Source organism: Mustela lutreola, chromosome 9, assembly GCF_030435805.1.
Source record: "Mustela lutreola isolate mMusLut2 chromosome 9, mMusLut2.pri, whole genome shotgun sequence".
NCBI lineage: Eukaryota > Metazoa > Chordata > Mammalia > Carnivora > Mustelidae > Mustela > Mustela lutreola.
Window position 1 is genome coordinate 106,324,018 of NC_081298.1, and position 72,089 is coordinate 106,396,106.

Below are 72,089 nucleotides of genomic sequence, written 5' to 3' on the forward strand. Positions count from 1 at the left end.
AGGAAGAGAAAGAGGAGGGGGAAGGAAAGGGAAATAAATTTTAATTATTTTTATTTAGCTCTTTGATCCATATAACCAATAGACACTGAAGCATATATTGAATAGTTTATTTACATTCATTTGAAATATCTGTTGATCATAAAATAATTTTTATATATACATGGATCTCTTTCTGTGTTCTCAACAGTTTTATATTTCTGTTTTGAATCTTTCATTCATCGATATTGTAGTTAACTGTAAGAAGAAATGATATTTTTACAAAGTCATATAAGGAGACAAAACTTTTCAAATCTTCTTTTATGCCTGTCAGGAAATTCTTACAGTTTTCTTCATATACATTTTTCTTAAAGTTTTTTTTAAAATTCTTATTTATTTATTTGACAGAGAGAGATCACAAGTAGGCAGAGAGTCAGGCAGAGAGAGAGAGAGGAGGAAGCAGGCTCCCTGCTGAGCAGAGAGCCCGATGTGGGACTCGATCCCAGGACCCTGAGATCATGACCTGAGCCGAAGGCAGCGGCTTAACCCACTGAGCCACCCCGGCGCCCTCTTCATATACATTTTATTGATTTCATCTCGTGTTTTTTTTCTTAAGTAGTTACAGTTTTCAGGGTCATAGATGGTTTCTTTTATTTTTTTTCTACTGTATGTTCTAATTGATGCTTAAGAAATAGGAATTCTTTTGATATTTGTTTGATCTTTTATTGCACCACCTCTTGGACTCTTAGCCCAAACAATTTGGCACAAATGCTCTCAGTGTTAATGTAGTAGATACTGTTCAGAGGATTTGGAAATTATCTTTCAAGGACACCTGGCAGGCTCAGTCATTTGGGTGGCCAACTCTTGGTTTTGGCTTAGGTCATGATCTCAGAGTCCTGGGATCCGGCCCCATATTGGGCTCTACAATTGCAGGGGAGTCTGCTCGTGGATTCTCTCTCATCCTCTGCCTCTCCTCCTGATCATTCTCTCTCTCTAAGACAAATAAATAAAACTTAAAAAAAAATTAAGTTTTGAAAGTAACATTTGAATACATTTGCTTTATAAAAACGAGAGAATTACAAATAATGCTAAATCACTTTTGACCAATACCAGTAACTATTATCATGAGTTTAAGTATGTTTCATAGAACATATATAGTGTTGTGTACATTTTCAAATATTACCAAATGCAACTTTCTTTTTCATCCAAAATGTGTTTTGCTAATCTATCCTTCTTTTCATTAAAAAAATAGAAATATATTTCACTTATTTCCAAATGCTCTACAGCTTTCTATTAGATGTGTCATACTCCATTTATTCATTTTACTAATTCATTTCCCACATGAAGTACATTTAGATTATTTTGAAGTTTCACAACCAGAAACAATGTTGAAATGAACAAACTTATTGATGTCTCCTAGTTCACATACCTGGATGTTTTTCAAGGGTAGCTATCTTATATTCATAGGTTTCTGGGAAATTTAACATTATTTTAAAAAATAATTAGTATTAAATATGTGTGTCTCTTAACATTCCTAACATTCTAGGCAGTTCAGTGTTCAATATGAATGTATGGTCTTTTTAGCTTCCACTAAAATGAACATATGATTTTTCTCTTTTAACCTGTTTTGGTGAATTGCAGTAATTTTCTAATCTTGAAATATCCTTGTGTATTCATATAATCCTAAATAACCATCGTGATTATTTTTTTAAATCCTGACTAGTTTGATGTGCTTTTAAAAAAAAGATTTTGTTTATTTATTTGAGAGAGCAAGTGTACACACAAACTGGAGAAGAGGTGGAAGGAGAGGTAGAGGACTCCCCCTTGAGTGGGGATCCTAACTCTGGGTTCAATCCCAGGACCCTGAGATCATGACTCAAGCTGAAGGCAGCTGCTTAACTGACTGAGCCACCCAAGCACCCCAATTTGCTGATATTTTATTTATAAATTTCCATTTATATTCATGAACCTCATTGGCATAAACTTTTCCTATTTTGTATTCTTCTGAGTCAGATTTGATAATAGGGTTTTGCAAGTTTTAAAAAATGCTTCAGGGACGCCCTGGGTGGCTCAGCTGATTGCTTTTGGCACAGGTCAGGATCCCAGGGTCTTGGGATCTGGCCCTGCAATGAGTGCCCTCCTCAGCAGGGAGCCTACTTCTCCTTTTTGCTCTGCCTGCTGCTCTCCTGCTTGTGCTCTCACTCTGTCAAATAAAGAAATAAAATCTTGAATAAAAAGTGCTTCAGATATTTTTTCATCTTTCCTATGTTCTGGAACCACAAATACAACATAGGAATTACATGTTCTTTGAACCTTGGCAGAACTTATGCCCTTGTTTTTCAAATTAACAATTATGTAATCAAAGTCCTCCATACCCCCACTTATTTTTAAAATTGGAGATGCCCATTTATGGGGTAGATATATTTGTATCATCTGCTTCTATTACAAATTGTCAAAAATTTCCCATAATCCTAATATTTAGTCTTAGCTGTGTTCTCAGAGTGACAATAAGAGTGTATATTAACTTTGTGGACTTTATCCTTTATTAATATAAAGCATCTCTTTTGATGCTTTTCTTTTCAATTATATTAACATTGCTTTATTGCTTTCCTTCTATCACCATTTAATTAGTAAATCTTTTAACCTAATATTTTCAAGCTTTCTGTGTCATTGTTGGAGTTTCCCCTTGGTCAAGTTATAGCCAGATTTTTAAAAAATTAAGTGTGTCTTCTTAATTTATGAGTAAAATTAACCCATTTATATTTATTGTAAATACTGATGTTTGGACTTATTTTTCTCGTCTTATTTTTTTCTATTTATTATACTTCCATCAAGTTTCTTTTTCTTTTCTTGTTTTCATTCCCGACTTTTGTTGTACTGGATAGGTTTTCTTTGTTCCATTCCCCACTCCCCTTTAAAATGGTATGCAAATTATAAATTATAAATACAATTTAATTTTTCAGTGTTTATATTTAGATTTTAAAATTTACTTAGTGTCACACATTCAAAATATATATGTTAAAACTCAACACCATTATCTATAATCCCTTTCTGAAATTTTTTTGATTCTCAGTTTTCACACTTTTAAAATTGGGACTTTGCATTCTTCACTTAATTTTTATTTAATCTTGAGGATTAAATGTGAGCCATGTCAAGCTCTAGCCTTTAAGAAAGAGGTCCTCAATTCCTTCATTCCATTTCTTCTTTATTCAACCAAAAAACTTCAGGTCCAAAAGACACAATCATCTTTCATCTCCTTTGTCCTTCAAAGTCACCTCTTCCTATTTCTTGCATCATTATGGCCTTCATCTAGTTTTTCAATTTCTATAGAAGACTCAGAACATCTTCTGAACTTCCCTTTACATAAAAAAAATCCCATTCAGCATTGTACTGAACGTCCTCTTTTGCTCTAGATTCAAAGAACGTCATTTCCCAATGACTCCATGCCTTTCTTCATTTTTCCTTCAAAATGGCGGACTTTAGAGGTTCCACGAATAACACCACGTGCGCCTGCGCCTCCCGCGGCCATTTCGCCCAGCAGCCCAAACTCCAGCCTCTGCTCTGCGAAGCGCCTGCGCAAGAGCCTCCAGAGCCCAGTGGCTCCTCCCTCTAGCTGAGTACGCTTGAAACCGCACGTTCCCTTCCCTTCCCTCCCCCGCTGACTCTGCGCCGCCCTCACCCCTTTCCTGTGAGATTCTTCCGCCAAGTGGAAAGCCCATCTTCCGTCGACAGCCTACGCAATTGAAGAGCAATCCAATAGGCACATACAGTCCTGGGGCTTGTCACTCAGTCTTATCTTTGCACCCCTGCAATTTTTTTCTGGGCGATAAAGTTGATAAGCGATTTCGCGGGACTTTTTTGCATACCGTAGGCAACAAATGGAAAGAATGGCTGTGGCGGAGGGATCTCTCGCTTACGCTATGTGTACTTTAACCTAATGGGGGTCGTCCGGGAGTCGGAAGGGGGAGGGGAGAGGGAGGAGGCAGCCAAGGAATTGTTTTTTTCTCTCGCCCCGCCTGCGCCAGGCCGGCCAATGGCGATAGGCTATTTACCAACGAGCCTCGCCCAGCTTCTTGGACTAGGCCAATGAGGGGCGGAAGCGGCTCCGAGGGGGCGGACCCGGGAGGCTGTGCGTGTCTTGTGAGAGCTCTTGAACCAAGTCAGAGCTAGAGCTGGGCGGCTGGAAACGGCGGCCGCCGCCGGTGACTCAGGGAGGCAGGAGGCGGGGTAAGAGCGCCGCGGCCTCGGCTGAGGGGAGAGGAGGAAGAAAGATGAAGGCGCCGAGCCTGCGGCCGTGTCGCCCCCGCACCGTGGCGCAGGCCGGGGCGAGGGACGCCCGGGGGTCGGCCGCCGGGAAAGCGCTGTGTCGGGGCGGGGCGGCGGGGCAAGTGCGGAACCGCGGGCTCGCCCCTCCCGCGGGGCTGCCCGGGGCGGGGACGCGGCCGCCCCGGACGGGCCCTTGCTTCTGGCCTTTTCTTTCCCAGGGTGGGGGGCGAGCACTTTAAAATCCACTTAAGCTGTAGAATAATTCTCCCCTCACTCCTTCTGCGTTCAGGTTTTAAGGTTTTGAAAAAGCGAAACTTGGGGAGAACGGGGGTCACGCGGCGCTTGGGCCCGTGTTTGCTGTGGGGGAGGGATCCGGGGGGCGGGGGAGGGCGCTGGTGCAGAGATCGGGTGTTGGGTCTTCCCTCGCACCGGCCGCCGTCGCGGCCGCCTGGGATCCGGTGCTCCGAGCTGGGTTGGGACCCATCCCTCCGCCCCCGCTTCCCCCGCGTCCTCTCTTCCCGACCCCCTCCCACCGACAGCCCCCGTTGCATTTTGTATTTGTATTTTTGCAGGGAGGAGCCCTTCCTGCAGGCGTGGAAACCATGGTGCTCACGCTCGGAGAAAGTTGGCCAGTATTGGTGGGGAAGCGATTCCTCAGTCTGTCCGCAGCCGACGGCAGCGACGGCAGCCACGACAGCTGGGACGTGGAGCGCGTCGCCGAGTGGCCCTGGCTTTCGGGGACGATTCGAGCCGTCTCTCACACCGACGTTACCAAGAAGGACCTGAAGGTAAAATCCGCTCCCGGGCTTCAGCTGTCGGACGTTTTGTAGTTACCTTGGTAACGAGACAGTCAGTGGGGGGCCTCCTCCCCTCTTCTGAAAAGGGCCACCAGAAAGTTGGCATCTGATCTGAAGGTGCAGAAAACTAGACCTTGGAAGTCTTTGAAACGGTTGTGTAGAACCGAGGTGTGTTTGTGTTTGGCCTACAATTGCCTGTGTTTAATGACGGCCTTGGGGTTGCTCAGACACGCTTCGTTACTGCCCGCCCTGTGCCCTACAAGGACTGTATGATTATTTCTGCAAAGGGGGAGTATTGTTAATATTATTGGTCAAGTAGGTGATGTTAGGAATCATTAAGAATTGAGGGCTAGCACTTTCAGGTGGTTTTTTGTTTGTTTGTTTGCTCCTCCTAATTTCTTCACCCAACTTGTTAAACTTTCAGACTTGATGGAAATGAAGTGAGTGAAGAGGGAGGAGCTTAGTTCTGTGTGGCATATTAGGGTGGGTACTTGTCCGTATATGGTGGGTCAGTGTGGAAATGGGTTCCTGGTTGCCTGTGATGAGTCTGTAGGTAGGTGTGGGCTTTGACCATATATGGAGGGTAGGGGTGGGGCCAACCCCTTATATGGTGTGTTAGAGGAATGGCTTTGAAATATTCCACCTGGGGGGGGGGCGGATGGGGAGAAACGGGAACAAGTGTGGACAGTGATTTTTAATCAGCATGACAATGAGGACGTTTTTCAGTTAGATCTTTTCAAAGAGAGATGAATTCTAATTGTACTTCCTAATAGAAGTATTGGTGGCAAAGGATTGTTTGGGAACAACCAGAAAAGGAGCTGTTCTACCAACAGAGACTCCTTTGTGCAAAAAAATAACTGGAGAAAGGTCCCTAACAAAGACTCCAAAGTGGTAATAACTTGAAGGAAGCTTGTTAGAAGAGATTTCCACCCTGGATAGTGGATATGTTTTGTCATCTTCACTGGATTGTTACTGCTTTTTCTTGAAAACGGTGTTCCAATTGGGACAATTAGCATTGGCAGTTGCATACATGTTGATTTCTGACACACTGTTCATTTAGACACTTTAAGGTGAGAGTATATGCCCAACCAGTTTAGTCTGCAAAGGGTTGTTGAAAGAGGATATCTGGTCATATGTTTTTAAAGCTTGTAGTGTGCCTTGTCTTCATGTTGCAAAGGAGGAGTGACTGTTGAGCACTTAGCCACATGCCAGGCATCCTGCTGAACACTTCATAGCCATGATCATATCAGTCCTTACTTCATGTCTTCGGGAGTAGGTCCTAATACTGCTGCATTTTACAGACAGAACTATTAGGATTGGGGGAGATTAAGTATTTTACCAAAGTCATATACCTAGAAATTGGCATAGCCCATGTTCTAACTGAGAAGTTTTGATACTTGAGCCCACCGTCTTTACCTTTATGCTCCCTGTGCCACAAAAGGACTCCTGTCATACACTGTGAAGTTTGGATTTTCTCCTCTTCATTCCTCCCAGCAAACCGGGTTTTGCTGTTATATAAGGAAAGTGGTATAGTAAAAAGATGGCCAACCTATTTGTTTCAGGCTAATAATCTTTTTCCATAAAGTGGGCTTTGTGTACCAGATTTCAGTTGTAGTTATTGTGGTTTATTTCACCTGCCAAGTAAAAGTTTCTCGTGTGTTTGTTTTTATCTGATATGAATGGAAACGAGATTTAAGTCTTTAGTTCTTTGGCAGATGATGACAGAGTAGAAGTGTTTTCTTCCCTAGCAGGACCTAATTATAGACCCGTTGGATTAGGAAGGCAGTCCAGGAGGTCCTTTTCAGGTATTCTTTTTAATCTCCACTTTTTTGCCACCCCCAGTCTTTGAGGTGGTGGTGTATCTTTGTTTTTAGAATGAGAAGATAGGTTTGGGAAAGGGGTCTTGTTCAGATTTGTGTAATTAGCTACTCAGTGATGGAGGGAGGATTTGAATCCAGGTTTGGCTCTATCTTCTCCTTTGCACTAAGGTGCCTCACCTGAAGATAAACAGGGATTTTCTTTTTCTTTCTTTTCTTTTTTTTAAACTATTTTATTTATTTATTTGACAGAGATCACAAGTAGGCAGAGAGGCAGGCAGAGAGAGAGGGGGAAGCAGGCTCCCCGCCAAGCAGAGAGCCCATGTGGGCTTGATCCCAGGACCCCGAGATCATGACCTGAGCCGAAGGCAGAGGCTTAACCCACTGAGCCACCCTGATGCCTCAAGGGATTTTCATTTGAAGAACAATTTTAACTATATTTTATTTTTGGCTTACTTGCAGACTTTGTAATTCAGTCTTCATGTAAGGTACAAATTACTTGATTTCTCTTATCTAACCATGACTTGTCATTATTTCCTTTTTTTTAAAGATTTAATTTATTTGAGAGAGGAGAGAAATTGAGAAAATGAGTGGGAGTATAGGGGTTGAGGGAGAAGCAGACTCCCTGCAGGGCAGGGAGCCCAGTACGGGACTCGATACCAGGACCCTTGGATCATGACTTGAGCTGAAGGCAAGCACTTAACTAACTGAGCCACCCAGGTGCCCTGTCATTATGTTCCTTCATTGAGTACCAGATGGTTTAAATTTTAAGGGCATATTGTATTAGCAAAAACATAGAATTAAAAAAAATGGAACCAAATTATGCTTGGGGAAATGCAGGCGGCAGCTAGTAAGTAACGAAGACCATGCTTACAGTAGGGCTTAATGTATTAAGTTTTGGGGGGTGGAGTGGGACTGAGGTCTAAGACGAATATAAATGTATGCAGCTGGTTTGGTATTAGAAGTACAAGTTTGTCTAGACTGATTTGCTGTTAGTTAAGGATGATGTTAACAAGGCCAAGGCTTGTTAACTTTGTTTCACCTCGAGAGAGACTTTATAACAAAGTCACTCACTCAGATATAATGTGTCTAGTTGTTGATTACAGAAAGACAGGGTGAAGACATAATAATGATTAAATGCTTATTATGTGGCATTGTATTTAATTCTCACAAATATTCTAGATGGTGAACCACATTTTTTAGTGTTAGAAATTGAGGCTTGAAGAAATTAAATAACTTGCCTAAGTTCGTCTCTGGATCTTAAACACTGGGCTTTAATACTCAGGTAGAGTGAGATTAAAGTACTGTGTTTTGTGGGCCTTTAAACCTTTAGCAATTAGAACACTACTTGGCATGAAGTATTTGCTGAAATATTGGAATGAATAAATGGAAGAAACCACAATTATTCTACATTGAAAAGCAGTTTTAGAAATCTACTAATGGAGCAGTGGCATCCTCTTGCTCTAGAATAACAACAAATCTTTATTAGTATGGTTATAAGAATGTCTTTTTATCCTACTCTTTCTATTTGAGTGTGAGACAAGTGGCTTCATTCATTGTGCATGTTGGGAATGTCCTTCTTTCTCTACTTATCTGGGTCTTTTCCAGTTTCCTTTCTTTGAATGTAACTTATACTTGAATGTTCTGCTGCTTCTTAGTTCTTAGGGATATCCCTTTGTAGCAGATAAGTAGTACTTGCCACCTCTTGTGTATTATTTCTTGCTGTTAAAATTCCCTTTGCAGTTGGGTGCCTTGACCAGTGCCTAGACTTTTCAGCCTGCTGCTAGTCAAACCATGTAAAATGAGAAATTCCTACCTGTGTAATAAAATTCATTTACCCCCATAATTGAAGGTGAGACTGTGGGATTTTAGGTGAGTATTTTATTTAGGTGTAAGAATACATAAACAGAAGCATAAAGAAATAATTTCCTAATTTGTGTAGTGTGGAATGAGTGGAATTCTGCATTATAGTGCTGGGAATAAAATAGGTATATAATTAAAAACTTGACTGAAACTCATGCCATTCTGTAAGTGCCTACTTTTAAACTTGGAAATATCTTACTTGGCCTTTCTGATGGTTTTCTTAATCATACTTAGGTGAGATTAATGTAGATTAAGAGTGGGAGGTTTTGAGGTTAGCTTGATTAGATATATTATACTCATGTATTAAAAAGATTTTCTGTTGGGGAAAAATTAACTTGAAATAATTTGAAATATTCATCTGGTCCAGATACTTAATAGGCTAATAAGGTACACATTTATAAACTATCCTATAAAAAAAAAGTAAGTTTGGAAATTGTAGGGTGCAAATCATAATTAATTGGCCTCTTTTTGGCCTTTGGAATCAGACAGCATAAATAACATCTGTTTTGTGCACCAAAGGACCATGAGGGGAATAACACAATTTAAATGAGCACTAGTTACATCAATAAGCTTGCAGAAGCTTGGTCAGGTCGCTTTAGTTCTTCCGTATTTGACTTTTTATTGGTGTCCTTTTGGGGCAGGGGCGCAGGCTCCATGCCTAATGCAGGAGCCCAGTGCGGTGCTCTGTCTCACAACCCAGAGATCGTGACCTGAGTCAAAAGCAAGCAAGAGTCCGATGCTTAACCCACTGAGCCACCAAGACGGCCTTGGTGTGTCTTTTTATAGAAATTTTTGCATAGGAGGCTTGGGGGGGATCCCTTATACATTTGTGGTTATGATAGGAAACTTTTGAAAGTATGAAGAGGGCTTACAATTCGTTGGTTTCATTATATTTTTTTAAAAGTTCACCTTTTTTCAAAGTGAAGTTAATGTGAGTATTTGACCAATGCAACCTAATACTGTGAAGTTATAAACTAAATTTTTTTAAGGAGTTTAACTTAATTTTTGAATCACTCAAGAATTGGGATATAAAGAAGGGGCCCTGTCTAAATTTTGGTTTTGGGTTGATCGTCAGCTTTCTAGATTAGTGATGTGATAAGAGTTGTGATGTTGCTTAAGTTTTGGAAAGCTGCTAAAGATCTTAATTTTTTTTTTTAAAGAGTTTATTTATTTGTCAGAGAGAAAGACTGAGAACACACAAGCAGGCAGAGTGGCAGGCAGAGGTGGAGAGAGAAGCAGGCTTGCTGCCGAGCAAGGAGCCTGATGTGGGACTCCATCCCAGGACCCTGGGATCATGACCTGAGCCAAAGGCAGCAGCTTAACTGACTGAGCCACCCAGGCATCCCTAAAGATCTTAATTCATTCATTCATTCTTTCTTTCTGAATAGATCTTGGACAGTCATGTTCAGGATCTTCTTCCCCCCCCCCCATTCCTAACCGAACTGATACCCTGATAAATTAAGATTTGAATTACATGGAAGTCTTAAAGCTACCTAATCTCCTTGCCAGATAATTTACTTACCTTGTTGTAAAATTTTACCAAACAATTCAGTGAGGGGTAGGTATTAATATTTTCATTTTAGATTTAAGCAAGGGTTCTTAACCTGGCATACAGACTAATTGGTTTTCTTTGTAATGCTGTGTATATTGTTTTATGCAGGTAAAATCATTCTGAAAAAGCTACAGCATAGCTGGGATTCAAATCCAGATTTCTCTGGTGCTGTAGTTTGTATATGCTCATTCCTCTTACATCTCGTAGATGGGAAAACTCATCTAAATCTAGTGTGGGTTTGAGGTTGATGTGATGTGGGGCAGAAGGACTATCCAGTTTAGGGGAGCTATCATAGGACCTGTATTCTGTGGTTGGGGATGCAAGAAGATGAGCAGTCTCCAGCCAATTCTGTGAAGGACCATTTGATTGGGTATAGTGATGGATGGAATGCGTAGAACCAAGGAGAGTGGAACAGGGCCTTGTCACATAGTAAGGTGCTCACCGTCTGTATGGATTCTGGGATAACTGCAAGATTAAAAGCCTGCCATACCAAGAAGATAACACAACTTCTCCGGGGAAGTTGCCTAAAAGTTAGGGATGCAGATTTTACTGTTGGGGGAGAAGGGTAGGATGGGTTTTAAATTTTCACTGATTTTTAAAGATTGATATTATAAAGCCATAAAACTGGAAAAGGTTCGGGATTGGGACTAGTGGTATACCAGTTGCGAATGTCCTACCTGCTGAATGGTGGAGAGTAATAGAAAGTAAGAGGCTGCTTCAGAGAGTAATTTATTCATTCAACAAGTGTTTTGAGTACTGACTAGGGACTGGATATCAGTGAAGTACAATGGTAGGTAAAAACAGATTAGATTTTGACCTATTAAAATTTCTGTTAGAATCTGTTAGAATCTATTAGAATCAGTTAGCCACAAATAAATAATAAGTCAAAGTGTGGGTAAGTGCTAGGAAGGAAAAGTATAGGGATTTGAGTACAGTTAACCAGGGGAACTCTCTTGGGGGGTGGGGGAGTTTGCTCTTTAGTAAGGGAGGGCTTCTTTGAGGAAAGGATGATTTATTTTTTTTTAAAGGAAAGGATTTTTTAAATTGAATTCTGACAGATGAATGGAATTTAAACCTTTTTTTAAGTTAAAGGTTGGAAAGGGAGATGTGATTGTGAAATTATGAACAGGGTTGATGTGTTCATTAACTAATTCTTTGAAGCTAAAACTGAGAGGCCTCTTTAGTAAGAAAAGGGATTTTAAGTCAAATAAAAATAGTGATTTTTACATAAAAAATTGAAGTAGTTTAACTCTAGGGTCAGTTTATCAGCTGTTTGTTTCTGTATTTAGTTAGCAAAATAGTCATTGACTCCAAACTCCCAGTTTATTCAACTGAAAGAGATATTGAGGATGTGCTGTCTACTAGGCCTTGTGAAGTTAAATCCTAAGCATACCAAAGGGATTCAGAACAAGTGGTGGATTATGCTGATGGGGGGGGTTGTCTTAAGCTCACAGTGTCATTTTAGAATTACAATGCTGCCCAATAAGTATTTTTTTTAGGGTTTTAAATTTCTTTCTTTTGATTCTCAAAGCTCTGATGTCTGACATATGTAAAAACCTTCTACTTGGGGGTTCTTTGCTGTGTGGGGTTTCTAGAAGTTACTTTTGGGGGGGGGGTTGCTTGACTACTGCTTCCCAAAATTATTTGGGAGCCAAAGCTTGATGGTTTGATTAACCTGTTTGGTTGGTTTATTGTGGACGGTGAAGGGAAGTAAGAGTGGGAAAGAGCGACAGCACATTTTAGATAAAGATTCAAGTAGAAAATCAGGGCATAATTCAGCTTTGGCATTTTTAGTGTTTATTTTTGTTAATTGAATTTGCCTTTTTTTTTTTTTTTTAACTTCTGTTTAGGTGTGTGTGGAGTTTGATGGGGAATCTTGGAGGAAGAGAAGATGGATAGAAGTCTACAACCTTCTAAGGAGAGCATTTTTAGTAGAGCATAACTTGGTTTTGGCTGAACGAAAGTCTCCTGAAATTTCTGAACGAGTTGTTCAGTGGCCTGCAATAGTGAGTACCTCTTGGGGTTATGAGAACAGGGTATTTAATGCATTATGAGTGAAACAAGGAAGATGTATATGTAATGTCTATATTTGGCTTCTAGTTAATAATAGTACAGACATGTGACAAGGTAGAGGAGTCAGTCCTGCTAGGCAGCCTGTTACTCTGGGCCCCTGACTTTCTCCTGCCTCATTTTCTTCACTTGAAAAATAGGGATGGAGGTAATGTGGGGGACTGTCTAGGTCAGAGTCAGAAACCAGCATATGCATATAGGCATACATATATATGTATGTTTGGCTTGACCTTCATAGAGTTTTAAGAAAATTTGAATTAGTTTTTTGCTTTTAAAACATGGAGAGTATACCTTAAAGTCTAGCTGTTGCCTGGCTCTCTCAGGGGTTGCCAAGTCTCAGCCCCATGATCTCTGTGGTTCTCTCTGACTCATAGTATTCTTTGGCTCTGAAAGTGCTGGCATTCTGTACATGATTATGCCATTTCCACATCATAAATCTGGTGTAGTTAGATGATGAGAATGATCACAGTGTTTGGAGAGGACATTTCAGGTTTTGTGAGACACAAGTTTTAACTCCTGTAGAAGGGCCAGGTTTAGACAGCTGGGAAGGTGGCTGAAAGGCTGACCAGGTTGTGAGGGCCTAGCATGCTGTGCTAGCAAAGTAAAGATTTTGCCTGTGGGTAAGAAGAGCTGCTGGAGGTCTTTTGAGTGGTATAGGGTTTTGGTTAAAGTTGTATTTTGCTCTTTGTATCTTCCCCACCACCCCCAGCTATTAAGAGTTTGCTGAAAACTTGGCCCTATCTCCCCAGAAAAATGTATACACACAATTTTTCATGTAAATTTTAGAGAAGCCCTTTATCTCTGAACCCAGACCTGTATGTTAATGACTCCCAAATGTGTGTCTGGTTTAAATGATTGATTCTGGATGAAAATTGTGCGATCTCGTTGTTGCATGAATCATTGTTATTGAGATACCAGCAGTAAGTAAAAAATCTAATGGATTTGTCTCTCTGCATGTGTGGAAAATTGCAAGTTTCCATTTTCAGAATTATGCTGATGGCAGTTGTGATGCCAGAATGTTTTGTTTTGTTCTAGGTATATAAGTCTCTATTGGACAAAGCTGGTTTGGGATCCATAACCTCTATTCGCTTTCTGGGAGATCAACAAAGAGTATTTCTTTCTAAAGACCTTCTGAAGCCTATACAGGTAAAAGATAAAAATTATATTAATCTCTAAGGATAGAAATACAAATTTTTCAATATGAGAGCTAAAATACTGCTATTGATTGCTTTAATTCTAATAGAACTTGACAGAGAAAAGGACCCATCTCATCAGCAGTTAGTTGTTAGACATCATCCTTTAGTTTTAGCCATTGGGTTGGTGCTGTCCATTAGGGGTTGGAAGGACAGAGGTAGTACAGTTGATGGTTTGTGTTTATGTATGGAGACACCTAGATGATACAAAAATAATTTTAAAAAGATTATTTATAATCGTTTATAAGATATATTTATAAGATTTAGTTATATTTAATTTATAAGATTAGATATCATATGGCCACATATATCCATATATGGCCATCATTATGTATTCTGTATGAGACTTTGACTACTTGCTGGAATATATTTATAACCCCCAAATCAGTACTTGGGCACTTTTCATGGTCATTCACAGACACCGGCAGAGTGGTGAAAAATTTGAGTTACCTGACAAGTGTTCCCAGCTAAAGTCAGATAAGGTGACTCATTCTGCCTTCTTGTTTCATCTCATTTTGTAAAGAGATGTGCTTTTTGAGGTCTATTTAGTGCTGAATTTTTGTGCCTTTTTTTTTTTTCTTAATTGGTGGTTTCACTATACCAAATGTAGTGCTGAAGTGCTGTCTAGTGTTCCTAAGTGCAAGAAGGCCATGATGTGTCTTGGGAAATACATATGTTAGATAGATTTCATTCAGTTGTGAGTTATTATTAATCATTATTAATCACTGTGATTTCCAGGTTAATAATGTACCAGTGTATGTTAAATAATGTGTTTTCCACAGACATACACTTAAAACATGGTTGTAGATAGGTTGGTTGATGAAACTTAACCAAGAGGCTCAAAGGAGCCTAACCCTCTCTTTCCACTAGAAGCAGTGGTTCACTGTTCATTAAGTCCGTGTTTGTGGTGACTTAGTGAAATGTAACTATCATGAATAATGAGAATTGAGAGCACATACGTGTTCTTTCCACTTAGTTTGGAAAACTCCCACCCTTTTCTTTGTAACATTTAGGCTCTTGAGTCTTACTTATATAAGTGATTACTTTCTTTACAAAAATGTTGGGAGAGAGGAAGGAACACACAGATTATCTCTAGATTACTCCTTGGGAATAATGTTGGTCATATAATGGCATTCATCTTTTAGATGTCATTTTTGAAAATTAATCCTCTTTACCCACTTGCGTTTGGTGATCTGACATGTTTCTGTGGACTGTACAAAAATTAAAGTCACTTACTTGTTAAAAGGTAGTTTTAACAAGTCATGCCATATTTAACAAGCTGTGGGGCCTGTGGTCATTGCCATTGATGTGCCTGTATTCAAAACCCAAAGCACTGGCTTTCCCTCTTAAATCTCATTTTCTTATTGTGAAAATAAGTGAAAACAAAGTCCACATTCTGAACCTTATTTTAATGTTTAAATAAATAGAACAAGGAAGGTGCTATTGCTTAAGTTAATTTCAGATGCAAGTTACTTTTGTCATGTCATGTAGGCGTGTTGATAGTTTTCCTGCCTTAAAAGGAAGAATGACCTGCTCTTAAGGACCAGGGAATATACAGGAGGGGCTTTGGATACCTTGCTTTACTTAGTGATAGAGTAGTTCTTTCTTCTCAGCATTGTTTTCTGGAGAGTTCTGCTTTACATGTTTTGTGTGTCCAAGCCTTTCAGTCAAAGTAGAACTTGTAGAAACAAAGTAGAAACTTGTTTCTTGACATTGGAAAAGCAAAAGCTGGATCAGTTGGTTTTTATTTATTCTCAGGGTGATGCACTGTGGTTGTCAGATGAATACTACTATTAATATTAATTGAGGGAGATTATGATGTGTGGTCTTGACTTTTACTGGTAATAGTGGTCAAAGTTCAGTGCTCTGGGGCATTCTTTGTAGATGTGGATGATTATAGTAGGTTTCTGTAGGAAACTATGTTGGGGGATGTGACTACTGCAGTATAGAGTGCTTGTCAATAAATAATGCACAGAGAACCTGAAAATCATTTGGCATATGTAGAAGTTGGATTTGAAGCTTAAGGTCTTTTTTTTTGGATTGAATTTGACTTACTTATCTGTGGGTAAGAAGAAAGACAAAATACTCAGGTCAACTGTCTGTCATTTAAACTCTCCTAGGCAGAGTAAAATCATTCTACCTTGTTTAAGAGCCATTTGTGGCTCTTCCATTAATGTGCTATTTATCTTTTAGTAGGAATTGGAGCACACATTTACATTTTTTGAAATTGCAGCATGAGGGAAAAAAGAAACCCACACATGGCCCATTCTGGTAATTAATGTTAAACACTTCTGAAGACCCTGTGTTAAGTCTAATGTAATTTGGCTTAAGAACTGCATTTTTCCAGCATGGCCTCTCTGAAAAACTAGTTAGTCTTCCTAGTGGGAGAAATGGATGAACTATTTTTGGCCACTATGTATCCATTTCAGTATCAAGAAAGTGTGCAGGCCTGATACTAGAAGGGCTTCTGTGCTTCATAGTTTTGTGTTTGGCAGGTTATTCCTATTGACAGTTTCTGTATACATTTATCATAACTTAGTGTGCACACAAAGCCAAAAGACTATGGAATAGTGCCCAAAATGGAGCTGCTGCCAAGAACTGAGTGTTTCAAAACTGACTTGATAAAAACTTAGGCTGTTTTTTCAGATTTTGTCCCTCCTCATCTTCCCCCCCCTTAACCATTTATAAACAAGAGTGCATTTGGAATCCTAGTTAGGTTAAATCAATCTGTTTGAAGTGATTTGTTAAGAACAGTTTCAGTGAATTGATGTTACATATCTGTGTGGTTCTGTGTTTGTGTGTTTTGCCCCTGGGAATTCCTATGGGTTGAGCAATTTGTTTCCTTATTATATTTCCCATAGTCAAAGTTGTGTCCTATTTAAAATTGTGCTTTGAGCCACTCCTAGTATTTGTCACGCTCTTAGCTTGGGGTGACTTCACTTTAGTCTCCCTTGTATCTGTGGTTTCTAATGTGTTCCTACTGTTTGACCTGTTAAGTTCATTGGAGTTTGAGTGGTTTGGTGTCATCAAATAGCTAATGACAGTACTTTGACATTAGGTTGATTGAAATGTCCACTGGAATTTAAACAGCTCTTACTACTTGTTACCTTAAAATGTAATGCTCTTCTTTTCTTCAGGATGTAAACAATCTTCGACTTTCCCTTATGGATAATCAGAATGTCAGTAAAGAATTTCAAGCTTTGATTGTGAAGCATTTGGATGAAAGTCATCTTTTACAAGGTATATAGTTTATCTGTTGGTGACAGTTTATGAGTTGACTAATGATTAGCTTGTAAAAAGGTACGTTTTAGTCCTCACTTTTTCTTTTAATGAGATTTCTGATTTTTCAGAGATTGCTTTTGGTTTCCTCATAGAAGTAGATGAGTGAAGGACTTTATATATTCTAAAGTCCCCTTTGGAAAGCTCAGGGCTTATGTGAAAACTAGTAAGGTAAATACTAAAAAAAGCTCAGCTGTATTTTGACAAAGAATTTGGTATGTTTGAAATTTCAGTGTTAAAAAATGAGTGAAACATGAATGTAGTAATCCTGATCCTCCCATATATTACTGAGTTTCTGGTCAGTTTCACAGTCATAATTATTTTGTAAGACTTGCCAGTTCTGTTGGGGTTCCTGAATTTGGATCCACTAAAACTCTGCACAGGACAGTGAATTAGGGCTCAGTGAGTTGTCTGGTACTACTTGGTCTTATATAAATGTTGACATATATTGTTATTTTTTTTTCCATTTTCCTATCAATTTACCTCAAAGTTTAAAATAAAAAGTTTAAATTTTCTACTAGCTTTTTTGAAATGCTGTCTTCTTGTGTTTATAGTAGTATCTTGTAATGTTTATTTTTATCTACTGCTTTTTTAAAGACTTGAGAAGTTACTATTCTGGATGATGGTATGTTGGGAAATAATGCAGATTGCTCTAAGGATTTTTTTTTCCCTCCCCTCAGGTGACAAAAACTTAGTTGGTTCAGAAGTTAAAATTTATAGCTTGGACCCATCTACTCAGTGGTTTTCTGCAACCATTGTAAATGGAAACCCAGCATCAAAAACTCTTCAAGTCAACTGTGAGGAGGTAAAAGATGATGCTAATTGCATGTAACATAACTTGACAGAGGAATATAATTCTAAAAAGGAATTATAATATCTTATAGGAGCTAGACAGCTTATTACTTTATATTAAAATATTAGAGTAGAAAAAGAGAATGATATTTTTTTAAAAGAAATTATTTGTAAGAAGCTTCTTTTGCTTATTAACAGTTAATATATGTGCCCGAGCATTTTTAAGTTTTCTAGTATCTTTGTTTTATTTATTTTTAAGATTCCAGCTCTGAAAATTGTCGATCCATCACTGATTCATGTTGAAGTTGTACATGATAACTTTGTGACATGTGGTAAGATACATTATTTGATTAAACCCTTTAGTTCTCCTTCCTTTCTTCTTTCTCCTTTCTTTTTTCCATGTTAAGAGAAACAGGGAAGTGAACTTATCTTTTTTTAAATATTTTAGGTAATTCTACAAGAATTGGCACTGTAAAACGCAAGTCTTCTGAGAATAATGGAAGCCTAGTTTCCAAACAAGCAAAATCTTGCTCTGAGGTAACCTGACTTAAGTTTGTCACTTATGTAAAGGTTTTCTTAACTCTTACTGTGCGTGGCCAGCTTGTTAGTGGTTATAAAGCTCTCTTCTGTGCTATTCTGTTCTGTGTTGTCTGTTCTTCTTTGCTGGTTCCAGATCTTGGCCATAATTTCTACACTCAAGCAGATGGAGATAATATAAGTTTCTGGTTAACTTTTTCTTTTGTGTAAAACTTTTTTTTTTTTTAATATTTGGTGAAAAATTTCAATAGATTTGACAGTTTCACCCATAAGGAATGTTTTTGAGGGTAAACTGAGTTGTGTATATCAAACTAGAAGAAAGCCTGGCATGAGAGGAGGGAAAGAACCTTAGAAATTGAGTACATACTGAAATGGGACGCTCCCCTTCCCCCAGTAATAGGTTTGGTTGATAGTTAAGATTGGTTAAACAGACATTAGTTTCTTAAAGGAAGTGGTTGGTTTGCTGTTACTAATTTCTGCCCAGAAGAGTATATGTTGGTATGAATGCCACTGTGTGTTCAAGTACTGGATTTAATTCTGTTCTCAGTTGGTTAGGATTTAGATCAAGAAACTTAGGGCTGTTCTCTTTTTAGGTGAGTTGAATCCTTAGAACCTGTTACAATATAAGTAACTTTTTACAACTTAGGTATCCAGATGCACTTGTGTTATGTGGAGTTGAGAATTTTAAAATTTTACCAGGCTGGTGTTCACATTGTTAGGAGCACCTGAGAGGGAACTCCAGGGTTTGTGGGAGGAAGCCAGGGAGAAGTGATAGGGAGTGGGCCAGAATTAAGGCATGTAGGGCTCTGGGTCAGGATAGACTGGACTACAACATCAACTAGAACCAACGTAAGCACTGTGTTACACAAATATATAAGAATCTGACTGGCTAAGATGATTGGATTTCCTGAGTCTTAAGCCTCTAGGCAGCAGGAACTTCGACATTTGACCAACTTTGTAAACCAAGATACCTAATATCTCTCTCTTCCTTCCAAGTGTGTAGGTCTCACCTCAGGTTTTCAGGAAAGAATGAAGAGGTTATTATTGGAAATTAATATTACAGCTTTCATTTTCTCTTAAAGTTTACAAGAGAGAAGTAATGTGAAAGGGACTGTGAAATGAGGAGGTCAAGCAAGTGATTCTTGTGTTAGAGTTAAGCTCACAGAGGATATTTTCAAGTAGTCCACAGTTTCAGAAGCCGAGGGAGAAACAGAGTACAGTAATAACTTGTTAGGTTTTGACGTTAGATAAATTGTTAGCAGTAGTCTATCATGGAGAATGCATCAGTGTAAATAGTTGGTGAGATGAAAAGGAGAACCACATGCTGTGTTTAGGAAGGGGCTAGAGAATAGGAAGTGGCATCCTGATGGATCTTTGAAGAGTCATCCTGGGGTACAGGCAGGACTGGGGTCAGGGAAACTCCAATGGAAGAGGTGCCAGATCTTCACAGTGACAGGTTTATCAGTGATGGAACAGATAATTGAATTGCAAGTAAATATATAGCCTTCAAGGAGGCATGTGTAAAATGTGGTAATATATACATACATAAGTGATCCTCTCTGCCTGACTCCTACTCTTCAAGGGCAGGGAGCATGTCTTTCTGAACTCTGTCAGCATTTTGTCCAGCTCAGTAGCTTTGTGTGCTGCTGAACTGATTGTTGAGTAAAGTACATGCTATTTTGAAAAAAGCTAAAACTTCGGCTAGAAGATAAGTTCCCATAACCTGTTTGAGCTTAATTTCTGCACCTAAAATGAGAAACTAAATTTGATGTTTTAAAAATGCCTGTTTGAGCTCTTAAACTCTGTACTAAGATTCTGATTCTAAAGGAAATTGGGATGGTAGATTTGGCTGGAGATACGTATTGGCATTTTTAGAAATTGTTTTTATTATTGTTACTGTAAAGATATTCTCCTTTATATTGCACTTATTTGTCAAATAAAGATTCTCACATTAAAAAAAAAGTTACTCTTTAAAATTTTTAGTTAATCCAGAAAAACAGGAAAGAAATGTCACTTATTCTTTTCAACTCTCACTGTTCACATTTTGGAATACCTGTCCTGTCTTTTTTTAAAATTGTTTTCTCCTGTGTAATCATGGAGGCCTTTAAAAAACAAACTAAAAACCCAACTTTTATAGCCTCTTTGATTCCTTTCTAGTATGTTGTATATATTTTTCCATATGAAAAAATACCTACCTCCCTTTTTTTATCCTGGGTGTTTCTTGTTATCAGGCAAATTTTGGAAACACTGGCTGGGGCTAGATTCAAAAGACCTAGACTGGTAAAGGAAGAGGTGGGGAAAGAGAGGTCGTTTAAATATGGGAGTGAAAGGTGAGTACAGTGACATACTTGGCACACATCTCACTCTTTGCAACCCCAGATGTGTTGGACTGGCACGGAGTCTACTTTTAGGGTGGTCTTTGGAAGACAGGTGTTTGGAATTAGGTAGACAAGACTCTTGATTGCCTTGGTGAATACTTTTGCATAGAATAAACCTATTTGCCAGTAACGTCTGGTTCCTTGAAGGTCTTCTCTGCCTAGCAGACTATTTCTCAGAGTTAGGACATTGCTTGGTTAATTGAGAGAGTCTGCTGAGTAGAGTGAGCCAGCAGTGTCCTTTTTAGAATACCATCATACACTCAATTATATTATCTCCGTCTGCTGGCAGGGAGGAACTATTGCCATGACTGGTATAGAAGACCTTCAGGGAAAACTCTTCAGGTAAGAAGAAACCTTGACCCTTGTCAAGTCAGAGGCCAGTGCAGTGGTGTGCACGTGGAGATGGGTTTTATAATTGGAGCCCTGTCCCTGTTGAGCTAACCCTTAGAAATTTCTAGAGTGATATGTTTTGTTTCTAAAAGGAAAAGCATCCTAAGTTACACTGTTTGGAGCACATTGTGACTATACTGAGAAAATTTTTGTATTTTTCTGCTTTGAGTGAGCTAATGTATGTGCCAGGCACTGTGGTAAAGTGCAGCCCTATAAAGTATGCTTCATTATTCTCATTTTACAGTTGAGGAAACTGAACTCAGAGAGCTTAAGTAATGTGCTAGGAAGTGTCAGAGACCAGATTCCAACCAAGGTCTGCCACCAAAGCCCAGTGCTCTTAACCACTGTGCTGGTGTTACCACTCCTCTCCAAATCTTTTCCTTGGTATGGTGAGTCACCATTGTAAAAACAGTAGATTCCTACTTCCTTCCCTCTATTTTTCCATCCATCTTTGCAGTAAGTATTTATTGAATATGAAATATATGTTAGACATATTGGTGAGCATTACTGCCTGGCTCTTGAGGGTGACTTACGGGACTGACGTAGCTGTTTTAAAATAACTAAGTGCTTAACAGCATTCATTCATGATTCATCATTCATTCATTCATTCATGTATTCCACCAGTCTTATTTGAGCATCTGCTGTATGCTTGCTTTACAAGGTTTAACAGTGGATGTAGAAGCGGGTTCTGCCCATAGGAGTGTGCGATTCATTGTGAGGCAACTGACAATAAAAAAGTAATTTAAATAAAGCATAAGTACAGTATCACTGTGCAATGACAGTTATAAACACAGTAACATGATTAAGAGAAAAGGGATGTCCTGTGGGGCACTGGTATGGAAAGAGTAATCAGATTCTGAGGAGGTGACAGTAGAGCAGATTTGAGAGTGAAGGGATAGAAAAAGCCACATGAAAACTATCTACAGAGGGAATACCAAGTACAAACGTGCATGCAGGCAAGAAAGAGTTTAGACCATCTGAAGACCAGAAAGGAAGCCACTGTAGTTGAAGCACTGTGAACAAGTAGACTGAGATGAGTGGAGAGGGTTGGCAGAGACCAGACCACATAGAATTCTTATAGGCAGAGGAGCTGTGATCTGATTTATATATGTGTGTGTGCAGGGAACACAAACACACATACACAATACACACCTACACACCACATATGTTTTAAAGATTTTATTTATTTGACAGAGCATAAGCAGGGGGAGCAGCAGGCAGAGGGAGAGGGAGAGGCAGGCTCCCCGCTGAGCAGGGAGCCTGGAGTGGAATTTGATCCCAGGACCTGATGATGATCTGAGCTGAAAGCAGACACTTAACCAACAGAGCTAGTCAGGCGTCCTGATTGATTTAAATTTTATAAAGATTGCTCTGTGTTAGAATAAAATTGAGTAGGAGCCTGAACACTTAGGCAGAAATGGAAGTCAGGCCAGTTAGGAGACACATGGTAGTCTAGGGGGAAATTGGTGGTAGTGGTGGCGTGGAAAGAAACTGGCTAGATTCCATGAATATTTTAGAAATAGAGGCAGAACTTACTGGTTCATTACATACAGAAAATGAGAAGAAGGGGTTTTTGACTACAGCAGCACAGTGGCTGTCATGCAGAGTAAAAATTTGTGTGATCTAAATTTCTTCAGTATGTTACTATAGGTTTGCAATCAAAATTTCTTAAGGAGACTACCCTCAGGAAAGTAATTAAGAAAAGGTATGTGTTACTGCATCAATTCTAAACATAATTCAGAACAAGGAAGAGGATACAAAGGCTGATGCTTGGTGGAAGTGAGCCTGGAGTGAGCATTTTGAAATGATTTGGCAGTTCAGCTTTGGGAGGGTAATTGTTTTATAGGTGATATCAGAATTCTAAAACAGAGTCAAAAAAGGACTTGATTAGGACTAAATTTCTCTAATTTCCTCAGTTTAAGGATTAAGAAACTGAGTGCCAGAAAGCTAAAGTTGACCGTCCCAAGGACATTCTTAAGATAGCCAAAGTCTCCCCCTGAAAAAAATTTTTGGGGGGGAACAGTAGGTTAATATGTAACCATAATTGAGTTGACAAATAATATGTGAACTGATAGTTTTGTATTTTAAAGTAATTTGAAGCATGACAAAACTTCGATAGTGATTAAGTAAATTCTTATTTTTCAAATGTTTCTATTTAACACACATTAGGCACTCTTTTCAAGGCTGCCAGAGTTAAATGTCCGAGAAAGATTCATGAGTGACTACATGTAACTATACTCAGAATTGTGAAGTTTTAAAAACTTACCAAGTTTTAAGGTCAGGTTCTACCTCAAATTTTAGAGACAAATTCTTAGAAGATGAAGAAATTTTGAAGATTCTTCAGGTTGAGTTTGGTACTAAGGTAAATGTAAAGGTCATTGTGGAATGAAAGGGTTGCAGCTGGGAAGGGCACAGGACTTAAAGAAGTGCGTACAAAGAAGGGGGTGAAGAGAGGGAATGATTTCTCCTCGTTTAGCTTGAGGCTGCCTATGTGGAGTTGAGTTTAATCTCTTCCTGCTTTTTCCCTGGTGGGAAAGTGTAAATTGGGAAGATGTGGGGTCCAGTTGTTAGATTTTTGTGAAGATACAACTGCGTGAAAAGAGAAGATGTCCCAGCTCTGTCCCATAGGGTTGTCATGACTTGGTATTTTTTGCAGCTTGGAGTGGCCTTTGTGACTTGAAGAGCCATTTAAGAGCAAGAACTATGGTTCTCAACCTTTATTGCATTGTAAAGGCTTCTCTTGGTACCCAGTAGGCACCACTGCCTGCAGGAGTCCTAGCTGGTATTGTCTCCTGCCAGCTTGTGCAGTAAGTGCATGGTAGGCACACAAGTAATGCTGAACTGAATGTGTATGAAGCGGCTACCATCTGAAGACTGTCAGTTAAAACTCCCTTTTCTGCATTGCATTGTTAAAAGAGTTGCCATATGACTGCATTTTCCTGACATAATGAGTCAGAGGTCTGTAAAAGATCAGCTGGTGATCTTTTGAAGGAAGACTCAAGTTTTGTGAAAAGCTGGCATGATTTATGGAACAGCCTTTAGATAGAAGTTCTTAATTTTGTGATTTATCACTTGTTCTACTGTCCTGTTCTTTTTATTTGCAAATGATATTTGTGCTTATTTAATACTAAACCAAGCAAATAAATTTGAATCTTGCTAGGACTTCATAACCAGGAATTTTCCTTTTACTGTCTGTTGGTTTGGTATCTTCTAGGCCTCTCCCAGTATGTGTCCTGTGCAGTCCGTTCCCCCAACAGTCTTTAAGGAGATACTGCTCGGCTGCACTGCAGCAACTCCACCCAGTAAGGACCCAAGGCAGCAGAGCACTCCCCAGGCTGCCAACTCGCCACCTAACCTTGGAGCAAAAATTCCTCAAGGGTAAGTAGAGTTGTTTGTTAAAGGTGCTCAATCATAATAAGAGGAAAAAATGATTTTAGCCGTGGTTCATCATGTGTGAGCTTACCTCTGCCCAGGAGCTGGTGTTTCAGAGAGAGATGGTAGTGTACTACTCTTGGTGGAATGACTGGCCCTTCATCACATCTCAGGTTGTCCAGGGAGGTTTTTCATTAGCGTTTTAGAATTGGTCATGTGCCTTCAGAGGTAAAAAGGGTGATAGGCATACAGAACAATGTGGAAAATGTTTTTAAAAAATGAAGGACTTTGTGAGGAAAGAGCAACTTCTTGATTTGATAAAGTGAGAAGAGTCCATTGGAATGCTGTAGACAGCTGAAGAATAAATGTCTGCTTTAAGGGAAAGGGAACAGGTTGCATGTATGTGGAAGACTGTGGTCAGTGGAGTGTGGAGAACAGGAAGACATAGTGATAGTGTTCTTATCAGCTCAGACCTCAAATACAGGTGAAAAGACGTGGCTGCAGAGAAAAGAAGTCATGGAAATGAGGCAGTAGCCATAGAAGGAATAGGTTGCTAATTTTATAGATGAAGAAAAGGAGAGAGAAATGTAAAGTGTAACCAGGGATTTAAAGTGGCTACAAGATTACACAGACAAGAGTTTTAAGGGAATACACTCTCTTGGAGGAGGTGGTGGCCTGTGTAGGTAATTGATAAAAAGCTTAGGATATAGGTCAGAAAGACAGTGGTATGGGAAGGTGGGTTTGGGGCACCTGGGTGGCTCAGTCAGTTAAGCATCTGCCTTTGGCTCAGATCATGATCCCAGAATCTCAGGATAGAGCCCCACATCAGGCTCCCTGCTCAGTGGGGAGTCTGCTGCTCCCTCTGCCCTTCCCCTGCTCATGCCCCCTCTCCCTCTCTCTCTCAAATAAATAAACAAAATCTTAAAAAAAAAAAAAAGTGGATTTGGAAGAGCACTACTGTAAGGGGGCCAAGTGGCTGAGCACATTGGTTAACTGGGAGGAAAGTAGGCTATCGGGGGTGAGCTTGGAAGGTAGCCACAGAGCTGTTAGATGGAAGGAGGAGCTGTCTTCAGAGTAGAAAGAGGGAATAGTAAGAACAGTAATGCTGTATACTCAAGTCTAAAGTGAGTACGTAAAGAAATTTTTGGGGTACCAAGACTGGATCAGTTGGTGGGGCATGTGACTCTTGATCTCAGTTCAAGCCCCAGTTGGGCATAGATCTCAAAAAAATTGTTTTTTCTTCTCAAGGATGAAATCTTTTGTTAGAGGCATGGAAAAAAAAGTTATTAGGGAAAAAGGATTTTGTGTTTTGCTGGGGAAACAACTTGAGGATGAATTTCAGGGAAACGAAAGTTCTTCAAGGATATATCCTCTGTTAGGGTAGGTGATAGGAGGAATACCAGATCATCTGTGAACAAGCAAGTAATCAACTGGCTCTTCAGTTGCTTTGAGTCCTGATCACTGACCAAATAAGAATGGAATTACACAGTGTCAGTGTCAGGGCCGGTTACATGTTGTTCACAGGCTGGGTTTTGTGCTACTGGTAGTTTTGTTCCATTTGATGCTCAGTTTGTTTGGTTTTGTTTGAGCTAAGGTTCGTTACGCTGTGATATATAAAACTAACTTGAAATAGTGAAGGGTTTATGAGCACATACATGTAGGATTTAGGGTTGTATTTTCCTAAGTGTTTTAAGATGTTTTTGCAGAGCCATTGATTATTTTTAACTCCAGCTCACAGAAACCTATCCTATGTTCTCTCATAACATAAGCATTTTTTTCCTCTTTCATATTGATTGCCTTAGGGTACCAAACAATTTTTTTGAAAGGTAGAGGAAAGGTAAAAGAGACCTAGATGCTAGTTTTTCATATTCTCTGTTTCAGATGTCATAAACAGATTTTACCAGAAGAACTTTCTTCCTCTCTCAATACAAAGCCTGAAATACTGAGAACAAAACCGGACATGGTCTGCAAAGTAGGATTGCTGTCTTCGAAGTTCTCTCAGATTGGAACAGAAGACTTAAAACCCCTTAGTGAACCAAAAGGTAGCTGTACCCAACTGAAGACCAACACTGATAAGGAAAACAAATTGGAATCTGTTTCTCAGTCATCAACTGGCCTTCCTGTGGAGTGCTTTTCTACAAAGCCTTCTACAGCAGAGCTGGAAACTTCCAGTACTCCTGAACTGCAGAAGCACCTAGAATATGCACCTTCCACATCTGATGGCCTTTCACATAAGCCAGAAGAGAAAGCAGGTGTCAGTAGTAATAGCCCTAGTAGTTGTGTGGAAAAGAAGTTGATAGAACCTTCAGCTTTAGGATGTCTGTCACAGAATTTGAAGGAATCCTCAGTAAAAATAGATAATGAAAGCTGTTGTACAAGAAGCAACAATAAAATCCAGAATGGTGAGTGTTTCTACTTGTCTTTATTAGTAGAAGGTAAGAGATGGTAGTGGGTACATAATATATTTTCTTACCTTATGAGAAAATAACGTGAAAATGACTATAGAAAAAGTTCAGACATGGGCACGTGGGTGGCTCAGTTCGTTAAGCAGCCAGCTCTTGATTTCGGCACAGGTCATGATCTTGGGGTCCTGGGATTGAGTCCCGTTTTGGGCTCCTTGCTCACTGGGGAGTTTGCTTGAGGATTTTCTCTCTTTCTCCCTCTCCTCTTCTCTGCCCCTCCCCTGGCTTGTGCACACTTGCATGCATACACATGCTTGTGCGCACTGTCTCTCTCATAACTAAATAAATCTTTAGGAAAGAAAAGGAAAAGAAAGTTCATACAATTCAAAGGAGAAAGTAACCTCCCAAAATCTCCTCAGAAATGATTACTGTTAATATCTTGGTGTACCTGGTTCCACGTATATTAGAAGTACAGACAGGCTATTAACACAAATACGTTTAATGCCAGCAGTTTTACCTTGTGAATTATTATAGGTGTCTATGAACATTTTAAAGGCTGCAAGGATTCCATTATGTATGCATTTATCAGATGACTTAATTGGTTCCTGTGAGAGTGGTAAAGAGGTGGTTCCCAGTTTCTGGTTGTAAAAAAATAATTTTGAAACAAAATCTAAAGTAATCTGGTGATTATTTTTATTTTCAGTTTCTCACTGATTTTTGTGTGATAGAAGAGATGGAGGGGCGCCTGGGTGGCTCATTGGTTAAACATCCAACTCTTGATTTCGGCTCAGATCGTGATCTCAAGGTTGTGAGATCAAGCGACATTTTGGCTCTGCACTGGGCATGGAGCCTGCCTTGGATTCTCCCTCTCCCTCTGCCCTTCTCTACTCCCTCCCTACTTCTTAAAAGAAGAGAGAGAGAGAGAGAGAGATGGAGGAGATAATTGATACTTAATGCTCATGCAAGTAGTTCAGATCTGCATTTTTTTTTTTTTTAAGACTTATACCACCATCTCTAGAAAAATGGCTTTTGGTTAAAGATTTTAAGGACAGACTCAAACACTGGGCAGAGTTTCTTCGCTTAAGGGGATGCCCTACTGCACTCACAATTTAAGAACTGTGTACAAGCTACTTCATTTTATTGTGTTTTGTATTTTGTTTTATTGCACTTTGAAGGTACTGCTTCCTTGTTTTGTTTTGTTACAGATTGAAGGTTTCTGGAAACCCTGTGTTAACCTAGTCTCTTAGCACCATTTTCCCAACAATATTTGCTCACTTGTAATCCTTTTGTCACATTTTGGTAATTCTTGTACTATTTCAAACCCTTTCATTATCATTATATATTGTGATTTGTGATCAGTGATGTTTTATGTTACTGTTGTAATTATATTGGGGCACCACATACTACACCCATATAGGAAGACCAGCTTAGTTGATAAATGTACATTTGTTTTGACTGCTCCACCAACCAACTATTTCCTCATCTCTCTCCCTCTCCTCTGGCCTGGCTATTCCCTGAGACACAAAAATACTGAAATTAGGCCCAAGTAATAATCCCACAGTGGCTTTTAAGGGTTCAAGTGAAAGGAAGAGTTGCACATCTCTCACTTTAAACCAAAAGCTAGCAATAATTAGGCTTAGGGAGGAAGGCATGTCAAAAGCCAGGGTAAAGCGAGGCCTGTCCTGCCAGACAGCTGGCCAAGCTGTGAATTCAAAATAAAAATTTTGGAAGGAAATTAAGGGTACTAGTCCAGTGAACACACGAATGATAGGAAAGTAGAACAGTCTTACTGCTGATACAGAGAAGTTTTAGCAGTCTGGATGTAAGAGCAAACCATCTCCAACGTTCCCTTAAGCCAGAGCCTAGTCCAGAGCAAGGCTGTTACTTTCTTCAGTTCTCTGAAGGTTGAGAGGTGTGAGGAAGCTGCAGAAAAGTTTGAAGTTACCAGAGGTCGGTTCATGAGGCTTAAGGAAAGAAGTGTCTCCATAACATAAAAGTGCGAAGTGAAGCAGAAAGTGCTGATGGGGAAGCTGCGGCAAGTCAGCCCAAGATCTAGTTCAGGTCATTCACAAAGGTGGCTACACTACACAACAGATTGGAAGAAGATGCCAGCTTGGACTTCCATAGCTAGGGAGGAGAAGTCAGCACCTGGCTTCAAAGCTTCCGAGAATAGGCTGGTGGCTTTAAGGTGAAGCAGCGTCCATTTACCGTTCTGAAAACCTTATGGCCTTTAGCTCATGCCACATCCACTCTGCCTGTGCTCCATAAGTGGAACAGCAAAGCCTGGATGACAGCATGCTTGTTTACAACAACATGGTTTGATGAATATTTTAAGCCCACTGTTGAGGCCTACTGCTCAGAAAAAGAAAATACCTTTCAAAATACTGCTGCTCGCTGGCAATGTCCCTCTTTACCCCAAGAGCTCTAACGGAGATACACAAGATTCGTGTTTCCATGCCGGCTGACACAGCTGTTCTGCAGCCCATGGATGAAAGAATAATTTTGTATTACAAATCTTATTTAAGAAGTACATTTTGTAAGACTATAGCTACCATAGATAATATTTATTTTTTGATGGATCCAGGCAATTGTACACTTAATAGACTGAAGTACAGTGTAAATATAACTTTCATATGCACTGGGAAACCAAAAAATTCATTTGATTTGCTTTACTGTGGTACTCGTTTTATTGAGATGGTCTAGAACCGCATCTGCTGTGTCTCCAAGATACGCCTGTACTCTTCAGAGGAAATGCTACACTGTATTTTGTACTATTTCTGTTAGGTTTGAGGATGCATTCCACTGATGGTAGTTAATACGAGTTCACCTATTAGAATTAGTAGAACTAAATGGCTTTGGCATGTCAAAAGGTTCAGAGCTATTACAGTTTAAAAATACCTTTGATAATTGTCAGCTGTGTGGGAAAATTAGCATGGATTTTGATAGCTTTTAGGAAACTTGATGAAAAACACTATGCACTTGGATAAGTAGGAAACAAATGTATCCACAATTTAGCTTTTACTTGGGGCCTCTGAAGCTAGAGAGAAAATGGATAGATTTGACTCTTGGGCTTTGGATGCAGAATTGGAAGAGTAGGAAAACCTGTCTTGGCCTAGTAATACTTATAGCCCAGCTTCTACATTCTTGGGCTTGAGTTGATAGGGTTGTTAATTTGCATAGAATTAATTGCGTAAGATTATACTTTTCCTCTTGAATTACGTAACTCTCCAAAGAAAGTGAATATTCATAAGCATATTTTTGCTCTGTTTTATTACTCTTTTTGAGTCATCAGGCCTTACATTCAGATAGTTTTTGAGGCAAATTAATATTATGTAAAGAAACAGTAAAAATTCTAGGGGCGCCTGGGTGGCTCAGTGGGTTAAGCCGCTGCCTTCGGCTCAGGTCATGATCTCAGGGCCCTGGGATCGAGTCCCGCATCGGGCTCTCTGCTCAGCGGGGAGCCTGCTTCCTCCTCCTCTCTGCTTGCCTCTCTGCCTACTTGTGATCTCTCTCTGTCAAATAAATAAATAAAATCTTTAAAAAAAAAAAACAGTAAAAATTCTATATTGATAAGCACATTATAGGTACGTAAATGAGTTACAGAGTCTTGCTTTTTATATGTTGTATAACTGTATACCAGGTGAAGTTATTTTTAGAGAAACTAAAAACCTAATTAAATGTACTGGTGCATGCTATCTACTGGGATGTCTGGTTGAAGAGGGAGTGTGGTCAGGATCTCTACACTGTGTCCACTGGTACTGTTTATGGGTTTGGAAAGACTTGACTGGAAGCTATTTTGTCCCCTGTGCCCTTCTCCAGTTTGGGGCTAGAAAACAAAAGCAGTCTGAGTTGAAAAACAGCTGTCTTTTGTTCGGTAGATGTGTGACTCCTCAGAAGTTGACATGTCTTTTTTCCCTTGGTCTGCTTCCAGTTTGTGAGAATCATTGACTGGGTTAACTATTGCTGTTCTCACTGAAGAGCTAGATTTACATAGTACAACTTGCTTACTTAAAGATATTTCCTCTTGTAAGTGAGGGCAGACCCGTAACCTTTTGGACTCTTTGCCGATGGTTTGTGAAACCTGTTCCAACCTAGAGGGTGATGTTTTTTTAGCATCTGAGTGATTAAAATGCCATCCTTGAACTGCTGGTCTCTTTATTTTCTGTCCTTTTTTGCTCTACCTTTTTTTCCCCATTATAACTGACTAAGAATGCTTAAGGGGTCATGGCAAGATAGCATCCATTTAGCATTTTACAGTGTGCTCGGGCTCTACTTTAAAGAGAGGTAAAATGGGACGCCTGGGTGGCTCAGTCAACAGTTAAGTGTCTGGTTTAGGCTCAGGTCATGATCCCAGGGTCTGGGGATTGATTCCTGCATTGCACTGGGCTCCTTGTTCAGCAGGGAGCCTGTTTCTCACTTTGCCTGCTGTTCCCCCTGCTTGTGCGTGTGCACGTACTCTCTGACAAATAAAATCTTTTAAAACAATAAAAGGTAAGATTAGAATACTGCTAAGGTCATTCTTAAAGATACTTATTTTATTTAAAGCTTTTGCTTTGAGATCTTTCTCCACAACTACTGACCTCTCTAACAGCTCTCTCTCGGCTGGTTCCCCAGAATTTGTTTCTTGGGTTTTGTTTTTGTTTTTTGTTTGTTTGCCAAAGAATCCACATACCTGTTCCCTTGGAGGGAAGGTCTTTTCTGTCGGTTTCATATGAAATACTCCTCAAGGCACTTGGTTTATAAATAGATTCATTTCTGTGTTGTTTGGGTTGTGGCGGCTGACACAAAGAACAGTCTTTCCTGTTAAATTTCTACTTTTTCTCCACTTTTTCTTTAGAAACTGTGTTGTTTCAAATTCTCCTACCCATTACAAGTTAAAACTTGAAACATGCCTTTACTTAAAATCATAATCCTGTCTTTAGTCCCTGCCCTTCATCCTGAATGGAACATATGTGTGAAGGAAATTGAAAAAATATCAAGAGTCAAGTGACACCTCTTGGAAGCATTTAGAAGATAGCTCTCATTTTATAGACCCAGGGGCCTGTGTGGGAAAGCTGTTTGGTGTTACTATGTTTAGAATGGTTAGCTTTTGCACAATGCTCTAGAAAATACACTTTGTGAAAAAGAAAAGAAAAGAAAAGAAAATACACTTTGTGTGTTTTGAAACACAGTCTTTGAAAAGTGACAGAATTGACTTGCACACAGATGTCTGTTGAGGTGAATCTATCTCTGTGCATTGTTAATGTTGCAGTGAGTCTAAATATCTGATTTGAAAAGAGTCTTCCTAAAATATTTTTCTGATCGAGGATTGTGAATAGAAGTATAAATTGCCTTGGAATTATGAGACTAGTTGGTGAATTTGGGGTTTTAAGTTGCCTTGCTAAATGGATTTACCAGATGAGAATTATTTTATAAAGCGAGTAAAGCTTTCCAATTATTCTGATGGTTGTTTTATGTTAAGCCAGCTTTAGAAATTACAGTTGAATCAGTATTTAAGGAGTTCTCCCTTTGGGAAAGCTGGCCTTTGGAAAAGAATTCAGTCAAATGTTGGGGTGGCTTAAGAATTTGAGGTCCCATTTCTTTAATCTTCTTTTTTTCTAGCCCCCTCCCGGAAGTCAGTTTTGACAGACCCTGCCAAACTCAAGAAGCTGCAGCAGAGTGGCGAGGCCTTTGTACAGGATGACTCCTGTGTGAACATCATCGCACAGCTGCCCAAGTGCCGAGAGTGTCGCTTGGACAGCCTCCGCAAGGATAAGGAGCAGCAGAAAGACTCACCAGTGTTTTGTCGCTTCTTTCACTTCAGGAGGTGAGGCATTTGGGGAAAAGCTCAGATAATCTGGATCTTTTTTTTTTTAATTTTTTTTTTTTTTAATAAACATGTATTTTTATCCCCAGGGGTACAGGTCTGTGAATCGCCAGGTTTACACACTTCACAGCACTCACCAAAGCACATACGATAATCTGGATCTTAATAGCATTTTTTTTTCCTTCCTTTTCTATCAGCAGTAAATCTAGAACTACAGAAGGTGAAGATTGCATGTTTACTCTCTGGCTTTGAGCGTCTAGATCTTATCCCATGTTATTTCCTTCTCAGTCTCCCTTTCAATTTGTTTTTAAAGTAGAAAAGCCTAAATACACAACATTCTTTTCCTGAAACTAACAAACATTATAGAAAAATGCTGAAATTTCTTTAAAACTCACTACAAATGAACACTTAACTTTTCAGTGCGTTTTAGTGTTTCTATGGTTATAAAATTATTTTCAGGCATACTTAACTTGGGTATATAGTATATATTGTGTTGAATATTAACTTTCTTCATTACTTAGTAGGAACCCCTTGGATATGTTAGCTTTTTTCTGCTAAAACTTAGAATGATTAGGTAGGAACCCATAACAGTATTTGAAACAAGTTCACTTAACCGATTTTCTTATTGGGGTTAAGATTATTTTGTTGTTTTTGTCACTAAAAATAATTCACAAATAATCATCTCCTTGTTCCCATCTCTCATTGTTTACTTTGGAAGGATTACTGGAAGTGGCATTACTGGGTCAGAAGCCATGTGTTTTAAGGCTTTCATACATATGTTCTGCCAAATTGCCCTACAAGAAGGTTTCACCTGTGGCCAGGACCTCTGGCAGCATTTAAACATTCCTGTCTCTGTACTTTGCCAGCAGGAAGAGGCATATCTTTTTAAAAAAAATCTTCCTTAATTTTATAGACAAAACCTTTCATTTTTATGTTTTGTTAAGTCAAATTTTCCCTAAATTCTTCTATCATTAGTGAAGAAAGAGGCTGTTTTTTCTTTTTGGTTGTCACCTATTTTTTGATAAATAATCAGTGTTGTTCTGCATATAGGTTAACTTTAAGTATGATTTACTTTCTCAGAAATGTAGATACTTTCAGACTTGAGTAGTCCTAATGATAAACAGAAGTGTTGACTTGAATTTCTTTCTGTTCACCTCCTCACCCTTTGGTTTTATCAAGATTAAGGAGTGCTGAAGAACTGAGTTGGATGCACAGGTATTTTAGGCCATTGATTATATCTGTTCTGGTAGCTTTCAGATTTAGGCTCATTTTAATGAACTGTAGAGGTTTTTAGATGATAGTTTGCCCCATTCGTTCCTGAGTAAATTGCAGAAGCACCATGATGAAATGTCTAGTATTTAGAACTGTAATAACAGCTAGCATGTTAGCATACCATTATATTAACATATTTTGAATAACATGTTGTCCAGAATAAGTTCTAATGAAGGTTAGTTCTACTTTCTCTCTGGAGAATTTTTTACACAGATAAGTGTGTTAAGTGTTAAGTGGGTTCTGACGTATATATGTATATATTTTTTAAAGATTTTAGTCATTTATTTGACAGAGATCACAAGTAGGCAGAGAGGCAGGTGGAGGCGGGAGAGGGGGAAGCAGGCTCCCCGCCGGGTAGAGAGCCTGATGTGCAGGGCTTGATCCTAGGACCCTGAGATCATGACCTGAGCCAAAGGCAGAAGCTCAACCCACTGAGCCACCCAAGCGCCCCTCTGACGTATATTTTGTAGAGAGCACAAAATGTTATGCTTTGTAGAAATCTGGTCTGTCTATTCCTATTACACATTTGGTTTCCTTATGGTTCCTTGCTCTGAAAGGTATAAGCAGACTGGAGGGGAGAGATTGTTTGATTTTGGTTTTAAGTGGCAGAGGCCTTTTAAGGAGGAAACAATTCGTTTTTTCTTTCAGATATTACTAGAACTTTTTTTTTTTTTTAACCACTATTTTGTATCCATCTAGAAATCACTAATTTTATAACTTAGCTGTTTTACCATTTTTGACCTCTTCAAAGAGGAAACTGTCTTTGCTTAATGTTGCATAGGAGAAGCCAGTCTAGTGGAAACCAGAATGAATTCACCACTTTGGTAAAAAGAATGTCATAATTTAAAGAATAGAGCTTCTTTTTTCCTCCCTGATTTTTAGAGAGTAGATACCAGCTGTCATTAGCCTCCTCCTCAAGTTTGTTTCTTATTAAATTCTCCTGCAGATAAAATAAAACGGTTAGGGTCTTCTACGGAAGCCCAGTTGCCAAATCCTATTTGCCATCTCCCCCTTTAAAATAGCTTTCAAGGGACGCCTGGGTGGCTCAGTTGGTTAAGCAGCTGCCTTCGGCTCAGGTCATGATCCCAGCGTCCTGGGATCGAGTCCCACATCGGGCTCCTTGCTCCACAGGGAGCCTGCTTCTCCCTCTGACTCTTCCTTCCACTCTGTCTACCTGTGCTCGCTCTCACTCACTCTCTCTCTGACAAATAAATAAATAAAATCTTTAAAAAAAAAAATAGCTTTCAAATTCATTTTTTAGTATTAAAACTGTCTTAATTTGGGCTGTCAATTAAAAATTTGCATCTCTCCTTTGGACTGATTGAAATTAATTTGCATCTGTTAAGCAACTTCCAGTGTCCTTCCAGTTCATTCTACACTCTTCTGGACAAATGATTTTTCTAAAGTACACCTTTAGGTATGTCTTGCAGGCTGAAAGACTTGGTAGCTGGCCAGGGACCAATGGAGAAATCAAGATCCCTGCATTTTTCTTTCTTTTGTATGAAATACAGTTTCCTTGACTTGCCTTTTTTAGCTGTCTTCCTTTTCTAGTAATGCCACTCTTAATCATTATCACTACCATGAAGTCTTAGTATTAGTCCCACAAAACTCACAGTCAGTAATTCTTTGGCTCCTATAAGATTTAATGATCATTATAATATCTGTCATATCCTACCTACTTCACGTGTATTTTATGTCTACTTCTGTGTCTCCAACTAGATTGACATGTCAATATGAATGAATTTTGGAAAAATTCAAAACCAATACTTAGGAAAAACAGGTGTCAGAGGTGTTGAAAGATGTTGCATAGGTGATGAAAGAGAATCTTGAGAAAGTATTCTGCCTTTTTGCTCCACTTGAGGTACTTAGGTCTGTCTTATCACGGCCGCTCATTCCAGAAGCTTACACAATAATTTGCAGCTAGGATTCATATGGGTGCTGAATTCCTCATGGATCTACATGGTCATGGCTTCAGTGACTGTCTAGGGTTAGCCTTCTTTTGCTGAGTGTTACTCTTGAAGGAGTGGTTGTATTAAAATCAGATTATTAAAATTAAAATCAGATTATTACTACCTTCTGTACATTTTCCGTTTTCTTCTGGGGTGACTTGTGATTGTGCTTGCTATTACATCCCAAGTCTGGAAGGTTTGATAGCTGCCCCTGGAGGCAGTATGATTTGATCTTGGTTGAAGTGCAAAACATCTCTCCCCTGCTTCCCTCCCCATGTCCTCTGAGGAAAAACTTGGAAATTTTTAGATTTTTTTAAGTCTTTCCACTGAGATTGCCAAGTAGTGACAATTGACTGTGAGATGATAGAAAACTGGGAAGGAACTTGTTGATTTAAATTGTAACTACAAGATGTAAATCAACTTTGTGTGTATGTAACACACTTTTTTTTCCCTCCACTTCCTCTAGGTTACAGTTCAACAAACATGGTGTGTTGCGGGTAGAAGGCTTTTTAACACCAAACAAGTACGACAGTGAAGCAATTGGCTTGTGGTTGCCTTTAACCAAAAATGTTGTGGGGACTGATTTGGACACTGCAAAGTATATCCTGGCCAACATTGGAGACCACTTCTGTCAAATGGTGATTTCTGAAAAGGAAGCTATGTCAACTATTGAGCCACACAGTAAGAGCATCTCTTAGGGGGTAGGATTTTTGAGTCCAACTTGATTTTGTTTCTAAATGACACCCAAGTTCTAACTGCATGGGTTTCATTTGTATCCAGAAGTTTGGATGATTTTGGTATAATGAGGTTGCATTTTCTCCTTTATAACTGCCTTTTGGTTTCATCAGTCACTCTCTGGGGTTTATTTTGGGGTAGTTACTACAGGAGTGAAACTCCTTTGTTGTTAAGAAAGGTGAAGGTAAGGTAGTGGTAGAATTTGCACAGCCTTTCTCAGTGTGGGTTCATCAAAAGGGGAAGAGGCCTTAGGTTGGGTATATATATATTTTTTAATTTTTCAAGATTTACTCATTTGACAGAGATCACAAGTAGGCAGAGAGAGAGGGAGAAGCAGGCTTCCCACTGAGCAGAGAGCCCAACTCGGGGCTCAATCTCAGGACCCTGAGATCATGACCTGAGCTGAAGGCAGAGACTTTAACCCACTGATCCACCCAGGCACCCCTAGGTCGGATTATTTTTAAGACAAAGGTTCATAATCAGGAATGCATTTCAGAGAAAATAGAAGACACAGGCTCTAGACCTACTGAATCAGAATCTGGGGAGCTGGTTCACAGGCATGAGAATGAGAACAAGCTCAGGTGAAAAGGATTCCCTTTAGAGTCAGGGTTTTAACAGGATACGTGGAAGTTCCACCTGGGTGAATGTCAATGTCTTCTCCTCTCTAAGAGCACTCTCACACTGATCTGGCAGCCCAGTAAACCACAGGGATCAGTGTGGGTGACATACGAGAACCAGACCTCCCTTGTGACATCTCAAGGTATGTCTGGGAGAACACATCTCTTTTTTATGCCTCTGTAAAATGTAAGGTATCTAGCCTGAAGTACCTAGAAGCAGTTATTTTTGAAGTCTTAGGCGTCCTTCCACATTTTATCTTTCCCAAATGGTTGAAACTTAAAAGTGAAGCCTTTCATTTCTCCTAGGTATCTTTTCAGACTTTGCATAACCAAATATGTCTCAGTACAAGCTTCCTTACATACCATCTTGAGAATTTTGGTTGTAGGTACCAGAAACTAATTGAAACTAGTTTCACAAAAATAATTCACTAGATAGGTATGGATATTGTTGAATTTCCAAGTCTGCAGAATGGGAACACAGGCATTCTGAAGAGCAGGAATTCAGAGCTAGAAGGAGAATGGGATCGTCAACTCTGGGAGACAGCCAAAGTCATGAGCCAAAGTACTTGGCCAGAGTAAAGAGTAGCTATAGAATCACTCTGTTCTGTTGGAGGAGAAGAGACTCTGACAAATCAAGGATCTTACTGAAGTTTTTTCTCTGTAATCTTTCATTTTGGATGAGTGACACTGTTTTCTGTTTTTAGTAGAGTTTCCTAATTATATACATTTAAGTAAGAGTAGTGAGGTTAAAGAGAAATTCTTAAGTAACTGATTTTAGAAGTTACTTAGGTAGGTATTACATAAGTGAGCTGCAGTGTAGAAACACTTGGGATATATTAGTAGCTTCACTCCTGAATTAGCAGGGCTTGTTGTAAGCAACTAATGTTTTTCCTTTATTCTGAATAATGTACAGAAAAAGGTACAGATAGTTTTTTTTTTTTTTTTAAAGATTTATTTATTTATTTGACAGAGAGAGATTACAAGTAGGCAGAGAGGCAGGCAGAGAGAGAGAGAGGAGGAAGCAGGCTCCCTGCTGAGCAGAGAGCCCGATCCGGTACTCGATCCCAGGACCCTGAGATCATGACCTGAGCCGAAGGCAGCGGCTTAACCCACTGAGCCACCCAGGCGCCCCAGATAGTTGTTTTTTAAGAATATAATTAAAAAACTCTGTTCTTAAAGATTTAAATAGGATTAACCTTTCCTCCTCGCCTATCCACTTCCTCTCTTTCCTCTGTGACAAACTGGTCAGTTGAAGAGAGGAACTCACTGTGAATGATATTGATGAATGTACTGTAAGATGTTCCTAGAGGGCTTACTCTCTGATCCTGAGATAAGGAAGCAGGTGTCAACCTTTATATATTTATCCGGCCTTTCCAATGACATATAATTGTTAAATGGGTGGCTAAGAGATCTAAGAATATCTAATAGTCTAATCCAAGTAACCAAGGGAAAGTTCATAACACCTCATTTGTAAAATACCTAAAGCTCTGTATTTTGCAGTGAGCTGTTAGGTTATAATGGAATGGCAGAAGTTCATTTAGCAGTTGGATTAATTTGGTAAAAACTGAAGTTGATCATTTGTGTTTTGGTCAGTTCCTAGAAGAAAGCATGAATAAACCACAGATTGGATTATGTGGAAAAAGATATTTTCCATAAAAAAAAGAATGTAATGGTATTGATCCAGTCTTAATCAAGAGAGAGACAGAAAAGAGCTTTCTGATTAACAAACATTGGGCACTTTTATGACACAGGAAAATGTCCTCCCTTTGCACATACTCTCTGAAGCTTTCTGATACCTGATTTGGCATTCCTCCATATGGGGAAAGGGGCATGATGTCCTACCCAGTCCTGGAAGGCGCCCCCATCTAGTTATCAGGGCTTGGCCACTGCCACAGAAGATACCACTTTGTAGAATCTTGGATTATGCCTCAACCTGTTGGTTATTTGGTTAGTGTGAGTCAGTCCTGGATGCCTGCATCACTATTAACACTAAAAAAGTCAGGTTTCTGGCTCTGGCCCTTGAAGAAACCAACTTTGTACTATTATTAAGTTAATGTGCTGTTCCCTCCAGGTTCCCTAACACCCTGGGATTTTTCATAGGCTGTGTGAGTGGATTCAGGGCCTGTGGGAATAACCTGACAATCTGAGTTGGCTTTGTATATCTGAGTCTTTTTTTTTTTTTCCTTTGGAGGAAGCATGGTCCATGCTGTCTTCAGATTCTGAAAGGGGGCCATGATCCAAAAGGTGAAAGAACCACTGCTGTATAATACCTGTGTCTGAACTGCAGCTTCTGTAATCACTGCTTCTTTTTTTTAATTGATTACTTCTGCAGTACTTCATATGTACCAGCACTGTGCAGAGTCAGTGGGGACAAGGCACAGCCCTTCAAGCAGGGATTCTGCTTATACAGAGCTTCCTCTCCTAAGGAGAGGTAAAGCCACACCTGACTGTATACAGTGTGAAGAAGCTTGAGTTTAAAGTACAAATCCAGGTTGATGAGAGTGCTGAAGAAATCCAGGAGAGCTTCATAGTCGAGTGGGGAGAGGTTGGGGGGCCATTTGAGATGGTCTTTGAAGGCTGAACAGAGTTGATAGGAACTCCACTGAGAGGGAGAAATGACATCAGTATCCTCCCCTTTCACATTTTATTTCAAAAATCATCTCCTCCCAAGACTAAGTGATTTATTGATTTTTGTAGGACAGGTTGCTTGGAAGCGAGCTGTCAAAGGTGTTCGGGAAATGTGTGATGTGTGTGACACCACTATCTTCAACCTGCACTGGGTGTGTCCTAGGTGTGGGTTTGGAGTATGTGTGGATTGCTACCGGATGAAGAGGAAGAATTGCCAACAAGGTGAGAAATAACTTGATTCTCCTCCAAGCTCCCCTTTACACTCTTAAATGAAGACTTTTACTGATTTGTGGTTGATGGATTTCTGAAGCAATCCAGAATCCAGGAGCAGTTACTATGAATCATTTTCTGCAGGCGCTGCCTACAAGACTTTCTCTTGGCTGAGATGTGTGAAGAGTCAGATACATGAACCAGAGAACCTAATGCCTACACAAATCATCCCTGGGAAAGGTACGCCGTGTGGTGCAGTGATGTTCTTTCCCCCTTGTTTTGGTTAGCTCATAGGGTCTGGTGGTTTGGTTTTACTTTATGTAGTATAATTACTTGATAACTTACCTTAGTATATGCTGTAAATTGTCCAAAGATGTATTAAATCATGCCTTAAGAGCTTTTTTTTTTTTTTTTTTTTTAAAGATTTTATTTATTTATTTGACAGAGGGAAATCACAAGTAGATGGAGAGGCAGGCAGAGAGAGAGAGAGGGAAGCAGGCTCCCTACTGAGCAGAGAGCCTGATGGGGGACTTGATCCCAGGACCCTGAGATCATGACCCGAGCCGTAGGCAGCGAGCAGCTTAACCCACTGAGCCACCCAGCGCCCCTTCTTTTTTTGTTTTTTTTTTCTTAAGAGCTTTTTAATTAAGGTTTTGTGAACAGTTTTGTAGAAGGAAGGAAAATGATTCATTTGCAGGGGAAGGCATACTTAGTATGAAAAGGAGAGAGAATCTAAGCACCATGTTGCTTAAAAAAAAAAAAAAAAGGAAAACTGTTGGAAATACCAGTTTCTGCTTTGTTATATTGAGATTGAATGTGCCTAATACCCTTGTTGAGATATTTGTCTCTGTCCTTTTTTTAGCCCTCTATGATGTTGGAGATATTGTTCATTCTGTGAGAGCAAAATGGGGAATAAAAGCAAATTGTCCCTGTTCAAACAGGCAATTCAAACTCTTCTCAAAGCCAGCCTCCAAGGAAGACATAAAACAGGTATATTGTTTTTGCTAGATTCACTGTTCTTGATATATCTATCTTTCCAAATAACCGAAGGATTTCTGTAGTATATTTGAAAGGAACATGGGGACCCAAATAACCGAAGGATTTCTGTAGTATATTTGAAAGGACATGGGGACAGTGTTCAGTGGTAAGAAACAGCTCCTACATTTCATGTGATAGTTCATGGACCCATTCTCACTTTTCACATTTCTGTGGACCTCATTTCTGTAGCCTCTTTTAGTAGGTTTTTATTTTTATTCATTGAAAAAGCAAAAATATCTTCTATCTTAATTAATAAGTTGCTCTTGAATTTTATGTGGGTTTGTAAAAAACTTTTCATGTTTTACAAAGTTAAGATAATTGTTTAAAATTACCAAGTATATGTCATCTATATAATATATATTTGAAAAGTTAAAGGAAATAATACTGAATGAATTTTAAATACCCATCACTCACCATAAAAACTGTGCATTTCTGTGGTGCTCACATGCCTCTTCCTGGTAGCTTCCCCTTCATCTGCAACCATCACATCTACCCTATTCTCTCTTTGTTCCTCCCCTTCTCCCCAGTGTCTTCACCCACATCGTACTTGATAAGCAGAATTCCACATTTTTCATAAAGCTGTGGTGTCAAAGGCAGTAGAGGTAGAAGAGCTGTGCTCTTTAGATTCAGAACTGAATTTGAATTCTTACTCTGCACTTTCTAGTTGTATGACACGAGCTGATTTCAATATGCTTCTGCTTCCTCATCAACAACAGAGGAGTGGGGGCACCTGAATGGCTCAGTCGGTTAAGCGTCCAACTCTTGATCTCAGGGTTGTGAGTTCCAGACCCACGTCGGACTCTGCGCTAGGCATGGAGCCTACTTTTAAAAAAATAAACAACAGAGGAATAATAAACAATACTGATCATTGAGTATCACAAAAATCCATCACACGTAAAGAAAAGAAAAAAAAAAAGAAAAGAAAAAGGCGGGGACCATAGCAGGAATTTGACTGGTTTTTCTTCTTCTGTTTGTATAAATTCATCAGCTAAGTCAGGGCAGTTTCTAAGTAACAGAAAAATAAGTGGTGTGCTCTGTCTAGTTTTTTTTAATGTTTGAGTTCTTTTAAGAGCTGTTTATCTCATTTTTAAAGCCTGCTATGCTATGCTGAAACAAAAGACCGTTTTTTTTCCCTCTGCATCTCATTTTCTTCTGAAATCAGAGCTGTACCGTTCCTGCTCTGCCTCACTCACTCATTCATTCACTTATTCATTCATTCAGCAACCATCTTGTGAGTGCTTATTCCAGCTACTGTGAGTTCACAGGGGAGCTGAGCACAAACTGGTCATTATTTAAAGCAACATGGTAGGTGGAGTGATAAGAGATATGTATGAGCAGGAAATGGTTGATTAGGGTTAGGGAGGGAAATCTTGCTGTATTTAAATTCTTAACATGCCTTTTGTTTTCACCAGTAAGACTTAAAAGCTGAAAAAAAAAAAAAATTAAAATCTCTTCTACTTGATCTAATTGTGCTCTATTATTTTAAGAGTCCTGCAGTTTTGATGATGTCCAGGGCTATTAGGTGGTTTTGTGTGGGATATTTCTCACTGGTGAGCTGTTAGGGGAGAAGGTAAGGAAAAGGAAATGTAATGTTTCAGCTTGTGGAAAATTCTCTTTTTAAACTCAACACAGACTTCTTTTGCTGGAGAAAAACCTACTCTTGGTGCCGTGTTCCAGCAGAATCCCTTGGTGTTGGAGCCAGTGCCTGTGGCTGGGGAAGCCACTTCCAAGCCAGCCAGCAGCATGAAGCCTGCTTGCCCTGCCAGCACTTCTCCCTTAAACTGGCTGGCAGACCTGACCAGCGGAAATGTCAACAAGGAAAACAAGGGTGAGGGTTTCCTGCTTTCCTCTGGGTTCCTGGGAACTTCAGTCCATTCTCGGAGGGGATTGGCAACCTCAGTTGCTGTGAGAGCAGTGTGATTAGAAGTGTGTGGAGTGGAAAGGGGTGGTTCCCTGTATTCACCAGGGAGACCTGTCATAAATGCAAGTATATTTAAAATGCAATCCCAAGGGGCACCTGGGTGACTCACCTGGATTAAGCGTTCAACTCTTTTTCAGCTCAGTTCTTGATATCAGGGTTGTGAGTTCAAGCCCCATGTTGGATTCCATGCTGAATGTGGAGCCTACATTAAGGGGCAGGGGGGCAGTCCCAAAAGGTAGAATTTCTGCTGACAGTTGAACTCTAGGCTGAGATTGTGTTTGGCAAGAAAGGAGTGGGCTGAGACTTGCTTTAATAAATGATTTCGACCTTTCTGTCCTTATCCTGTTTGTTCCTATTTTGTCTAATTAGAACGTTGTGGCTTCAGTTTTATTTTTCTCCTCTGTCCTGTGGTCTTAGGATGCTAGATGACAGTGTAAAGAATATAGGCTTTGGAGTGAGACCATTAAATTAGAATTTAGGTGATTCTGCTTTTTAGCTATGTTATAAGAAAGAAAAATTGCAGGTTAATTTCTTTTATGCAGAGATCCTGAACAAGTTTCAGAACTCTAAATAAAGGAAGTGTACAGTAAGACCAACCAGGGCTTCGGAAATGCAGGTGTCATTTAACATTGAAAATATAATAGTCACATAACAAGACAGAGAAAGTAGTAAAATTCAATACCTATTCATGATTTTAAAAAAATAAATTTGGAACAAAAGGGAACATCCTTAATCATTAATGAGTTTTTACAATAAAACTGACAGTAGATATCATAATGATTTATTTTTTTTTTAATTGTTTGAATAGTTTTTTAAACAGTGTGCCTCTGTTCAGGGATAAGAGGATATCTGCCATCACTATTAAACATTGTACTGAAATTCCTGGCTATTGCAATAAGGCAGACAAACAGGAAAAGATTTTAGGATTGGAAGAAAATGATAAAGCTGTTGATATTCTAGACAACCTGATTATATATGTAAAAAATAAAAGTGTATCTAATAAATACATATCTATTAAGGTTGCCAGTTACAATGTTAATTTATAAAAATGATGTTATGTGTACCGGGAGCAAGCAGATAGAAAATGGAAGTTTAAGAAACACCATTTGCACCATGATTTCACTCGTGTGTGGAATCTAAAAAAACAAATGAATAAACAAAAAGTAGAGTTAGACCTATGATTACCAAAGGGGGATATGGGGTGGTGGGGTGGTGGGGATGGGTGAAGGGGGGTGGGAGATACAGACTTCCAGTTATGGAATGAAGGTGACATGGGAATAAAAGGCACAACAATAGGGATTACAGTCCATGGTATTTTAACAATGTCGTATGCTGACAGATGGGAGCTATACTTGCAGTGAGCGCAGCATAACAGAGAAATTGAATCATGATGTTGGACACCTGAAACTAAAGGAATATTGTCAGCTACACTGGGGGGAAGAAATTTTTAAAAACCCAATTAATACAATATTACCGTGAATGTTGTGTACTTCTTGTTTTAATACCAGTTGGAAATCCTTGTCTCAATTAATGATTTATTGGTATTTATCCTCTTAAGTTTTTTTGTTCTAAAGTAAACGAAATCCGAGTCCCAAAGTAATTCTATTAATAGAAGACAAATAAGGGATTTGCCTTTTGGAATGCTTTTCCATCTGGATGGTTTTGGTTTTGTTTCTAGAAAAACAACCAACGATGCCAATTCTGAAGAATGAAATCAAATGCCTTCCACCCCTCCCTCCTTTGAGCAAATCCAGCACAGTCCTCCACACCTTTAACAGCACAATTTTAACACCTGTAAGCAACAACAATTCTGGTTTCCTCCGAAATCTCTTGAATTCTTCTGCAGGAAAGGTATATATTTGTTTTATTTATATTTTGTCTTGTAAAAATGAATAGAGTCAGTATAGGAAGAGACCAAAAAAATTGAAACAGACAGTAGAAAGAAGATAGGAATCTTAGGCTTTCTTTCATGGGTACAGAAGGTTTCGTTGGCAGGTGGGCTTTGCAGGGTTAGTGTACCGAGATGGGCCATTTTTTTCCTGTTAAACTTTTTCTTTACCTCTTTCTGTGAGTTGTAATGTCAAGTGGGGGAAGGGAACTTACCTATTTGTCTTAGGATCCTGACTTGGACTCTTCTGGGTATTTGATACTTAATGCCAGCATTGTAGGAATGGACTTTTTGATGGAAGGGAATGACCTATTTAAAGACTTGTGTTCTTTCTTAAATTCAGACAGAAAATGGACTGAAAAATACACCAAAAATCCTCGATGACATCTTTGCCTCTTTGGTGCAAAATAAGACGTCTTCTGATTTTTCTAAGAGGCCTCAAGGACTGACTATTAAGCCCAGTATTCTGGGCTTTGACACTCCTCACTATTGGCTGTGTGATAATCGCTTGCTATGCCTCCAAGATCCCAACAACAAGAGCAACTGGAATGTGTTTAGGGAGTGCTGGAAACAAGGACAGGTAAGAGGGGCCTCTTTCCCCCCAACTCAGTTCAGAGCCCCTTCCTCTGTTCTTTCAGTAGGCTTTTGACAGTCCTGTCCCCGCATCCCGCCTCCCTTCAGTTGTAAGTGGTATATACTTTATCTGCTCTTTTTGTACTTTATTGTTTAGGGTGAATGTAATTAAGGCACTGTAGCTGTGAGTCCTATTTTTTTTACTGCAGACATTCCTGAGTTCTCTTCCAGTGAGGTTTTGATTATTCCTAAACCAGTCATCTTTGGATATTTGATGTATGCTTTTTGGGCTCTGTGATTCTTGGGTGATGAACCTCAATGGGAGGAATGAGCAAGAGTAAGGCTGTTGGGGCTTGGGGCATTAGACAGAATACAGTCAAAATCATGTGTCCCTCTGTCCTGAATTAAAACCCTTATGCTGAAGGCGATTTTAGGTGGGCCAGAGCCATGTGGTGACCTCTTGGAGTGGTGTGTGGTCTCCCAGGGGTCTGCATTGTTTTTTGATTGATGGTTTGGGACATGCATAGCTTTGTGGAACTGCTCCTGTGCTTTCTTGTTTTGGCTTTAGTATTCTGGATGTTTGGCTTTTCTTCTGGGCCAAATGGAGACCTCACTAAAGGAACACTGTATTCTTAGACAAGGCCAGGACTTGGGGAATTGCCAAATAGAGAAATATATGTATTTAACCAAGAAGAAGTTCCCACATAATTTTTCAGCCCTGTATACTAGGTAAGATTAGCTCATGATGATGACAATAGGCTGAATGCAATCTACCAGCCATGTTTTGTTTGGATTCCATAAAGTTTAAAAAAAAAAAATTGAACTTCTCCATATTTTAGTTAGGCTATTTCATGTAAAGATTGGGATTTCTGGCTTGTCTTGGCAACTGCAGGTCCATATTCCTGCCTGACAGGAATAGGCTGGAGACCGTTGGCAGCACCCCTTGTGGACAGGACAGTCCTACCACCTTTGTCCCTCCTTTACATTCCCTGCCTGGTCCTGATCCTTGGTGTTGGTATTCTGTGAGTGATGGCCTCCGAATCAGAAGATGGGCTCCTTGCTTCTGGAAGCTTACTAATGTAGTTTGAGAGCAAGGAGGAAGGAGTACATGAAGACAAGCGGTGCTGTGGGAGCTCAGAGCACTAAGCTATCACCTCAGGATCTGCCACTGAGGACCAGTCACCGAGAAACGAACAAGCAGCTGTTTGGAAAGGGGCTGCCTTTGGTTTGGGGACAGAGCTGGGGGAGTTCAAACTAAAGTCTTCATTCTCTTCTTTTAGCCAGTGATGGTGTCAGGAGTGCATCATAAATTGAACTCTGAGCTTTGGAAACCTGAATCCTTCAGGAAAGAGTTTGGGAATCAGGAAGTCGACCTGGTTAACTGTAGGACCAATGAAATCATCACTGGAGCCACAGTAGGAGACTTTTGGGATGGATTTGAAGATGTTCCAAGTATGTATGAAAGACCTTCGAAGGGAGTTAGGATGTAAAAGGAGGGCACAGGAGTAGCAGGAGTCTGAAGCCCTTCAGTGACGACTCCATGAGTTAGAGTTTAAAATTCGTGTCTTACCTCTTCTCCACCCCCACCCCTTTTTAAAGTTTATTATGCTTTAGAACCAAGGCAGCATTCACTTTGTGGTTCCTTAGGTGAGGTTTCGGGCATCTGTTCTACAGGTGGCGCCACGTCTGTCCTGTGACAGGTGTTCTATGCTTTCTCTTGTGCCTGTGGGGAGCAGAGCACAAAGCCAGGGCTTGTGACTCAAGGCTGGTGGGTTTATGTGTGTTTGACCTGCATGCATGCATCCTTTTATGCTTTAAACATTTTAACTCCTGTTGAACAAGTTAAGTGGACCTGAAGATGCCAGGGAATGTGAATTCACTTAACACGGCGGGTATCCTGGTCACTGCCTGCTGCACCTCCACTGGGAGCTTGTGTGTCTGGTCCTGAGGCTTGGCCCTTTCTGCGTACTGGCCCATCAGTAAACTGTTACCAGGATTCATATCACCATCACCAGGCCCCCATCCCCACTGGAAGTGTGCATTTATTTAAACCAGGCCCCCATCCCCACTGGAAGGTTTGACCAGTTAATTCTTCAGATGCTCAATAATTCAAGTTCCCTCATTCATCACTCTCTTTTTTAGACACACTTACACCTTTAATCTACTGCTTCCTTACTCCTTTTTACCCACATTTACAGATTATAGTTCATACCTTCAATAAACTTTATAACGAAGTTATGGCTGACTTTTTAATATAAAGTGTAAAGATGTTTTCCACAAGTAGCTGCTGAAATGGAGTTTCAGGCAGAAGATGGTTACTTAGGGATCAGCATCTGTGAAACAAAGGAGGAGAAAGAAGAACTGAGCAGGGAAAGGAGTCTTTTGCAGTGCAGGCTCCTCAGATCCTCAGCCAGTCTTGCAGGGAGTTCTGAAACAAGTATTAACCTTCATTGTCTCAGACTGGGCTGAAGTGGGACATGGCAGGGCCTTTGTCCCCCTGTCTCCCTCAGTCTGTAGATACTGGTGTCCTGGGAAAAGGACCTGACCTAGTGCGGCAGTTCTATGCAGCTGAGGCAACCTCTAAATGCTGTGTCTGGACAGCAGGTCTTTTGAAGCTTTCCACTGAGGCCTGAATTCAAGTTCCGTCTCTTGATACATCCTTGTGGTGTATAGGAGCTTGGTAGCTTAATTTTCTTGAGACTCAAGCTTCCTCATGCTGGCCGATGGTGAAAACAGCTCCAAGTCAACTATAGCTTGCCCATTCTACGCTGAAGATTCTGTTGCGCACATCCCCAGCACCCCACCCACAGTGACATACTGCTGCTCTTCTGAACACACACTGTTACCCTGTATTTTTCTGTTTCTTCCTGGAGTGTGCATTTATTTAAACTAGGTTATGGGACAGTACTTGGTTGACTACAAAACATTACACAGATGTTAGTCCTCAAGAGTACGGGGTCTGAAGTCAAACCTGGGTTCCATCCCAATTCTGCCACTTAGTAGCTGGATGACCTTGGGTGTGTCTGTCAGTTTCCTTGTCCCCAAATAGGAATATTAAATGATGCCTAATCTCATTGGGATATCGGGTTTAGTTGTAAGGATTAAATGGTTAAGACAGTTGGCAGACACTAGAGCACAGTAAGAAATGAAATAGTAGTTGTCATTGCTGTTGATTGTAATTATCAATGTCTTTTTCGATCAGAACTTGGATCTTGGTTCCTTGGCATTATTTGCCGCAGGTAATAGTTCTGACTAAATCGTGTGGTGCTATTGGCCCTACTTGTCCCTGGACAGAGCATCAGCTAGTTTCAGTCTCTTTGAGCAAGACCAGACATTTTTATTTCATAGTAGCTTTAGAAAACCTTGTCTCCTAAACATTTGTGACCTCTTATTGTTAAAGTGCATTGCTGTTTATTAGTTAGGGAGCTGCTCTCTTCTTCCAGAATGCTGTATATTAGGAAAATGCTGGATCTGAGAGACAACTGTCAAAACACCCAACTGTGTGTAATGGGCAAAAGGGGGTGGCTGAAATCTCAAAGAATGAGGAGCAGCAGTTTAATAAACATCTAGAAAAGATTAGATTGTAATTTTTATTTTGCTATTTCTGTGCTGCCTCCTAGGTATGAATGGGTTTCTGGGCAGTGTAGAAATGTAATAGTTGGTAATTGGCAGGCGGGGAATTGTTAAACTGTGTACTAAATGTATCGGGTTATGAAGATTTTGCAGACAAGAATTTTATTCACATTGTTATGCATAAAATGCTAATTTGCCTTTATTTTGGTCTGTTTCTGAGTTATGAATAGTAACAAATCAGTAATTCTGGTTACCTTTCAGACCGCTTGAAAAATGAAAAAGAACCAATGGTGTTGAAACTTAAGGACTGGCCACCAGGAGAGGATTTTAGAGATATGATGCCTTCTAGGTATGATTGTTGGCCAGGGGGAGGGATGATTCTGTCCTTGACTTGATAGGATAAATTCTTCTTGAGGTGGTGAGAAAAGAGTTTTTCAAAAGGGGAAGATGAAGGCGCCTGGGTGGCTCAGTTGGTGAAGTGACTAACTTTGGCTCAGGTCATGATCCCGGAGTCCCACATTGGACTCCCTGCTCAGTGGGGAGTCTGCTTCTCCCTCTGACCCTCTCCCCTCTTGTGTTCTCCCTCAGAAAAAAAAGTGGGGGGGTGGTTGGAAATATGGAATACTTTTACTGGTGCTGATATTTTATTTTTAGACTATAGTCTTTGAAGATCTGTGTTTTAAATAAGATAAAGAAGTTACTATGAGATTTGGCCAATGAAAGCTTCACACATTTCCATTTTAGTGCTGTGCCAGAGAAGAGGCCAAATGAGGTGTGCGCCTCTGACTTGGAGGCAGTATTCGGATTGGACCTATCAGGGTTCAGTGTAATGATAGTGCATTAAATAACAAGATAGCTGAATTGGTAGTTCCATTTTCCTGATTTGAGCTTGAACCTTGGAAAGGATCCTTAGAACTAATAAATAATAAATCCCTGAGGGTCACTTCTTATCAGGAAGTTACTGCTCACATCTTTTGTCTGAAATATTCCAGATCATTTTGATAAAGATGGGTGATGTGTGAGAGAAAGACGTTATCTTCGTTCATAACTACTGTAATTCTACTCTTAAATATTGTTCAGGGAAAGCTTTCTCCATCTTTACAACTGCACATATTTTTATTTGTTCCTTTTGGTAAGAAGGAACAAAACAGATCATACAGTGATGGATTAGATCCTTATCTAATCCTTATCCATAGATAAGGCAAGCTTATTTTGCAAATGCTTGTTCTCTTGTTCCAGGTTTGATGATCTGATGGCCAATATTCCACTGCCTGAGTACACAAGGAGAGATGGCAAACTAAACTTGGCCTCCAGGCTGCCTAACTACTTTGTGAGGCCAGATCTCGGTCCCAAGATGTATAATGCTTATGGTAAGAAAGAAATGGCTAACTTGAAAAAATTATAACGGAAATAGAGCCTGTCAAAATGTTTGGAAAATTGCTCTTGAGGAAGGTGGAAATGGAAGACCTCTATAGTCCTAACACTTCACACAGCAGTGGGCTTCATTTTTGCATATTTCCTTTCATTGTTTTTCCACGTGTAGGTGTATTTCCTTTTCATAGTTGCAGTTGTAGGGATGTGTGCGATTTTTTATTTTTCTCTTTTCTACACCTCGTTCTATTGAAAAATCTTTGTGTTGCTTAATAGTTTTTAATTTTGGTGGTTGTATGGTACATCATTAAATTCATGTAACTTTGTTACTCATTTTAAAGTCAGTCTGCTAGCATTCTAGCTATTTCAACATCTGCTACACTTAAATACTCCCATGTTGGGGGTAGTAGTTTGTTACTTAAGTTAGTATCAGAAGCACCCTCTGAATTGGATTTCTGTTGTGTAGGCATGACTCCCTAAACTATCCAGCAAGGGGGATTGCACAGGATAGAGATTGATTTCCTCGGTAACCAGAGTTGTGTTTCATCTTTATTGCTGTGACCTTGACCAGTTTTCTGTTGGGTCTTTATTTAGATCTTAACTATAGTTGGCTGTTTTGAAGGAATTGTTTATTGATGGATTGTTGAATGAAGTTTCAGTTGTTTGGATCATTTATTGACTTTGCTTTAGTCTTTTATACTATTTGGACCCCATTTTTCCCAGTCCTTCTAGAAATTACTACTTCAATTTTATTCTGTCCTCCCATAATTACTCTAAAGTCCAGTCTCTCGGTCCTGAGGCTGACAACCCCCCTAAAAAAAGGACAGAGTCCTTTGGCATCTTTGCCATGTTCTCCAGAGACTGTTGGGGGCCGAGAAGAGCAGGGCCTTGGATCTCAGCCCCACAGTTCTTCTGTTATGGTAGAGTTAGTCCAGGGATCCACCTGGGATGGGGTCAGGGAACATTTTAAGAACGGAGTTTATGTTTGAGCTCCCACAGCTTAGATGTCTGAGAACATTCTGCGAGGGTAGGGTGAGAAAACGGTCTGTGGGAGAGAGGAATTGTTTATTGTTATTGGGAGAGAGGACATAGCAGGTGAAGTCCCCTGATGTATTCCCTTTACATGTCAGGTTTCAGTTTGGAGAGCCCTGTGTACGCTGTGGGCCTGTACCATTTTCACTGGCTGAGTTTCCTTCTCTCAAGCCCTGCAGAGCAGCTAGTTGGTTGGGGTCTCAAGACGTACTCTGCTTCTAGCAGATATTTACGTAAACTTATGTGAATGAAAGTATTTTTCCACTAAAGTAAATGGTATAGTGTTGCATAATGATTATCCATGCTTTGTATGCTCTTAAAGCTTTATGGGGTAGAAGTGGTTACCTGAGAAGTTTCCAGAATTAATTGTCGGCCTGGTTTAAACAGCTTAGCAGCATAGACAAGAACAGATAGATGGCAGTGTTACTCTTGTTCCTGTCCAGAGTTAGCAGGTAGGGATTGAAAATATGAAATATGTTCATTTTCAGAGGTTGAATGATTGAGCTGAGAGTCCTCAGGCAGAGTAGGGTGAAAAAGCTCTTTGGAGAGAGAGTCAGCATCTCTCCATCCCCAGTACTACCACCAGTGTTACCCATGGGGGCAGGGACTTCAGGACAGTGGCAGGGACAGTGACCTGCTCAGGACGTACCTAGGTCCGTCAGTAGCAGGTCTGGGACTAGGACGCTGGGTCTCCTGATTTTCAGGCCAGTTCTGCTGCTCTCTGCCCTGAACCCCAGTGCTGTCACCCAGCAGTCCCCATTGTGTCTGCTCGTGTGGTCTTCATGATTGTCCATGGTGTTACGTTCAGGAATCCTTTCCCTGGGACCTTTATGTTTTTATAATCTCGGTTCTGTTGGAGTTTAGACTCTCCATTTACAGACCGTTTTAGCAGCGTGCAGTCGCCTGTAGCTGCCTGTGGATGAGTGTTGGGCTGGTAGCTGGGTAGGTGTTGCTTCCATCTTTGTTTGTCACAATGCTTTTCCTCCCTTTGGCACTGGCCAAGGAGCAGGCAGCCTGACCGAGCTCTGAGACCTGTTCATTCTTCCTCCCATTCCTCCCATCTCATGCCTGCCTTTCCCGGCACAGGGTTTGTGCTCCTACAGTTTGTGCTCAGCATGCCTGTACGCTTGTAACACCGCCGTATGCTTGTGTTCTCGCAGAATATTCTTTTCGGTTTTAACCTGTTTGAGCTTTATATAAATAGAATCAGACTTTTGGGTAATCATCCATGCTGTCATTTATAACTGTCCATTTCAATAATTTTCCTTCTATGCCGTTAATTGCTTTTCCTTCTTAAATGCACTCAGAACTTGGAGTCTAATACAGTGACTCCCCATATACTTAACCTCCAGTTATAGCAGCTATCAGTTTTTTTTGCCATGATTGTCTCATTATTCCCTCCCATTCTGTTTTTCCTTCATCATTTTAGAACAAATCCCCTTTAAAGCATATCCTTCGATTTTGCCTAAATACTTAATGCTCAGCCCTCTCCTAGGACAGATAGTTTGGCTAAATGGAAAGAAAGGAAATCACTACAGTACAGGGCTCCTAAGGCTGCCGCCCCAGGTTGAAGTTACAGGGTGCCCTCTCCTGTGTCAAGCTGCTCCTCAAACTGCAAGGCTCTGGCAAGCCGGAGGGAAGTCCCTTGGCCTCCTCCAAATAACTGATAGCTGTTTCAGGGGCTGGTGGGTTAGCAGATGGCCTCTGCTTGCCCCCTATGAGCCATACTTCTCTCTGCTGCCCATACATGTTAGGGTGGGCTGTCCACGGTGACCACAGCCCTTGGTTAGCCTCAGGGTGACTGCTGAGCAAGGCAAGTCTTTTCCTGGGCTAAGAGATGAAAATTTCAGACTATGAGCACCAACCAGGACTTCATGTGTTGGCTCACTACCCTCCTCCCCACCTTTTTTTTTTTTTTTTGGACAGTTGAGGGAACCCAAGGGAACTGATTGGGCAGTGTTCTCTCTTATTCTGAGTGTATAGCCATTCGAGGTTCCAGATTTATGCGTATGTGAGGGGGCTTTCTGTTAGACTCCCCATCTGGAGTGGGCCCTGGGCCTTATGTTTTGCCCCAGAGCACTCTAGGCTGTGACACCCAAAGTTTGAGAACTGGTTGAGCACATGTCCTTTCGGCAGATTCCAGCTTGAGGAGCCACTTCACCATTCCCGAGTCCTGCTTTCCAGTTTTTTGGTTTATGAGTATTTCTTCTTTTCTTGCCGCCACACTGTTTCATTAAAAGAATGTTTTTTCAATGATTTCACCCAGGATTTTTAGTTGTTCTTCGCAGGAGAGTCTATCAAGGACCTACTTTGCCTATCATCAGAAACAAGTCCTAGTGTTAGGACTTGGCTTTTTATTTTTATAATTAACTATTTGATGAGATTATTTTCTTGCAAAATTGAAAGGGTAACATAACTTAAATATTGTTCTCTTTTACATGATTTATATAAGAGACAGCTTTTAAATTTTGTGACCAGATATCTCCCAGGAAGTGGGAGAGACAGTGGCAGCCTTCATAAATTTAAGGTGTTTTCTGTTGACAGGATTAATTACTCCAGAAGACAGGAAATACGGAACAACAAATCTTCACTTAGATGTATCTGATGCAGCTAATGTTATGGTGTATGTGGGAATTCCCAAAGGACAGTGTGACCAAGAAGAAGGTAGGGTGCTAAGTATAGAAATGAGACTTAATCTGTAATCTGGAGACTGTGGTCTGATACTTGCTTTTTTCCTTGCTCCAGAAGTCCTTAAAACCATCCAAGATGGAGATTCTGATGAACTCACAATAAAGCGATTTATTGAAGGAAAAGAGAAGCCAGGAGCCCTCTGGCACATATATGCTGCAAAGGACACGGAGAAAATACGAGAATTCCTTAAAAAGGTATGCTTTTCTGTCCTATGGCTTATGAAGACAGGCATGGAGAATAGCACTCTTAGAAACTACTCCATGTGGAGAACTGACTGGCTGTCGGGCAATAACCATAACCTCAAAAGTTTAATCTCTTCGTGTCAGATTGACTAGGCTGAAGCTGGTTGCTGAGGAACAAAGATTTCTTTCTTTTTTTTTTTTTTTATTTTTTTATTTATTTTTTTTTTTTTAAAGATTTTATTTATTTATTTGACAGAGAGAAATCACAAGTAGATGGAGAGGCAGGCAGAGAGAGAGAGGGAAGCAGGCTCCCCGCTGAGCAGAGAGCCCGATGCGGGACTCGATCCCAGGACTCTGAGATCATGACCTGAGCTGAAGGCAGCGGCTTAATCCACTGAGCCATCCAGGCGCCCCTGGAACAAAGATTTCTAAATGATCAAGCGCACACCTCTGAGAAGAGGACCTTATCTTACGACTGTGCTTTTTTTTTTTTTTTTAAGATTTTATTTATTAATTTGACAGAGATCACAAGTAGGCAGAGAGGCAGACAGAGAGAGAGGAAGGGAAGCAGGCTCCCTGCTGAGCAGAGAGCCCAATGTGGGGCTCGATCCCGGACCCTGGAACCATGACCTTTAACCCACTGAGCCACCCACGTGTCCCTATGACTGTGTTCTACATTATAGTGCATTTGGTGATTTTTGTGCTCTCCAAGTTTGTTCCTCCGATTGTTTAGCAACTATTTATTTTTACTGCTTTAAAAATCTGAGTACCTCAGAAATTCATGTATAATTCCTTGGCCCTTGATGCCTGTGTTCTGAGTGAGTTACTAAAGTCCCTGTGGGTTTTATCCACCCTCATTTAGTAGTAGGTCAGGAAAGCCTCAGGCATTACTTGTGGCCATTAGCTTGCAAAGGGACATTGGAAAGAGGAATACCGGGGCTTTTAAGATTCCAAGTTTCTAGTAGTTGTCAGTTTGTTCAGCAAGGCCTGTGTGTGGAAATTCTAGGCAACTGGAAAGATGGGTGCATTCGGTTTTTATCAGCCAGGGTATCTGTGGCTGATACTCTTTAGTTGTTCATGAGGATCAGATCTGAACACCCTACCCTGTTACCTGGTATCAGGTAGGTCCTTAACCAGCATTGGTTTGAATTAAGCTGTTTCTGATTTAGGATAATTTCACTCTTCCAAAACCTGCTGGTCACCATATTGTTCCTCTGATAGCATCTCCCTGAGTTTGTGGGTCTCTGCTGCCAAATACTGTGTCTAGAATAAACATATTTAATCTGTAGCTGTCTTTAGGACTGCTCAGTGACTCGGATTGTGAAATGATTATAGATTTTTAATAGCTGCTATACAGGAAGTCTATATCTAAGGAACTCGAGCCTACTTATGTTCAAAAGTTTAGACCAAACTATTGTTCAAACATAGTATTTAGAAAAATAACGTAGACTGCCAGTCAGAGAGTGTTGGAAATGACAGAAGGGAAAGTCACATTTTCTTTCAATCTTCTCCTGGTTCTTTCAGTTAATGTCTTTGAGTGTTACTTGTCTCTTTCTGCCAGTGGGGTACCTGTTAAGGAAGGCCTGATGACATCTATTGTCTGCCCACACTATCTGGGGGCCTGGGGCAGGGAGTGGGGGAATGCCCTTATTGTGCCTCAATGTGTTACTCAGTTTCATAATATTTCAAATGTATTCTAGGTATCAGAAGAGCAAGGTCAAGAAAACCCAGCAGATCATGATCCCATTCATGATCAGAGCTGGTATTTAGATCGATCACTAAGAAAGCGTCTTCATCAAGAGTATGGAGTTCAAGGCTGGGCTATTGTACAGTTTCTTGGGGATGTGGTATTTATCCCAGCGGGAGCTCCACATCAGGCAAGAAACATTACTTTATTCTCTTTACACTGTAAGATCTTTTGCATGTGTGTTACTTGTGGGTTTTTTTTGCATGTGTGTTACTTGTGTTACATGTAACTTGTGTTTTCCAGGTTCATAACTTATATAGCTGTATTAAAGTGGCTGAAGATTTTGTTTCTCCAGAGCATGTTAAACACTGTTTCTGGCTTACTCAGGAATTCCGTTATCTGTCACAGACTCATACCAATCATGAAGATAAATTACAGGTAACAATATCACTGATTCTTGGCATTCTCTCTCTCTTGCTTCATGGCCCATTACTGACCTAAGAGAGTCAGTGAACTTGACTGTGTCACACTGGGTATAATGAGTTGAATTGGCTTCATGTGTAGTTTCACTGTCTACTTAGGCCAAGGAGGAATGAACATAGAGGAAGTCTCATCTTGGTTTGTGATTGGTTTATACTCTAAGGGACTATGCCCCAAGAGAAACACTTGGGTAATTAAAACAAATCGATCTTTGAGGGACCTGGTTGGGACAGTCGGTCAAGTGTCTGAGGTTTCAGTTTGGGTTGTGATCTTAGGGTCGTGAGATTGAGGACCATGTCTGGGCTCTACACTGAGGGCAGAGTCTGCTTGGGATTCTCTCCCTCTCCCTCTGTCCCACTTGTGCTTGAGTGCACATGCTCTTTCTGTCTCTCAAATAAATCTTAAAGAAAGAAAAAAATACATATTTGACTTCTGACGCTGGCTCAACTGCCAGACATTGGTCTTGAACAAAGACTTTTAGTGCTGTGGTGTTCTCACCCTTGAGTAGAGCAGAACAGAATCTCTGGGATCCAAAGAAGATTTCAGAGAGTAGGTTTAAAGATGATTTCAATAGTGAGTTATGTAATGTAGTTTTATGTTTGGAAAACTAGGGGAATATACAAGTTTTGAAAAATTGTACCTTGGGGCTTGCCTCTCCCTGTACTCACCAGGCTCAGGGTCATGGGACATCAAAACCTATGGAAGGGGGGAAAAGGAGGCATGGGTTTAAAATGTGTATGAGACACTGGCCTAAAGGAGTGTAGGTCCCTTTTAAGTACTGACATTTTGAATTCCAAGTTGGAACTTTAGAGAGAATGGTAGTAAAATTGGCAGAGGAAATATGTAGTCTTAGTGACAGATTGTGGATTTAGTGATAACCTACCATAATTTCTGCCATTCTTATAGGTGAAGAATGTGATCTACCATGCAGTGAAAGATGCAGTTGCTATGCTGAAAGCCAGTGAATCCAGTTTTGGCAAACCCTAGGGGTCCCAGAGACGCCTTAACCCCTGTACATTGGAAGTGAATTACTGGCAGCTGTTCAAACTCTTCAGGCAGGATTCCTGTGGACTTTGAGATTCATGTTACCTCATCTTCTTTTTTAAACTGTACCCAACTGGTAAGGGTACTCTGTCTAATGTATATTTCTAGTGTTTACACACACTAAATGTGTATATTTAGGAACTATTTACAGAACATGCATCCTTAAACTGTGACTTTCCACCTAGTGCAGAACTTCTACCATGCTGTAAAAACAAAACCTCGTATCCGCTCGGGAACAGTACCTGCAGTTACTCCCCAGCTGTTGGGTGGACAGCTTAGTCAGAATGGGTTATTATTATTAGGAATCACTGCGCAGTTTATTTGGTTGTATTTTGTTCTGTGTCTGAGTACCCTCTCCCTCACCCCGTAGGGCTCAGATGAGCAATGGAGGAAGCGACAGCTCACGGTGCAGTCCCTGCTGTGTTGCATTAGGACTGGCATTAGATAGCAGAAATCAACTACTGTACGATTCTTGGGTTTAACCATCTTTCTTTAGTTCAATGGAGTTTTAATTTAAATGAAGCTTTGCTAATTTTAAGTGTTAAGCATTTTGCATTAAAGTATTCCTATAATATTTTGACTCTACTTATTGGCATTATTATCCTCTGGTTGTAGGTTTAACACACTTTTCTCAAATGTTACAAGTCTAAGAGGTTGCTTCAGGAGCACATCTTAAAAGCAACGAAATTAGATGCTATAGTGATTTGGGATTATTATAATAATGCTAACATGGACATAAGTTTCTTCCCAACGAAGTAGAAACCTGCAAAGAAACATCACCAGTTAGCTAAATTTGTAGTGGAAGTTAACAACAAAATAACAGTGATTGGTTAAATGGTTCAAAAAAGGGATTTCAAAGCGATTGAATTACATTGTCTTTCTTTTGGCCTTTCATAAAGTAAGAGTTCACAAATGAAAAGGAGACTATTAGAAGTTTTAGAACGGCAGTACCTAAAATAGTCCTTTCTGATGGAAGAAATTCATCAAGAAGCCACCTTTCTGTATCTCCCTCCCTATAGTTATACTAAAGAAAAGGAATGAAATTGAAATCGAGTAGTAGAGACAAGGCCTAGAGCGTGGGTTTTTTTCGTATGTGCTCAGAGTAGGAGGTCAAAGATCCCTGCCTAATGCCAACCCCGTCTTCAAGCTAAAACCTGTAATGGATGAACTTTGAGAAACATAAATTTCCTGGAAAAAGTAGGTAGACGTATCTGCCCATATCAGTGGGAAATATCTTCCCTGGGAATTTATCAGAAGTTCTTTTGCAGGTTTGGCTCTCAAATTGGGACTGCTACTTAGAAATTTCCCTCAGCTGGAATAGGAAAACTTGGGTCATTTATAAAGGAAACCAGCTTTAAGCCAGGCCTCAAGGGAATGACAGTTCCAAGATTGTTATTCACAATCAAATACATTATAACAACAAATACGAAAACTGAAAGCCACCCTGCGCGAGTCAGCAAGGGCCTTCAGATTGCCATATTAAACCTGCAGAGGTTTACAGACTGAAATGATCCAGTGTTATTTTATATTCTGAAATGTTTGCTCTTCTTAAATGAGAGTAGAGGAATATGATGGAAAAATGTGATTTCCAGAAATGACCAGATATGGGAAGAAGCTGAATGGAATTTATAGAAATGAGACATGACAGTTAAAGTAAGAAACTTAGCAGCTGATTTAAACAACAAAAAAAAGTTCTTTTATGAACTGGGAGATTGGTAAAAATACAGACTACAGCATTGGACAATAGGATTCTATAAAGAGATGTTAACTGATAAGCAGGACACCAAAAAAATAACAGATCTGGTGATCAGGGACTGAAAGCCGAGAGGATGGTGAGAGGGGGGGTGTTGTCTTGAGAGACAGTTTCTCAGTACTCACAAAGTCATCAGGTTGTGAGAAGCCCACCTGTGTGAGGCAAGGTACATTTTTAAAATCCACATACAATAAATTAAAAGAATACTTAAACAAGTAGATTCTTAAAAGCAGCCAGAGTGGGGAAAACCTGATCCTCAAAGAAGTGACTGACTAACAGGTGACTTCTCCATGGCAATAGTGGAGGTCAGAAGAAAGTAGACGCTGTTCTCTCTGTGCTAAAGACCAGAGCCCGAAACAGCAACACAGACCCAGCCAAATTCTTTCTCTGTACTTTATGGAAACTTTCGGACAAAAACCAGAATTTATTTTCGGTCCTTCACTAAAGGAACTTTTAAAGATCTCCTTAGGAGTGAAAATTAACCCATAGCATGCAAGAAAAAATGGAAGACAAGGGAAATTACAAACTCCTGGATACACCGAAACAATAATAGCATTAAACAATACTTTCAGAAGGCAGGTTAATTTTTCTTAAAAAGTTAAACAGTTATGATACAGCAACTCCACTCTTAGGTTTACTCAAAGGATTGAAACTAAGGATTCAGATACCTGTACACACATGTTCATGGCAGCATTATTCACAAGAGCCAAACAGTGCAAACAACCCAAGAGTCCATCACAGATGAAGGGATAAACAAGATGTGGCTTATACATACAATGGAGCATTTTTCGATCTTAAAAATGAAATTCTGGCACATGCTACAATATGGATAAATAAGCCAGACCCAAAGGACAAATACATGATTCCACTTACAGGAGAAATATAATCATATTCCTAGAATAGTCAAATTTCATAGAGACAAAGTAGACTGGTGTTGCCAGGGCTGGGAGGAAGGGGTAATGGGAGTTCCTACTTAATGGGTACAGAGTATTTGTATCTGTCTGGGTTGATGAAGGTCTTGGAGGTGGGTGGTGGCGATGGTTGCACAGCATTGTAAATGTACTTACTACCACTGAACTGTATCCTTACAAGTGGTTAAAATGCTCAATTTTTTATTATGTATATTTTACCAAAATAAAAATGAACTCCCAAATAGGGAAAGCCTTTGAAGTTGAATGAGAAAATGACCTCCTTGTTTTTTAAAAACTGAGTAGAAAAGCAGGAAAGAAGGAAAAAATGGGACTTTCCTGAATACTCCGAATGCAAGATAAAGATGGTCTGACTGTAATAAAAGACTCAACTATATGCTGCTTATGAAAGGAACGGATTGACTGTAGGTTCATGTAAACACTAGTCATATGAAAGTAAGTATGGCTATATTGATAACAATTTTAAGTGTTTAAGAGAAAGAGTATTACCAGAAAGTGTGTTTTGTTTGGTTATTTTTAGGGGGGAAAATTTTTTTTTTTAGAAAATTTTTTTATTTGCTTAGAGTTGATGCTGTTACATCAGTTTCAGGTGTACAACATGATTGAACAACTCTATACATTATATATGCTCACCCCAAGTGTAGCTGCATCTGTCACCTTACGGTGCTGTTACATGATTGTTGACTACATTTCCTATGTTGTACCTTTTATTTCTGGTGAATTAATCGTCCTGCAACTTGGAAGCCTAAATCTCCCTCTCCCCTTCACCCATTTTGCCCATCCCCCACCACCCTCTCATCTGATGATCATCAGGTTATACTCTATAGGTCTGGTTCTTTTTGTTTCTTCTTCTAATTCTTCTTCTTTTTTTTTTTTTTTAATTTATTTATTTGACAGACAGAGATCACAAGTAGACAAAGAGGCAGGCAGAGAGAAGAAGGGAAGCAGGCTCCACGCTGAGCAGAGAGCCTAATGTGGGGCTCGATCCCAGGACCCTGGGATCATGACCCGAGCTGAAGGCAGAGGCTTTAACCCACTGAGCCACCCAGGCACCCCTTCTTCTTCTTCTTCTTCTTCTTCTTCTTTTTTTTTTTTTTAAAGATTCCACATATACATGAAGTCATAAGGTATTTGTCTTGAGAGAAAAAGTTTCAGCAGGCATAGCAGGGTTGGTCAACTCAGTTGGAAGATATAATAATCCTGTTGGGTACACACTTAATAGCAGAGCTTCAAAATGAAGCAAAATTTGACAGAATTAAAGGGGAAAAGAAATTCACAATTACAGCTGGTCATTCTGCCTCTTTCTGTAGTAACTATATAAAACCAGTATAAGTACAAAACAATTGAACCTATCAGCCAAATCAACATTTATTAGAACACTAAAACTAACGCTGTAAATAACACGCTTCTTTCAAGGGCATGTAGATTGTTCACCCAGGAAGACCAGACAGCTGCATGCATTTCAAAGGATTACATAAACTGAAATTTTATAGAGTATGTTCTTGATGGGATGATAGTGGGATTTAACGAAAAATCAGTAAAAAGATAACTGCAAAATTCCCAAGTGCTTAGAAAATAGCATACTTCTAAGTAACCCATTGATCAAAGAAGAAATCAGGATGGAAATTGAATATTTGAAACTGAGTAATAAAAATATAACACTTCAGGGGCGCCTGGGTGGCTCAGTGGGTTAAGCCGCTGCCTTCGGCTCAGGTCATGATCTCAGGGTCCTGGGATCGAGTCCCACATCGGGCTCTCTGCTCAGCAGGGAGCCTGCTTCCCGCTCTCTCTCTCTCTCTCTCTCTGCCAGTCTCTCTACCTACCTGTGATCTCTCTCTGTCAAATAAATAAATAAAATCTTTTAAAAAAATATATATATAACACTTCAAAAAATAGTAGGATTAAAAAAAATAGCAGGATTCAGTCACAACAGGGCTTAGAGAGGAATGTATAGTTTTCAATGTATGTATTAGAAAAAGGTTTAAATTACACAAGTAATATAGAATATTTTGGAGATTTTTGCATCTTTGTTAATGGAAGTGTATGGGTCTAAAATTTTGAAATGTTCTTGTAATGTCAGGTTATGATATCAAAGTTACGATAACCTAAAACAAGTTGGGGAATGTTTTCATCTACTCTGAAAAAATACATACAGGTGGTCCTTGAACAACAACAGCCTTTGCACTGCACACGCCCATTTATAAATAGGTTTATTTCGATAGGAAAAATTTTTTGAAGATTTGCGACGATTTTAAAAACTCTGATAAACCCTGAAGACTAGAAATATCAAAAAAAAAATTAAAGAGGTATGTCAAATGCATGAGATGTAAATAGGTACTAGTCTATGTTTTCATTTATACCATAAAATATACACAAATCTATTATGAAAAGTTAAAATTTAATGAAACTGAGGCACATAAACAGACTGTGCATGCTGCCATTCCCACTCAAGAAAACATAAAGATGCAGTGTGAAATAACTGCATGAAATTAATTGTATATATTGTGCCACTTCAGTAATTTCATAACCACCTCCTCTTGCTGTTGAGGAACTCACTTAAAACACCATGTAACACTAGTCATCTCTGCATGAGTAGTTCATGTCTTCAGTAAATTGCATATTGTCGTACAAAGTGCTCTTGGAGTTGTCACTTATTTTTGTATTTAGTGCAATAGCATAAACAGAACACCAGGGGACCCATACGAAGTGCCACTAAAGATGCTGGAGGTGCTCCCAAGAAGCAAAGTTATGATTACAAGAAGAAGTTGAATTGCTTGATATGTACTGTAGATTGAGATCTGCTGCAGATGCCCACCATTTCGAGATAAATGAATCAAGCTTAGGGACTGTTGTTAAAATAAGAAAAGAAAACAAAATTCCCGAAGTCATGGTTGTGCTACACCAGCAGATGCAAAACATCTTTTGTGAAATACCTTTTTAGTGTATTGGAAATATTTATGTGGGTGCAGGATTGCTATAAGAAAGGCATACCCATAGACTAATATCATTTGGCAACAGCTTAAAGCAAAAGGAAGGTAAAGGATTTAAAGCTGGAGACTAGTGCCTGCAAAGGATGGTTTGATAGAAAGGTTTGGCTTTAAAAAATGTCAAGATCAAATAAACTTTTGGGACTTCATTAAAATCAAAAGCTTCTGCACAGCAAAGGAAACAGTCAAGAAAACAAAGAGGCAACCCACGGAATGGGAGAAGATATTTGCAAATGACAGTACAGACAAAAGGTTGATATCCAGGACCTATAAAGAACTCAAACTTGACACACACAAAACAGACAATCATATCAAAAAATGGGCAGAAGATATGAACAGACACTTCTCCAATGAAGACATACAAACGGCTGTCAGACACATGAAAAAATGTTCATCATCACTAGCCCTTAGGGAGATGAAAACCACATTGAGATATCACCTTACACCAGTTAGAATGGTGTAGCAAGACAGGAAACAGCATGTATTGGAGGGGATGTGGAGAAAGGGGAACCCTCTTACACTGTTGGTGGGAATGCAGGTTGGTGCAGCCTCTTTGGAGAACAATGTGGAGATTCCTCAAGAAATTAAAAATAGAACTTCCCTATGACCCTGCCATTGCACTCCTGGGTATTTACCCCAAAGATACAGACAGATGTAGTGAAAAGAAGGGCCATCTGTACCCCAATATTCATAGCAGCAATGGCCACGGTCGCCAAACTGTGGAAAGAACCAAGATGCCCTTCAACGGACGAATGGATAAGGAAGATGTGGTCCATATACACTATGGAGTATTATGCCTCCATCAGAAAGGATGAATACCCAACTTTTGTAGCAACATGGTTGGGACTGGAAGAGATTATGCTGAGTGAAATAAGTCAAGCAGAGAGAGTCAATTATATGGTTTCACTTATTTGTGAAGCATAACAAATAGCATGGAGGACATGGGGAGTTAGAGAGGAGAAGGGAGTTGGGGGAAATTGGAAGGGGAGATGAACCTTGAGAGACTATGGACTCTGAAAAACAATCTGAGGGGTTTGAAGTGGCAGGGGGTGGGAGGTTGAGGTACGAGGTGGTGGGTGTTATAGAGGGCACGGATTGCATGGAGCACTGGATGTGGTGCAAAAATAATGAATACTGTTATGCTGAAAATAAATTTTAAAAAATGCAAAAAAAAAAAAAAGTCAAGATCACAAAAGAAGCAGTTTCTACTGACCAAGAGGCCGTAGAGGAATTCCCACGAGCCATTAAAATCATTGTGGAAAAAGAGTATCTGAGCAGGTTTTTAGTATAGACCAATGGCATTATTTAGGGGGAAAAGTCACAAAGAACATTTATTAGGAAGAGAAGCAAGTACTATAATTTAAGACAGGAAGGATTAGATAGGCTAATTCTATTATTACGTGCAAATGCGGTTGGATTTCTGATCAGGACTGCCCTTATCTTTAAAGCTCCTGACACGCAGGCAGTGAAGGAAAAAGATAAATACCAACTGTGGGTCTTTTGGTTGTACAAGGTCTGGACAAATGAGAACCCTTTTTCTGTATTGGTTACATTCATGCCTTGCCCCTGAAGTCAGGAAGTACCTTGCCCTCAAGGGACTGTGTATTCAAGTTCTTTTGATACTGGGTCACGCCTGGGCTTCTCAGAACTCTTGAGTTTAATTATCACTGAAGTGTCTACTTGCCCCCAAACACATCAATTGAGCCTCTAGATCAGTAAGCTGTAGATATATTAATGGTGCATTCTACTCCATGGAAAGGATTGTCAATGCTATGGGAGAGAACCCTGATGGAACATCATGGAAATCTGGAAGGATTATATCATTTTTTGATACTGAAAAAGCTGTGAAAGCCATGAAGCCTGAAATAATGAATTCTTGCTGGAATAAACTGTTCAGATGTTGTACATGACTTAATGGGATTTATGATAGCCAATAGGAAATAGATTGTGAATATGGCAAACATGGTAAGGGGTGAAGGGTGTCAAGAAACAGACGTTGCAGAAACTCAAGAGCTAATAGACCCTGTATCAGAGAAATTATTGAAGACCTGATAGGAGTTAACAGTGCTAAACATCGAGGGGAAAGGTGCAACGAAACAATGCCCGGAAACAAATTGACATTAGACAATTTGGGAGAAGAGTTCTGATTATTCAAGACTAATTTTGACTTACTTTATAATCTGGACCCTTTGATGATACAGGCACTGGAACTAGAGCAAATGGGGGAAGAAGGATTGCTACCAAATAGAAACATTAAGAGAAGTGAAATAACAAGTTAGACATTATGATATATACCCGTAAAGTTACTGAGTGCGCCTGTCTTCCTCTGCCTCCTCTTCCACCCTGCCACTCCTGAGACAGCAAGAGCAACTCCTTTCCCAACTCTTTAGATGACTCAGCGTGCAGATGAGAGTGAAGTCTTTTATGAGGATCCACTTAGTCAATCGTAAGTAATCATGCCACATAGTTAATAAGCTTAGTTGTTGTATGTGTGCCTGCATTTGAGAATATAGTAACTGTGTGGCAAGAATGGTATGAGGCATTCTTTAGTTGTCATCATCAAGTATGCATTGTGTAGAACATCAGATGTAAGACTTGCATGGAAGTGGACAGCCTATCCTTACATAGGCATAAGGTGAGTAATATTTAATATAAAATTACTATATTAGTTTTTTTACTGTTCTATAACTGCTTTCAAAGACTTACATTACCATATAGTATGTAATTTGAGAAATTGTGTGCCTGTCCATTATCACCTATCCCAGGTTTTTATGTAACATTCCCAATACTATGAATATGATACATAATACTGTATGTCATGAAAATCTTACAGTAATTCATTAGTGCATAGGCTAGGGTATTATGAAGCGTCTGTATCGATTGTACTAGGCTACATTACAGAGTCCTATTGCTGCTTCATTATCAATGCATGAATTGCTTGTAAATATGAAGTTCTTTTTCACATCTTTTCATTTATTATATCTAAAGTTAGTAATACATGTAACATTTACAGTGTTTTGTATCATATAAAATAATACTGATGTAGGTACTGACAGATGATCCATCTTGTAAACAGATGACATAAGTTTACAGTATTGATAAATACCATACAGTACTGTAAGTGTATTTTTCTCAGTGATGTTCTTGACATTTTCTATTCTCTGACTTACTTTATTCTAATAATATAGTGTATAAAACATATAACATGCCAAATACATATTAATCGACTGTTTACATTTTCATAAGACTTCTAGTCAAAAGTAAGTTATTGGGTTTTTGGAGAGTCAAAAGTTATAGGCAGATTTTTTACTGCTTGGGAGGTCAGCACTCAAAACCTCTGTGTTTTACAAGGTTCAACTGCACAGACTACTCCAGTTTCATACTTTATAGTTTCAGTGTTTTCTAATTTTATTTTAGCTATTGGCCTGTCCTATATGGCTTTTACTGTTTTGAGGTACATCCTCCCTATACACACTTGGTTGAGAGTTTTTATCATAAACATGTTGTATTCTATCACATGCTTTTTCTGCATCTATTGACATGATCATCTGATTTTTAAGCTTCCTTTTGTTAACATGTATCATGTTGATTTGCAGAGGTTGAACCATCCTTGTTCCCTTAGGATAAATCCCATTTGGTCACGGTGTATGATCCTTCTACTGTACTGTTGAATTTGGTTTGCTAATATTTTTTATAATATTTTATTTATTTGAGAGAGAACTTGCAAGCACAAGCAGGGGTAGTGGCAAGAGGGAGAGGGTAAAAAGCAGTCTTCCCTCTGAGCAGGGAGCCCAATAGTGGGCTCCAGCCCAGGACCCTGGGATCATGACCTAAGTTGCAGGCAGACGCTTAAGTGACTGAGCCACCCAGGTGCTCCAGTTTGCTAATATTTTATTGAGATTTTTGCATCTGTGTTCATCAGGAATATTGGCTTGTAATTTTTTGTAGTGTCTTGTCTGTTTTTTATATCAGTGTAATGATGGCCTTGTAAAATAAGTTTAGAAGTGTTCCCTCCTCTTCTATTTTTTGGGAAGAGTTTGGAAAAGATAATTTCCAAAGGATAAACCTTTGGGAAGGATTATTAATTCTTCTTTGAATATTTGGGAGAATTCACTAGGGAAGCCATCTGGCCCTGGACATTTTTTGTTGTTGGGAGGTTTTTGATTACTAATTCATTGTCCTTACTCTAGTATTCAATTTGTTTAGATTTCCTGATTTCTATTTCTCCATGTTTCAGTGTTGGTAAGTTGTATGTTTCTCGGTATTTATCCATTCTAGGTTGTAAAATTTGTTGGTGAATAGTTAGTTGTTCATGGTAGTCTCTTATGATCCTTTGTATTTCTGTAGTATAGGTTGTATTTTTTTCTTTTATTTTGGACTTTAATTTATTTGAGTCTTTCTGCTTGGTGAGTCTAGTTAAAGGTTTATCAGTTTTGTGTTTTGAAAGAACCAGCTCTTAGTTTTGTTGATTTTATTCTCTTTTTAGTCTCAATTTCATTGTTTTCTATTCATTTTTGTTATTTCCTTCCTTCTACTAACTTTGGACTTTATTCTTTTTTTTTCTAATTCCTTAAGGTATAAAGGTATAATGTTGGGTTGTTTTGAGATTGTTCTTGTTTCTTGATGTAGGCTTTCTTGCCATGGACCTCCCTCTTAGAACTACTTTTGCTACATCCCATAAGATCTGGTATGTTTTATCTCTGTTTTCATTTATCTCAGGTATTTTTTTATTTGTCTTTTGATTTCTTCTTTGACACACTGTTCATAGCATGTTTAATCTCCACATATTTGTGAATTTTCTAGTTTTTTTCTTTCAGTTGATTTCTAGTTTCATACAATTATCACTGGAAAAGAAGCTTATGATTTTATCATCTGAAATTTAGTAAGCCTTATCTTGTGGCCTGACATATGATCTATTCTGGACAAGTTCCATGTGCACTGAGAAGAATGTGTATTCTTTTAATTTGGGGTGGAAAGGTTCTAGTATATATCTGTTAAGTCCATCTGGTGTAATGTGTTGTTGAACACTGATGTGTTCCTTATTGTTTTTTGTCTGGATAATCTATCTGTTGGTGTAAGTTGGGTGTTAAGATCCCCTTCTACTATTATATTACTGCCCATTTCTCCTTGAGATCTGTTAATATTTGCTTTATATATATTTAGGTGCTCCTGTCTTGAGTGCATAAATATTTATAAATGTATATCCTTTTGTTGGATTGACCCCTTTATCAATATGTAACGCTCTTTTGGTCTCTTACTATAATATTTTTATTATATAATGTTAATTATATAATTATTAATGTATATGTTCATAATATCTATGTGTGTTTTACATATAGATATATTTTTTAATTTTTTTAATATTTTATTTATTTGACAGAGAGAGAGATCACAAGTTGACAGAGAGGCAGGCAGAGAGAAAGGGAGAAGCAGGCTCCCCACTGAGCAGAGAGCCCGATGCAGGGCTCGATCCCAGGACCCTGGGACCATGACCTCAGCCGAAGGCAGAGGCTTAACCCACTGAGCCACCCAGGCGCCCCCTACATATAGATATATTTAAAGGGTAGTATGACCATGTGGGTTTATCCCAAGGGTGCAAGAATAGTTTAATGTTTGCAAATCAATGCATTAGCTGAGGTAGTATCAGTAGGTTAAAAAGCTTTTGATAAAATTCAGCCTTTTTTGATAAAAATTCTCAGTAAACTATGATAAAGGGCACTTATTAAAGACTACTTTCTCCCAAAGGCAGAAATAGATCAGTTATGTTCTCTTTCTAACCATATGTACACAATATTATACTAGAGATTCTAATCAGTTCAACGAGGGAAGAAAAATATTTGAAAGTATGAAGTAAAATTGTCTTTATTCACACATGGCATGACTGTGTACACAAAAAATCCAAAAGAAATTATATACTACAATAAACTAATTTAGTAAGGTCATAATAACTATATAAAAATCAGTTGTATTTGGGGCGCCTGGGTGGCTCAGTGGGTTAAGCCGCTGCCTTCGGCTCAGGTCATGATCTTGGGGTCCTGGGATCGAGTCCCGCATCGGGCTCTCTCTGCTCAGCAGGGAGCCTGCTTCCTCCTCTCTCTCTCTGCCTCTCTGCCCACTTGTGATTTCTCTCTGTCAAATAAATAAATAAAATCTTTAAAAAAAAAATCAGTTGTATTTATAAATATTAACAATAAACAAGTTTAAAATGAAATTTTAAAATGACATTTGTAGTAGCAGCAAGAGAAAATAAAGTTCCTCAGAAGAAATATAATGAAAGATATGCAAAACTTTTACATTGCAGACTATAAGTATAACTAAAATTAGAGACTTACATAGAAGGAAAAGTATACCATGCTTCTATGTTAGAAAACTCAATATTGTTCAGATGTCAGTTTCCCCCAACATTGTTAGAAGACAACACTTTTTGGTTCTCTCATGTTTCTGCATATACTGTGAGTGAGGCACTGACTACCCTTTATTTTGGACTATCTTCTCAAAGCTGTTTGATAGTAAATAGCCTTATAAGAGATATTATGTCCCTCTGGAAGAAAACTAGCCATTATAAAAGATTTGGATTCCTTAAGTTCAGTATCCCTCTCCTGTAATAAACCTCTGTATATGGAGGTATCATCTGGCCCTCTTGACATCACTGTGGGAATTGGGACTTTCACTGCCCCCCCCCAAAATTTTATATATATACATACATATATATATATATATAGTCTCAAATCCTTTACTGGCATCCATGAAAATGTGGCAAGCTAACTTGTTAGTATGTACATAGAGTAAGATACTTGTAGAATGCAGTGGAATAGGGGCACCTGGGTGGCTCAGTTGGTTGGACGACTGCCTTCAGCTCAGGTCATAATCCTGGAGTCCTGGGATCGAGTCCCACATCAGGCTCCCAGCTCCATGGGGAGTCTGTGTCTCCCTCTGACCTCCTCGCTCATGTTGTCTCTCACTGTCTCTCTCTCAAACAAATAAAACCTTTAAAAAAAAAAAAAAGAATGCAGTGGAATAATGACACAGAAGGAAAATATGTCGCTTTAAAAGCACTTACTGGAAAACAAAAAGAACAAGTTAAACATGTAACTCAAAAAACTAGAAAAATAAGACAGTACACAAAAGGAAGAGACTAATACAAGCATACTAATGCAATTTGTACTAATACAAGTTAAGAAATAGAATGACAAAATGGAAGCTGAATTTGAAAAAAAATAGTAAAGTAAACTTCTGGCAAGACTGATGAAGATAAAGTACAAGTGAACATATTGAGAGTGAAAATGAAAATATGAGTACAAATATGGCAGAGATTTAAAAATCTTAAGTGAATTATTGTTAGTATTTTAATTTATTTTTTTAAAGATTTTATTTATTTATTTGACAGACAGAGATCACAAGTAGACAGAGAGGCAGGCAGAGAGACAGAGAGAGAGAGGAGGAAGCAGGCTCCCTGCTAAGCAGAGAGCCTGGTGTGGGGCTCGATCCCAGAACCCTGGGATCATGACCTGAGCCGAAGACAGAGGCTTTAACCCACTGAGCCACCCAGGTGCCCCAATATTTTAATTTAAAACAGATGAAATAGTACTCTAGAAAAATTATCAAAATTGACTCTGAATATCTGGATAAATAGTATTAAAATAACTGAATTACTAAAAACTTTTGCATCATAACCAGATGCTCTAAGGCAGCAGGCACAATTTAAAGGTGAGTTTATACAAGCTTAGAAAACAATCTTTATTTTATGCAAAATCGCCTAGAGGATAGAAAACAAAGACTACTTAGTGGATTTTATAAGGCTTGTACACTTGATATCAAAAGAGACAAGAGTAGTAAAAGAAAAGGAAATTACAGGCCAGTATTACTTATAAACATACTGGCAAAAATCCTAGGTAAATTATTGATAAGTTCAAATCTAGCATGTATAAAACATGGTGTGTCATTACAAAAAGATTAAGAAATGAAAGTCTCATTTAGTATCAGTATTTAGATATTAGCTAACATATTTAACAGAAGAAGGCAAAAATCCATATGATCATCTCAAATATACAAAAAGTAATTTAATAAAATCAACATAGATTTATGTTTAATTGTATAATTGAGTGGCATTCACAGATCTCTGTAACTAGCAACATTATCTCTTTCCAAAAGATTTCATCACCCCAACAGAAACTCTGTACCCTTTAAGAAATAACCCTCTTCTCCCTTACCTCTAGCACTTGATAGCCTCCAGTCAATTTCTATCTATGAATTTATATATTTTAGATATTTCTTATAAATGGAATCTTAATATCTATGCTTTTGTGTGTAACTTATTTTACTCAGCATAATGCATCAAGTTGCATCCGTATTGTGACATGTTACCAGAATTCATATTATGGTATATACGGCTGAGTCATCCACTGCATAAGGCATTTTGTTAATCTGTTCACTTGACGATGGACACTTGAGTTGTTTCCACCTTTTGACTATTGTGAATAATGCTGCTATGAACACTTATGTACAAGTATCTGAGTCCCTGTTCTCAATTCTTTGGAGAATATAACCTGAGTGTGGATATCTGAGTCAGTGGTAATTATATATTCACCTGATGGAGGTACCCCCATAGTGTTTTCCACAGTGGCAGTACCATTATACATTCCCACCATGTTGGTTTCAGTTTTTTAAATCACCAACACATGCTATTTTCCATTTTCTCATATTCATAGGGGTAAAATGTCCTCTCGTTGTTTGCTTCTTCCTAATGATGTTGAGTATATTTTTGTGTGCATATTGGCTACTTGAATATCTTCTTTGTAGAAATGTCTACTTAAGTCTTTGCACATTTTTTAACTGGGTTGTCTTTTTGTAGCTATGGGTTCTTTATGTGTTTTAGATATTGAACCATTAATAGTTAAGACATGCCATTTGCATATATTTTCTCTCATTCTGTGGGTTGTCTTTTCACTCTCTTGCTAGTGTCCTTTGATGCAAACAGAGGATAGGTCAGACTTACCTATTTTTTTACTCTTTTGGCTGTGCTTTTGGTGCTATATTTAG

The 72,089-nt window shown here is 39.3% G+C and overlaps 1 protein-coding gene across 4 annotated transcripts; it reads left to right on the forward strand.

Moving 5' to 3' along the window:
* The first annotated feature begins 4,079 nt into the window (after window positions 1-4,079).
* Window positions 4,080-57,955, forward strand: KDM3A (lysine demethylase 3A). Of its 4 annotated transcripts, none has more exons than XM_059188305.1 (26): window positions 4,080-4,203; window positions 4,815-5,030; window positions 12,122-12,277; window positions 13,377-13,487; window positions 16,672-16,774; window positions 17,494-17,618; window positions 17,865-17,937; window positions 18,054-18,142; window positions 24,125-24,288; window positions 26,164-26,684; window positions 32,286-32,490; window positions 36,178-36,392; window positions 39,761-39,913; window positions 40,046-40,141; window positions 40,764-40,891; window positions 42,572-42,767; window positions 44,539-44,711; window positions 45,092-45,328; window positions 46,602-46,773; window positions 49,156-49,243; window positions 50,134-50,264; window positions 53,842-53,961; window positions 54,043-54,182; window positions 55,871-56,047; window positions 56,161-56,295; window positions 57,244-57,955. In XM_059188305.1, exons 2-26 carry the CDS (start codon window positions 4,845-4,847, stop codon window positions 57,322-57,324), a joined length of 3,975 nt encoding a protein of 1,324 aa, XP_059044288.1. In that variant the 5' UTR covers window positions 4,080-4,203; window positions 4,815-4,844; the 3' UTR covers window positions 57,325-57,955. The 4 variants fall into 4 exon arrangements, with proteins under 4 accessions (XP_059044288.1, XP_059044289.1, XP_059044290.1 ...); XM_059188306.1 differs by having other exon boundaries at window positions 42,617-42,767; XM_059188307.1 differs by having other exon boundaries at window positions 42,620-42,767.
* The last annotated feature ends 14,134 nt before the right edge of the window (window positions 57,956-72,089 follow it).

What these genes read in the sequence shown, in the direction of transcription:
- KDM3A (XM_059188305.1), top strand. Translation starts at nt 4,845, where the DNA reads ATGGTGCTCACGCTCGGAGAAAGTTGGCCAGTATTGGTGGGGAAGCGA. An exon ending in CGCTTCTTTCACTTCAGGAG is followed by an intron (nt 32,491 to 36,177) that starts GTGAGGCATTTG and finishes CACTTCCTCTAG; the next exon opens with GTTACAGTTCAACAAACATG. An exon ending in CCAAGGAAGACATAAAACAG is followed by an intron (nt 40,892 to 42,571) that starts GTATATTGTTTT and finishes AACTCAACACAG; the next exon opens with ACTTCTTTTGCTGGAGAAAA.